Source organism: Lithobates pipiens, unplaced genomic scaffold, assembly GCF_037356315.1.
Source record: "Lithobates pipiens isolate NorthernLeopardFrog02 unplaced genomic scaffold, aLitPip1_a1.2 Scaffold_23, whole genome shotgun sequence".
In the NCBI taxonomy this organism is placed as follows: Eukaryota; Metazoa; Chordata; class Amphibia; order Anura; family Ranidae; genus Lithobates; species Lithobates pipiens.
The window spans coordinates 275,280,167-275,346,056 of NW_027507785.1; the positions used below are offsets into that span (position 1 = coordinate 275,280,167).

A 65,890-nucleotide genomic window follows, 5' to 3' on the forward strand; every position below is an offset into this window, starting at 1 on the left:
ACCTACTGTTTTACTAGTAATAGAGGGCATCAATAGCTGGCATTATTTGAGAAAAGATGCTGTAACCCATATCAAACAGAACCCACTTTTCATTGACCTGGCTTTGAATAAACTGATATCTGATTGCGATTGGATGCTGTTATTTGCACGGCTGTAGTGAATAAATCTGCTTGCTTGGTTACCCGGCACAATGAGGCCGATTTACTAAAAGTCATTTTTTTTTATTTTTTTTTTTTATACGTAGCCCATTAAATCTATTCACTTCGGTATCAAATCATCTCCAATGTGTGCATAGTTCAATATAGGAAAATCAACATATCAAGCAAAAAAGTGGTGACTTAACAGCAAACTTGATTCTTCATTTTTCAGCACTGAAATGTCATTAAGCATAGGACAGGCCTCCAATAAAGTGCTCAGGTTTCCTTATATAAAATACTGCATCAAACACTCAAAATAAGAAAACACACAGATCCATAGCTCCACTCAAGACTGGCCTCTCCTGCACACAGACAACCTAAGTGCCGGCCATCACACGGCAATTAGCTCTTCTTGCGATATCCTTGTCACAGACATCACCATTCAGTAAACGTGCCGATTATTAAAAAACACTGCAAGAAAAGCTAATTGGAGTGTGGCCGATTCCTCCCCCCCCCCATAAACACTCAGAATAATTTGCATTGTTCACAGCTGATTAAAATATAATTTAATGTTTTTAAAAATTGATAACGCGAACAGAACAACTTTTTGTTCATGTCATTGGAGTAGAAAAATTAAAGAAATAAAACTTCCAAACCAGAGTCACCCAGGCAGCTCCTGGCAGTGGAGATCCTGTGTCATTGCACATGGTATATGGAACTGCCTGGGTGACATCACAGTGATCAGCTCATAGGACTATGAAAACGTTCAGCATTTCCAGGTGTACATATAGTCGCTCAGTTCCAGCTGGCGTAATGAGGTCTTTCCAAGGATTGATAACTGACTGAACTGTTCTAAGGTAAGAGGGTGAAGTCCACAGTTTACAAGCTCAGTGCTGTCCTTCTCCTGGGAGGGGGAATAAAAAAAAATAGAAAAAAAAATTATACATACATAAAAAAAAATAACTGCACTGTGAATTGATCTCGGCAGCAGCTTTCATATATAAGTAGTATACCAAAAAATGTATAACATATAAAAAAGGAATGTGCAGCACCAATGCAAGCCGTGAAATAAACGCAAGTCCATATAGTATTATGTGCAATCGTTTTTTTTTTTTTTTTGCCATCTCAGTCAGTTACTTTATTTTAGCAGATTCTAATCAGATTATCGCTCAGAAACCCGCTAGTTCTCCTTATCATTGTGGCAGTTTCTTTTATTTTTTCATTTTCAATTTCATTTTAATACAAACAGAGGTCGACCGATATGGGTTTTTCTCTGGCCGATGCCGATATTTAGAAATCATGGCGGCCGATAGCCGATATATGATGCCGATTTTTTTGGGCCGATATGTTAGGCCGATTTTATTTTATTTATTTATTTTTTTCCTTTTTTATTTATTATTTTTTTAATCCCCCTTGATCTAACACACCTTTCCCACTGGGGCGTTTTTCAGGCGCTTTTGGGCTAAAAATAGCGCCTGTAAAGTGCCTGCAAAATGGCTCCCCTGCAGTCTGTGTGAAAGACAGAGTGCTTTCACACTGAGGCGATGCACTGGCAGGATCTTAAAAAAAAGTCCTGCAAGCAGCAAGTTTGGAGTGGTGTATACCGCTCCTCCACCACTCCTGCCTATTGATATGAATGGGCACCACTGCCAAAGCGCATGCAATGCGATTTGGCAGCAGTGCTTCATGGGCGCATTTAACCTCTTCCTTGGCCGCTAGCTGGGTTATATGTGCCCCACTAGCAGCCAAATAGCACCGCCAAAATGATGGTAAAGAGCCGCTAAAACTTGCATTTTACCATCAACGCCTGCCCGCTCCAGTGTGAAAGCAGCCTTCATAAGTGATACAGAAAATTTCTTACATTTAAACATTTATTAAACAAAACAAACCTCCAAACCTCCAGTTTACTTGTATGTATGATTTAGATAAAAAAAAAAAAAAAAAAAAAAAAAATAAAAACAGGTAGTCAAAACTTTTGGACGAAAAAAAAAAATGGGCTAACTTTACTGTTTTTATTTTAATTTTAAATAGTGTATTTTTTTCCCCAAAAAAATGCATTTGAAAGACCTCTGTGCAAATGCCGTGTGACATAAAATATTGCAACAACCGCTATTTTATTCCCTAGGATCTCTGCTAAAAAAATATATATATAATTTTTGGGGGGGTCCAAGTGATTTTCTGGCAGAAAATACAGGATTTTTACTTGTAAGCAACAAGTGTCAGAAAAGATTTAGTCTTTAAATGGTTAAACTGAGAACTTCTACACACAGAGATGATTTCATTCATTCAGTGTAAACATGGTATCATTTAGTTCTTTTCTTGGCAGTCTGCCCAGAGAGGAGGAAAGTGTTGCTATGACGACTCAGGCAACTTACACTGACTTCTTACAGAAGTCATTTCAAAGTCCTGCTGTAGTTCTAAATCGGCTTTTTATCAGCAAAATCGGCCGATGCCGATTATTTAAAAAACTGCAAATATCGGCCGATATATCGGTCGACCTCTACAAACAGTACAGCCTTTTACTTATAAAAAAGTATTTTTTCTTCCGTTTCCCTCCCCCTCCCCTAACCCTTGGGCAAGAAAAAAAAAAAAAAAAAAGAAGGAGGTCTGCCCCTCACTCCCCCCTCTCAATCGACCCCTTCTCTGTCCCCTTGTCCCTCGATTATCGCACGATAGTCCCCCCTCTCTAAGAACGTCAGCCATTGTTGCCATTCCCCATGACTTTCTCCCTCTATTTCTTGTAATTTGTGTAACGACTCTTTCATTACCCTAATTTGCTCCACCCTCTTCACCCACTCCGTTATTTTTGGGGTCTGAACAGATTTCCAATAACACTATCGTTCTTCTATATTGCGTTCCTCCCAATTCAGTGTCATGGAATAGGCACGTCCAAGGACTTTTCTTAATCTTCTTTTGTGTCACCAAGCATATAATTTCTACTATTTTGTCCCAAAAAGGGGTTATTTTAGGGCAGTCCCACCATATATATGTTTTAAGGAGCCCTGCTCCGAACACTCCCTCCAACACATTACCCGCTCTGCCCCTGTAAACCTCTGCATTCTTAGGGGAGTCATGTACCATCTCGATATTAATTTATAAGACATTTCTATCATGCGGACATCTCTTGAAATTAGATGTGTCATTTTAAAGGATTTTTATCCTGTGCTCTTCATTCCTAAGTGGTCCTAATTCCTCTTCCCATTTCCCCAAATATGTCGGTAGTTCTAAGTCAGCTTCACATCTTAATATTGTATATATTTTCGATACTCTTTTAATTAAACACTTTCTATCCTTCAATAGATTCTCCAGTGGTCTTAAACTCTCTGTTCCCCGTAACGGCTGTGGCAAACTTTGGGTAAAGTGTACTAATTGAGCGTGTCTCCATTTATCACTCTTGAGTGATTTCCCTATATGTGTATACCCTAGCCCCTTTAATCACTTCTCCTAATTCTATTTCCTCTTTACTTGCCCATCTACTAAAGTACAGCCGCTCCTCCTTACCTGGCATAAAATAATTTGTACCCAAAAGTGACATTAAATGGTGAGTTGTGAGTCCAGTTGTGCGCCTTATTAATTTTATCCCATATTTTTAATGTGTATCTAGTTAAAGTGCTCGTGTCTACCCCTAAATTCCGCTGATGAGGTGGTATCCATATCATTTTTTCCAATCCCGTCCCACTCAATCTAATTTCCAGGTCCCCCCAACTCTTTTCTTTCTGGTTGTGTACCCAATCTGTTACTCTGGATATTATTATAGCCTCATAGTATTTTTTTAAATTCTGGAAGTGCTACTCCTCCCCTTTCTTTTTCCTTCACTAAAACTTTGTATGCGATTCGCGATCGTTTCAAGGGCCATATAAATGGCACAGTCAAAGATTTTAATTTCCTGAAGAAACTCATTGGGACCGGAGCCGGTATCATTTGGAATGTGTAGTTTACAATTGGCAATATGAACATTTTTATTGCGTTTACTCTACCCATCCACGATACTGCTTTATACCTCATATTTTTCATTAGACCCTTAATTTTGTTTAAAAGGGGGATGTAATTCGCCTCATAGAGGCCATGTCTTTGTGCCGTTCAATTCTCCCTTACACCACTTGAAGAGTAGGCTTAAAGAAAGGGTGTCCTGCTCTACGTCAGTTAAGTTTAGATTTAATATTTCTGTCTTTGTCGTCAGGTTTATTTTGAAGTTTAACCACTTGCTTACTGGGCACTTAAACCCCCCTCAGTCCCAGACCAATTTTCAGCTTTCAGCGCTGATGCACTTTGAGTGACAATTACGCGGTCATACAACACTGTACCCAAATGAAATTTTTATCATTTTTTTCCCACAAATAGAGCTTTCTTTTGGTGGTATTTAGTTACAGCTCGGAGTTTTATTTTTTGCTAAACAAACAAAAAAAGATGCAAAAAAAAAAAAATCATGTTTTAATAGTTTGTTATAAAATTTTGCAAACGGGTCATTTTTCTCCTTCATTGAAGTGCGCTGATTAGGCGGCACTGATGGGCTGCACCGGTGGGCTGCACCGGTGGGCACTGATGGGCTGCACCGGTGGGCACTGATAGGCATAGTTAAGGCGGCACTAATAGGCACAGATAAGGCGGCACCGATGGGCACAGATAAGGCGGCACTGATGGGCAAAGATGGGCACAGATAAGATGGCACGGATGGGTGGCACGGATAAGTGGCACGGATGGGTGGCACGGATAAGTGGCACGGATGGGCACTGATAGGTACCACAGATAGATGGGACTGATGGGCACTGATAAGTGGCACTGATGGGCGGCACTGCTGGGCACTGATGGGCGGCACTGCTGGGCAGCACTGCTGGGCACTGATGGGCGGCACTGGGGTGCAGCACCTTTGAGGCAGATTAGGTGGCACTGTGGGTGGCACTGTGGGCACTGACGGGGGGCACTTACTTTTGCTTTTATTTTACTTCAGGATGGCACTGCGGGAGGCAGGTGGGCACAGGCAGGTAGCAGGTGGTCCCTTGTATTGATGGCCGTGATCGGGACTGATGTCCCGATCACGGCCGCCGGCGATCGGCTTTTTTTTTCTCTCCTCGCGCTGTCAGCGCGAGGAGGAATAATAGCCGATTACCGGCTCCGTTCTATCACATGATCAGCTGTCATTGGCTGACAGCTGATCACGTGATAAGGGGTCGGGATCGACCCCTTACACGGATCGGTGATCAGGCGAGTCTCACGGACTCGCCGATCACAGAGCGCGCCGCGCGCGCCCCTCAGGGGGCGTGCAGGCCGCTCTTAACCGGGACGACGTCAATAGACGTAGTCCCGGAAATGTAGGTCCGCGCTAATGCCGTCATTTGGCAATAGCGCGGATCTGTAGTGGTTAATAGTCTTCCGTAGTGATCTAATTCTTTCAAAAGCAGCGGAATCGATGTTCTAGGGTTCACTATATATAACAAAATATCTGCAAAAGCAGCCAATTTATATTCTATCCCTCCCACACGAATTCCTTGGATTTCCTGATTCCTACGAATTGCTACCAAGAGGGGTTCGAGGCTCAGCACAAACAACAACGGTGACAAAGGACATCCCTGTCTCGTCCCGTTGAATAACTCAAGGGGACGAGACAGGGACCCATTCACTCTTATTCTAGCTGTCGGCTGGGTATACAACGCCCTGATCCATCTCATCATTCTTTCCCCCAGCCCTATGTAACTTAGGGTCTCGTGCATAAACTCCCAGTCCACTCTATCAAAAGCCTTTTCAGCATCAACTGACATTAGGACTGTTGGAGTCTTGCCTTTCATTGCCTCCTGGATGAGAATGATGGATTTCACAGAGTTGTCCCTTCCCTCCCGTCCCTGGATGAAACCCACCTGATCTGTATGGACCCATATCGGGAGGAGTACTTTCAGTCTATCAGCTATTTTTGCGTAGATCTTTATGTCAGTGTTCAGTAGGGATATCGGGCGGTAGCTCTCTGGGGCTACCGGATCTTTACCCTCCTTTAAAATTAAAGCGATATGAGCGAGGAGTGCCTCTTTACGAAACCCCTGCCCCTCTCCAACTTCATTAAAGTACTCACAAAGTTTTGGTGCCAAGAGACTCTGAAATCTCTTGTAATACAGATTGGAGAAGCCGTCCGGACCGGGACTACCCCCCCCAGTGGTATTTCCTTGATTGCTCTCTCCACTTCCCTTATCGTGATGGGGGCCTCTAAGGCCTCCATCTCCTCCCTCACCCCTCTTGGGAAATCTAGATTCCTCAGATATTCCCATATGGCTTCCTTTCCTTTCCTTTTCCTCCTTTCCTACCGCTTCCTCCTATTTCATAGAGGGTACTGTAATAAGAATGAAAATTCTCTGCAATATCTGGGGTGGCATATTTCAGCTCCCCTATGTGCAATAGTTCACAGAATACAAGTGTGTATTAGAAAAACAATCCAAAAATTTATTACAAAAGGTCCAGGGCAAAAAAAAAAAAAAAAAAAAAAGTCAGAGGTCAGCCATCACCTCCCTATCAGATCAACACTCGCCAGATACGATGGCTGCCCTTACAGCAGCAAGCATGTCTAATGGGACCTGCAGGGGAGGTTATCTCCAACAGAGGCCCTTTCAGTGTCCATTAGACTCTGTTAGAAAGTCCCCTCCAGGTCCCATTAGACACTGAAAAGGTGTATAATGGGACCTGGCAGGGGGCCCTCTTCCTAACAGAGTGTACAGTGAACATCTTCATTCACTCTGGTCCTGATGGGACCCCCTTCCTTGTACCATGACTCTCACCCCTGCCCAAACCTCTCACAAAGTAAAATAAAATTGGCATTGTGAAGCACTCCTATTACCTTAACTATGGATACTGTGGCTGGCTCCCGCATCCTCTGTGACTAGCCCCTGTGGGTGACTGGCTCCCTGCTGTGGCTGGGTCACCATGGCTGGCTCCTGTGTGTGGCTGGCTGGTTTTACTGGTGTGGGTTGATCACCCTGGGTGGCTGGCACTCCAGCCGTGCCGTGGGTGGGTCACTGTAGGTGGCTGGCCTGGCAGTGGGTGGCTGGCTGGCATGGTGCACCCTGCTTTGGCTGACAGAGGTGGGCTGACTGACAGGGGGGTGCAGGGCTGACAGACAAGAACACCGTGATCACTCAGACCAGCCCGCCTCCACACGTGACCAGCTCCGCCGGGGCCAAATCACAGACACCCACCCGCACATGACTCCATTCGGCCAATCACAGGATGCTTGTTGACCCATCGCTAAGCTGGGCTCAGAGCGAATACTGCAAAACATTTCTAACAAGACAGGTGTTCTGTCGATTTGGGTCAGTCGGCCCCTGCAACCACCGATACATCAAGCCGGCCGCCAGGGGCTGCATTTGTGCAGGAAGACAGGTCGGAGGGCTTGGCTTTTTCTCATGGGGGGGGGGGGGGGTCGCAACTTTTTTTGCCGCCCGCCTAGGCCGAAATACAGCACTGCCAATATCACCTTCATACAATCTCAATGGATGTAAGCTGGAGTAAATGAAGCTCATCAGGAGCCAAAGAAATGCTGTCTAGCGTCACCTCAGCACTGCATCTTCCTCACACTTCTCCCTGGTTTCTCGACAGGCCGCTGTGCTCTCTGGTGTCTACCCCCAGCTCTAGCAGTTTTTCTAATATACACTTATGTGCAATAGCTTAATGAATACAACGCTATATGGACGTTTACGTTTATTTCACAAATTGTGTGTATATGTATGTGCATCAATGCAAACTTTAATGGCATCCTAACCTTAGTCCATAGGGTTCAATATTGAGTTGGCCCACCCTTTGCAGCTATTATAGCTTTAACTCTTCTGGGAAGGCTGTCCACAAGGTTTAGGAGTGTGTCTATAGGAATGTTTGACCATTCTTCCAGAAGCGCATTTCTGAGGTAAGGCACTGATGTTGGACGAGAAGGCCTGGCTCGCAGTCTCTGCTCTAATTAATCCCAAAAGGTGTTCTATCGGGTTGAGGTCAGGACTATGTGCAGACCAGTCAAGTTCCTCCACCACAAACTTGCTCATTCATGTCTTTATGGACCTTGCTTTGTGCACCGGTGGGTGCGCAGTCATGTTGGAACAGGAAGGGGTCATTCCTAAACTGTTCCCACGAAGTTGGGAGCATAAAATTATCTTGGTATGCAGACGCCGTAAGTGTTCCCTTCACTGGAACTAAGGGGCCCAAGCCAAACCCCTGAAGAAAAACCCCACACCATAATCCTCTCTCCACCAAATGATTTGAACCAGTGCACAAAGCAAGGTCCATAAAGACATGGATGAGCGAGTTTGGGGTGGAGGAACTTGACTGGCCTGCACAGAGTCCTGGCCTCCCATATTACTATTCCAACAAATTCCCTTTAATTTGCTCCCAACATTGCTGGCCTCTTTCTGTAAATGAAAGTTACACATGTGTCTTCAAATACTTTTAAATGAGATCCAGAACATGCATGCTGTAAACACCTCTATACTTTGTGTGTTTTGTGTTTGCAACTGAAAAACTTGGGTTTTGAAGTTAGGGATCGAACATTCTCAAAAGAGGTGGTAAGTTGCAACCTGCACACATAGGGCTTGTCATTGCTCTGTTGCAGGTGTTGGACTGTTCTCATGACAGCACTAATTGTTGCATTGCTGCATGTCAGGAGAAAAAGTATGGAGTGTGCATACCATAAAGTACTGGCTTTTTCTCCCTCTCCAGAGGGTTAACGGAGAGAATGGAAGTCTGGTTTGTGTGTGAGGGAGTTGGGTTAGCTTTTCAGGCTAGGTATCCCTCTTGAGGCACGCTACCTGTGTTGGATCTCCGGCTCAAGTAAAGATCGGGAATATCTTTTTGCATTCATATGTTTTTAATCTACATGGTCTGAAAGGGTTGTCATCCCAATATATATGTAAGTGATTCTTTCCACCTTTTCTGCCTGTTGTCTCTGTATATTTATGCATATTTGTATACTTATTGCTTTCAAATATATTTCATTTTAGAACACTTGGTATTCTCGCTTAATTATACCCGAGGAAGGAGGTACACACATGTGCTCCGAAACGCATCAGGTACAAGAATTACTGGTTTACTACTTGTATTAGTTTGTGATGACAACACTGTAAATTTGTTCGATTGTATCTTTTTTTATGTGTTTTTTTATATTTTGTACTTATATTGAACATTTTTCAAACTAGATTCATTTTTCCCCAAATGAATTTGTGCCTTAAAAGTCCACCACAAGGGGATTTTGTTTCTTTTTTAACATTCTCAAAAGAGGTGGTAAGTTGCAGCTTGCACACATAGGTCTCGTCATTGCTCTGTTGCAATGTTGGACTGTTCTCATATGACAGCACCATTTGTTGCATGTCAGGAGAAAAAGTATAGAGTGTGCATACCATAAAGGACTGGCTTTTTCTTCCTCTCCAGAGGGTTAACGGAGAGAATGGGAGGTACATATGCCTACCTTACCCCTAAATTAAACATGTTACTAGACCTTAAGCAAAAAGTAAATAAAAAATTTAAAATGTGGTGAGCCATCTTTTCAAGATCAGTGATGGGCATGTTGCAGTATGTCTTCAAAGAGAGAACTCCTATGTTCTATTCATTCCCCCAAGCAGCACAGATGACACCTGATAAGCCACTGCATGGTAACGTTAAAACAAAAAAAGAACCCCCCCCCACACACTTTTGACACTAGTTAATAGGGACTGTACCTCTACCCTGCACTCACCTTGCAGTACTGGTCATGGATGGATGTGTTGAACACAGTGGTTGGCTCATGAGTATACAGTGAAGTTGAGAAGCTCCCCTTCTGTGCCGCTTTGAGTAAAAGCGTTAGTGAATGTGCAGCGTGTGGCATGACAGGGCCACTAATCTCCAGGCTGAACTGATCTTTGTAGCCGGACTGAATCCGAGTTTTCACATTTACACTCCGTGCCTAAAGAATGCAGAAACAAAAAGACACAGTTAAAGATTTGTAGTTCAAAATGATTAAAACTTGCCACAACATTGTAAACATGATGTGCTGTATCTTACATAAGTAAAAAGAAAGAAAAGGGAATCTACAGCTTTTCTATCATCATGCTCCAGTGCCTGAGCTTTAGGAGTTTAGCTTTGGCTGAGATCAAATTAGCCTGCTGCAGGCAGAAGATAGCATTTCCACAGTCTCCCCTCTCCCTCTAATGACCCTTAATGATCCCCAAGGCTCGGTTCACACTAGCCCAACTTTAAAGTCACACGACTTTCATTGCAACTTTGGAATCGACTTTGAAGTGACTTTTTATACTCTATGGCATTGAAGTTGCATCAAAGTTGGACCAAGGTAGTGTAGGAATCTTTTCACGTACATCACGGGACACAGAGTCATACTAATTACTATGTGGGTTATAGGCCACCTTCAGGTGATGGACACTGGCACACCCTAAGACAGGAAGTCCACTCCCTATATAACCGCTCCCACTACTGCGAGTACCTCCGTTTTTGTAGCAAAGCAATACATGTGTATACCAGAAAGAAGGGAGGGACCTGTGTCCCGTGATGTACTTTAAAGCAAAGGATTTTACAGGTAAGCAGTTATAAAAATCCTATTTCCTTAATCGTGCATCACGGGACACAGAACCATAGTAATTACTATGTGGGATGTCCCAGAGCAATGCCAAATGGAGGGAGGGAGACAACAAAATTAGGGCACCATGAGATTAGAGGATTTATACTGCAGCTTACTGTGCCCAAAGGCAATATCCTCATGATTTTTTACATCTACCTTATAGAATCTGGTAAATGTATGGACTGAAGACCAAGTTGAGGCCTTGCAGATTTGAGCCATGGAGGCTTGGTGATGCACTGCCCACGAAGCAATAACAGACCTTGTGGAGTGCGCTTTGATTTGAAAAGGTGAACTCTTCCTTTTTAAACCATAAGCTTGAACAATTACTTGTAAAAATCCATTTAGAAATACCCTGTTTCCCCTAAAATAAGACCTAGTGTGATTGTCGGTGATAGCTGCAATAAAAGCCCTACGCCCCAAATAAGCCCTAGTTAAAGTCCTTGTAGGTCTTCTTTTCAGGGTAGGGCTTATTTTGGAGGAAGCAGTAGGGCTTATTTGGGTGGTAGGGCTTATATTGCAGCCAACACCGACAATCACGCTAGGGTCTTACTTTAGGGGAAACAGGGTAGTAGATTTCTATACGGTCTGCAATACAAAATATCAATTTTTTTCATATCTGAGCAGTCACCTTCAAGTAGACTGCTTTCACCACATCTAGAGAATGCAGCGACTTTTCTTCCATAGAACGGGTTCTGGAAAAAACGAAGGTAGAACAATATCCTGCTTTAAATGAAAACTGGACACTACCTTCGGTAGAAAGTTAGGATGAGGACACAATACTACCTTATCCTCATGAATAATCAAATATGGCTCTTTACAAGAAATAGCAGCCAACTCTGATACCCTTCTTGCAAGATATATTGCTACCAGAAAAACTTGTTTCCTTATCAAAAGGACCAAGGGAATATGTCGTATAGGCTCAAAAGGCTGTTTCTGTAATGCTGATAGAACTAAATTGAAGTCCCAAGGGTTTAGGGGTGACCTAGAGGATTAAGCCGCATTACCCCCTGAATAAAGTTGCAAACCAAAGAATGCAAAGCAAGTGGTCGCTGAAAATACCGATAAGGCCAAGACCCGGCCTTTGATAGTACTCTACCAGGAGACATACAGATTCCAAACTCTAATGATTCTGGAGGCCAGCTTCCTTGCATTAACCAAGGTAGAACCTGACAGCCCACAATTCAGATGTAGGTCTCAATAGCCAAACCGTTAAATTTAGTGTTTGTAAGGTAGGATGGAATACCGGACCTTGCAAGAGAAGATCTGAACGTGGTGGTAGGGTCAATGGGCCCCCTACCGCCATCTTTATGATCTCTGCAAACCAAGATATCCTGGGCTACAAGAATCACCGAATTCCCTTCCTGCTTGATTCTGCGAAGAAGTCGTGGAAGCAGAACAGGAGGGGATGCATAAATCAGTGAAAAGGGATTCCACGGGAATACCAAGGCATCTGTTCCGCAAGCTAGCGGGTCTTTTGTTCTTGAAACAAAGGTGTCGATATTTTTGCCGAATCTGGACGCAAACAGATCTACATCCAGAATCCCCCATCTTTGACATATTGTCAGGAAGATATCGGGGTGAAGAGACCATTCTCCCGGGAACAACTGCTGGTGACTCAAATAGTCCGCCTGCCAATTCTCTATCCCTGGAATGAAGACTGCCGACAGGCAAGGTATGTTGCTTTACTTTAGAGGGTAACGAGTAATCTGATTACTCTTCCCCTCATGGTAACGCAGTTCCCATTACTTGGTCAGAGTTACCGCAATTACAGCTACCGCCCAGGAGGCCCGCTGTGGCCACGCTGCCTGGCTGTTCATTCCGCCGCAGGGAGGGGGGCTTTCGCCTGCTGAGCTGAGAGAGACTGTCTGGACCACCCCATCCTGCGAGGGAGAGAACAATGAAAAATGAAGTCAGCTGACACCAATCGAGTGAAGGGGAGGGTCTCCCTCTCCCCATGAGGAAAGGCATCCCTGGAGGAATTCAAGTAAGTGACTGACGATTCGAATTGCAGTGCAATCGATCCATCCCAAGTCCTCCACCACCTCTGCTTCTTACTGATCCCATCCCTACCCACCCACCATCACTTCAACAGAGGCGAGGGGGGGGGGGATAGGGTAGGGATGAGATCAGTGGAGGTGGGGGATGGGATCAGTAAGAGGCAGGTGGTGGTGGGAGTGTATGGCACCCCCACCGCTGCCACCACGCTCCCTCCCTCCCCCCCCCTCCACGCTCCTCTGCAGATTCTTGGTTATCAACCACCAACTGAAGCTCTGGCATACCTTTGGAGACAAGCACATTAGGAAAGCTAGAGCTTGGACCTTCTTGTTCCAAGCCGATAGGATACTGTTTTGCAGCAGCCTCGACTGAAACTGAGCATAAGGAACAGCCTGGAATGAAGCCACCATCTTTCCCAACAACCTCATGCAAAGTCAAATAGGAGGATTCTTCTTTGCCTTGACTATCTGAATCAGCACCCTTATGGCAGTGATCTTCGCCTGGGGTAAGAATATCCTCTTCTGGACTGTATCTATGATCAGACCAAAGTATTCCAATATCCTTCATGGTTTTAAGTAAGATTTCTCTAGGTTGAGAATCCAACCTAGGTATTCCAGGTAGTTGATGTGGTGACCATACTTTGGTCTAAGCAGGCTACCAACTGGTCTGTCAAGAGCAGATTGTCTAGGTACGTTAAGATTGTTATACCTTGAGCCCTTAATCTGGCTAGAGGAGCCAAGAACTTTTGTAAATACTCGAAGGAGCAGTGGCTAGTCTGAAAGGCAGAGCTACAAACTGAAAATGAAGATCTTCTATCTCGAACCATAGATATATCTGGGGAGCAGGGAAAATCTGAACATGGAGGTATGCATCCTTGATGTCGATTGATGCCAGAAGTTCTCCACCTTGTAGGATGGAGATCATAGGCACAGATTACCGCTCCAACCTCCCAGATCCACAATAAAGTGCTCACCCTAAAGAAACTCACATGTGCTGGCTTGATTGAGGAGAAAAATAATGGCCGCACATCAAAAGGCATCTTTATCGGCAAACAATTAAAATCCAAGTACAGTCACCTCATAAAAATAAGGAAAACAGGACAAATAGCTAACGCGTTTCACACCTCATCATGGCCCTTTTCATAGCTCAGGATGGAGAATACTGATTGGATTGACTCCATGCTAAAAGAGCGGATATTCAAAAAAAAATGGTTTAGATCTTTGAGATCTAGAATGAGTCTGATATCTCCATTTGGTTTGAGTACTATACAAAGGTTTGAATAAAACCCCAATCCCTGCTCATTCATGGGGACCACCGACATCACCTTTTGAGACAAAAGATGGTCCAATACTTGAAAGAATTTTTTCTCTGGATCCCTGGGAATGTTTTATCTTAGAAAACGAGGAGATTGGGATTCTGAACTCTAGTTTGCACCTTGGAGTAATTTAGGAAGCCACCCATTTGTCTTGAGACTCTTCCTGCCTGATCCTTGAGAACTGCAGAAGTTCCCCCCCCCCCCCACTTGAGCAAGCAGGGGCGCCCCTTCATAAGGAGTTGTTAGTATTTTGCTTTGCAGGTTTCCTTCCAAAGGACTTCTTTTGTCCCTGGGGTTGACCCTGAGATTTACCTCTTGAATTTGACGGAGGAGGCCTTCAAGACTGCCTGGAGGCCGATGCTCCTGGCACTGGAGAAGCGGCTTGTTTAAACGAAATACGCTTACTCCTTTTCCTAACTGTCAAAAGGGTACTTTTCCTATTAGAAATTCTTTGCATGTACTTATCCAGATCCCCAAACAGCCGTTCTCCACGAATAGCAAAACTAGCCAGGAGATTTTTGTAGGGCGCTTCAGCTGACCAATTTTTCAACCATAGTATGAATGCCAACTTCTTATCCGTTGGATCCCTAAGCATTTGAGCATTGCCTACCGGACAAGTCAGACTTTTATTCACAGAGGATATAGCAACGTCAATTGCTGGTATCTCCCATTTTTTATTAAACTTTTCCTCCATAGGATAAAGTTTTGAAAACTTTTTAAGAGGATAAAAATGCTTATCTGGGTGATCCTACTCAGAATATATAAGCTTTTCTCAGCAATGGATGGATAGGAAAGGCATGCGCAGCTTGGGGAGGCTTTAGCGAACCCAAATAAGTAGGTTTATCAACTGACTAAGTGTGGAGCGGACCAATTCAGTAATGCCACGTACACACGATTGGAATAATCGTCGGAAAAAGCTATGGTGGTTTTTCCGACGGAATTCCGCTCAAACTTGGCTTGCATACACACAAAAGTTTGCTGACCGTCAAGAACACAGTGACGTACAACACTATGACGAGCCAAGAAAATGAAGCTGAATGCTTCTGAGCATGTGTAGGAATTGTGCACATCGCAATTGCTACAGACTATCGGAATTTGCGATAAAAAATAAAAATAAAAAAACCTTTGTCTGAAAAATTGAGAACATGCTCTCAAACTTTTGCTGACGGAAATTCGGCCAGCAAAATTCCAATGAAAAGCTCTCATCGGTCTTTTGCTGGCCGAATTTCTGATCGTGTGTACGCAGCATAAGAGATTGTGAACCTGATTCCTGGTCCCCTGAGAAAAATTAATCATCTCTCGCCCCCGGTTCCTCAGTTTGAGGGTCCTGGGTAACAGAAGGGGACCTATCACGCTTAGTCCCACTCTGGGATGCGATTAAAGCCGCTAACCTCTGCTCCAATCCTAACATGGTTGAGGAAAAAAAATGTCTGCAGTAACAGACAGGGACTGCAGTGTTAGAAACAGTTGCACCACCCGATGTCCCTGATGGCTCGCTCTGACCAGCCACTTCAGATCTCTCAGGAGGGGAGGATGCCATTTTAGAGATGATTTTAGGCTTTTTTGAGCTTGAAGGAGTCCCTCTTGAGCCTTTTTTGGGGTGTTTTTACCCCCCTTCTGACCATAGCCCAATGCAGAGGTACTACCAGAATAGTCCAGCAACTGCCGCTGCTATTAATGCTCAGCCTGATGCTTTTAATAAATATGCCAAGGGAATGCCTGTGTCACCAACCTCTTACGTGCCCCTTTTTTGCTCGTGTCCCTCTGACAGCTGCAGCCAAATGGAGCTTTTAAAACCTACTCCTGCACTGGGCGTTGCCGCACGCCAACACCACGCTAAGCCCCCTCTCTTTTCAAAAATAGCGTTTTCCAGCACGGCCACGCGTGTGCGCGCGGGGGGGGGGGCATGAGATCCGGTGATCCAACCGCTGTGCAGGGGCGAAAAAAAAAAAAACAACGCGGCATCACCGGCCATTCTGGCTTCCCCCTATCCAGGGAGAAGGGGGGAGAGCTTTTTTCTAAGTGAGGGGTGTTTTTGTAAGAAAAATCCCCCCCAATCTTACCAGAGTTCTGGGGCTGCTCGCCAGAGGAATCCGCAGCTTTATCTGAGACAGTGTGACAGCGCAAGAAAGCATGACAAGGTACGTGCTCTATACAGCCCCCAGTGGTGACTTTTACACATGACATTTACTTTTCAAAGGAGACAATTCATAAGAAACTTAAAAAATTCCTTATAAATCTCCATTTACCGAAGGGTTTTCTGTGTGTCCCGTGATGTAAAATTAGGAAAACAGAAGTAGCGTCAGGGGGAATACTGTGATCTTTGTAAGAGGAAATAAATCCTAGAAAGCATTTCACTGACACTTCACTTAATACCTTTACAAGCGAGCCAAAGACATTGTGCTATCTGCTCTGCATTGGAAGGAGAAGCTGCGGATTCTGGAACACTAACTTTCTGAATTTCCACAGCCTGCCTGCTCTCCTTGCTGTCACAAAGTTCCTTCCCCTTCATGGTACCTTTAGAGTCTGCATAGTGGCTCCCCGGAAAGTGACAGGCGACAGTAGCGTTGGTGGGAGACCAGCTTGAGATCCGGCAGCAGCTACTATGCTCTTGCAGTTGATCAGGAAGTTGAGTAATGTGAAAGTGTTTGTGCCTTTCACCAGCACAACAGATTCTGGTCTATGGTCCAGTTTTACTTCATTCTTTTCCTTACGGCTATGGTTTGATGCAGGTCAAGGAACATTAGAAAAGTTAAAATATAGGTTAAAAAAAAAAAAAAAAAAAAAAAAACACACCACACACACAAGAAAAAGGCCCCTATTAGATCAAGAAGGATTTGTGTTATCGCCATAATGTTTGGAACATACATTAATACATCAAATACAAATTGAATGCAATGAATAAAAGCCATAAGTACCTGAATTTGACTTGGCATTTGTCTCTGGCAGTGTTTGTACAGCAGAGCTGAATTTTAAGGAAGAAGCAGTGCAAGGTGCTAGTCAGTTCACGTGCCAATAGGAAGAGTATAAAAAGTTAAGCACATCACTTTGCTCTTTCTTTGACTGTTCTGAGCTGCGCCGTCCAGCGGTACTGCACATGCATCGTGGTTGACGCATGCGCAGTCTGAGATCATATCTAGCGGCGTCATTCACCGTCACGGTGCTGACATCAGCGGCCAGATAGGAACCAGGTGGCTATATAATGGGAGCTAGTCTCTCCCCATGTAGTGCAAATCCACTTTGCACTACAAGAATCTGAGGAGAATATCTGAAATGAGGGGAATCTCATCGTGCAAGTTAAAACAATGTTTGTTTATTTTGCCTGCATGTCCTCCTCGGATCTACAGCGACTGCATTTCCAAGTGCACTTGTAGTGCAAAGTGGATTTGCTTTTCGTGAATAAACCCTTATATGTCCCTTTGAAATATCTGTTCTAGTTAGCCACCAATGAGTTCAGTGCCTTTCTGTTAAGAATCACGTCTCTACTCCTTTTATCATTTTTATCTTGCACATCTTCACCTGGTTCCCGCACTAACCTGGGGGACTGCCATCGTGGCCTCGAGTGGTTGGGACGGTTACAGTTGCCGCTTTGTTTTTCACGGCTTTTTGACAGAAAAATGGTTATAATTATAATAAAAAAAATGTATTGAATGAAGCAGGGTGTCCCTATGCATGGTCTCCGGTCCTTGGGGATACCACGCGCCGTGATATTTGTATTCATTGTTATTATTTGCTGTATCAACATCTCTTAGGTCATGCATATATTTTCTTTATAGAATAAAATCCTCTGAACTATATTCCTGAAGAAGCGGCTCCATGCAAAACATGTTTAAGTTATGACAGGTAGGATGTGAATCAAATCCACATCATCGGGTTGATATATATTACTTCTTCGTACTTATCAGAGGAATTAATTTTGTATTTTTATTTTGTTCTGTGTTTGATATAGTCTGCCCTTATGGGTAATTTTTTATTTTTTTTAACTAATCTAATAAATATTTTTAAAATATGTCTGAATATTGCAAGTTCATACCGTACCACAAAAGTCCACCTTTGCCTCCTATTAGTTTATTTTTTGACTGTTCAGTAAGGGCTACGGCAGGCCCAGGACCTCCTGGACGCAAAGGAAATGGATTGTACTAAGACAGATCCATATTCACCTTCAATCCAGAAATTTCCCCTGCAGTATTTTTTCTGCCACTAGATGTCCTCAGTCTGATGGTTGGCATCATTCAACCCATTTTCTTTCACTCCAGGAGGTCCTGTGCCAAAGATGAACATATCCTTTAACATTCTGTTACACTCTATCAGCATGCTCCTTGTCAGCACATGAACAGACTGGTTCCTTGCACTGCTGCTTCCTCACATTACAGCTCTGCTGTAAAAAAATTAAAAAATAAATATAAAAAAACTGCAAGAGTGATGTCAAGTCAGATTCAAGTAGTTACACTGCTTGCATTTAAAGAATAAATGTAATGTTTTAATGATTATAAAGCTATACTAATTTGTGTCTTTTATATCTGCCTGGGAGTTCAGCTTTATGAGCAACTGTTGTATGGCTTACAGTGTGTGCATTTAGCTGCTTTCCTGAGGTTCCGTTTATATATATTTTTTAAACTTTAGTTATTTGTTCAGCTACAACAGGACATGACATGAAAGGATACAGTTTGATTGATATGGCATCTGGCTTTTTAATCTTGTTTTCTACTCCCATTTCTTCCAACCATAAGAAGCTTTCATCTTCATCATCACTGTCTAGAGGAATTCTGAAATATAAAAACAGATCATAATTAGTAAAATCATAGTAATGCTGCACAGTGGGGGTGCCAATGCTCGTGACTGGTGGCCGCGATGACTGCTGGCCACGAGAGGCAGAACAGGAACGGGGCCATTACACCAAAAAGTAAAAATAGTGTTTTATTTTCAAAATTGGCACTCTTTGTTTATAGCGCAAAAAATAAAAACCGCAGAGGTGATCAAATACCACCAAAAGAAAGGTCTATTTGTAGGGGAAAAACAAAATAAAAAAAGGACATCAATTTTGTTTGGGTACAGCGTTGCATGCAATTGTCAAAGTGACAGTGCCGTATCGCAAAAAAAATGGCCTGGTCATTCAGCAGCCAATTCTTCTGGGGCCAAAGTGGGTAAGTGACCCAAGACTGGAGACAGCACTAGTAGCGCATATAATACATACATACAGTATATACCTATAACAAATAAAAAAACACTTCAGGACACAGAAGGAGGCATGGGAGCATGCTTGTGGTCTCTACATTAGCAAATAAATGGGTGTTTTGGGCAATAATGTATTGCATTAATGGCAGAGGATGCAGCCACACCAGATTGAGCTAAAAAGAGGGCTCCAAGGACAGAATGGACTCAAAGAGACGGGGGTCAACATAATTGCAAACAGCCCCAGAGCTATTGATAGAAAGTGAGCCGGGGCACCCAGTATGGGACTGTCCCCCACACCTTGGCTAGAATTTAAAGCATCTTGCGACCACATGGCAATAAGGCAACATATGGACTAAAGATAAAAGGCAAAGCTTCAAGTAGTCACAAAACCCAGACAGCTGGCGGCTTGGGTGGCAAAAGGTAACTGAAGTCACTGTAGACAGGCAGCGGGAATAGATAGAAGATCCACATGAAGATTCTGTGATGAAAACCAGCATTAAGAGGGAATAAAGACACAGACTCATGCAAACGAGGTAGCTCCCAGTGGTCAGTTTTACCAGCCCTTTCACTAGGAGGATCTTCAGAGAAAAGGCAAGCACTGAGGCAATGCTAGCTGGTTTGGAACGTGCAGTGCAGATAACTTACCAGAACAGAATTTGCAAAGTGTCCCACACAGACCTGAGTATCCAAAAGGTTTCTTATAGGCTACCCCTAAATCATCCAGCCCAGTGGCATCCAGACAGTACTCTGAAAGCCAGGCTACAGGCAATTGCGGCAAATAGTTGGAATCAAAGAGACAAAGCTCCAGCAAAACAAACAAAAAAAAACGCTAGCAAAAACTAGGTTCATCTTTAACCACTTAAAGACCGGGCCTATTTTACAGACTCTGTGTTTACAAGTTAAAAGCATTTTTTTTTGCTGGAAAATTACTTAGAACCCCCAAACATGTACAATATATATAAAATTTCTAACACCCTAGAGATTAAAATGGCGGTTGTTGCAATACTTTGTCACACCGTATTTGCACAGCATTCTTACAAGCACACTTTTTTTAATTAAATAATAAGACAACCGTAAAGTTAGCCCAATTTTTTTTATATTTTGAAAGAATGTTACGCAGAGTAAATGGATACCCAACATGTCATGCTTCAAAATTGTGCCCGCTCGTGGAATGGCGACAAACTTTTACCCTTAAAAGATCTCCATAGGCGACGTTTAAAAATGTCAACAGGTTATGTGCTTTGAGTTACAGAGGAGGTCTAGAACTATAATTATTGCTCTCGCTCCAACAATCGTGGTGATAACGCACATGCGGGCGCTACTCAGGTTTGCTTCTGCATGCGAGCTTGGCGCACTTTCAATTTTCTTTCCTCATTTATTTTACTTTTTACTTTGACACTGTCCTTTTAAAAAAATAAAAAATAAATAAAACACATTTTAGGTCACCTTTATTCCTATTACAAGGAATGTAAACATCCCTTTGTAATAGAAAAAAAGCATGACAGGACTTCTTAAATATGAGATCTGGGGTCAGAGAGACCTCAGATCACATGTTTACACTAAAATGCAATAAAAAGGATTTCTCTTTAAGAGCACTGAGAGGAAGCGACACCAAATGTCACTTCCGCCAGTCAATGCTATGGAGCCGAGCAGAGGCCATCTTCCCCTCACTCGGCTCCATGCCAAACACTAATGCAGTCACAGCATCCATGGACTGGTAAAATGTAATGCATTGCATTTTTGGTGTTGGATTTAGATACCCTTTCGTTTTATGAACGATCTCAACAAACATGAGATAAGAGGTTTCATACAGTGCCCCACTTTCCCTATAGAAACATCTCCAGCACATACAAACCTATTTTTATTGAACATGGACATAAAACATGCACTTACTCCTCTCCTTCACTCGCGTTTCCAGTTTCCTTGTCATCGGACTGAGATGTTTCAGAACTCTTCTGCTTTCTGTTCGGATCGTTCTCCAGCAGTGGGAGAGAAAATTCAATTCCTAAAACAAAAAATTGCACAGATTACAAAAAGGTAAAGAAAAAAAAAAAAAAGAAAAAAAAAAACCACACAATAGTCAGCTGCCTCCACTGTTTTTGAAAGGTCCCCTTTCCCACTCCCAGGAGATGAGCTGAGGCCCGATCTCCCAGGAATTCGGCACCCCTCCTCCTACCGCTGCACCTAATAGAAAGTGCAGAGTGCTTCGCGCAGGCGCAGTAGGGAACGGCGGCGGCACCCGGGAGTCGATCCGAAGATTGGCTGGGGTGCCGACATCACGGGCTCCCTGGACAGCTAAGTGCCCTAATATTAAAAGTCAGCAGCTACAGTATTTGTAGCTGCCGACTTATTTTTCTGCACACAGGCTGGACCTCCTCTAACTTTACAGAGAATACCCAAGCATGTGCAAGGAAAAAATAATAATTTTCTTGCACATGATTGGATGATGGAAGTCAACAGAGCATCATTTTCTGGGTAAAATTCCTATTGCAAAGTGCACATCCAATTTTTAATTTTTATTTTTTATTTTATTTTTTAAGTAAATCAACCCCGGTCACCTGGGCTGACCATACATTTTTTTCCTTTGGATTTACCAAAACAATATAATACATAGGTTAGACCTAAACACTTTCAATGCAATTAGGCAGGCCCTTGCACTACATAGTTGAAGGTAAATAAAGGAAATCGAGTTCAACTTTCATTAAATTTACCTTCATTCTTCATTGCTTCTCTTAAGCCTCGTGTGGTTGGAGACATGACCGCTGTAATGACATCACTTCCTGCAATACCGACTGCCCTGAACAGTACGGTGAATTGATACGTACACACATAGAAGTATGGGCACAGCTTTGCCCTAACCAAATTGTACAAAGATGTGAAGCTTAGAGACCTGCATTGGGTAAGAGAAAGAAAAAAAATAAAAAAATAAATAAGTTTACCTTTAGTGAAAAGTAGTCTTACCCTAAACTTGTGACGGCATGCCCAGTTATCCACTACCGTTTTCTCAATTAGCCATAAAAAATAAAATAAATAGTGACAAAAGTGAAATTATAAAAAGTAGTCAAAATTCTGCAACGGTCAAGTGTCACTAAGATCTCTTTTTTTTTTTCTTTAACAACAAACATGTTATACTTACCTGCTCTGTTGCAGTGGATTTGCACATAGCAGCCCAGATTCTCTGCTTCTGCCCCCTCCCCCTGTCGTATGCTCCCATAGTAAGCCACTTGCTATGGGGGCACCCAAGACAAGCCACAGCTCCCCGTGTCCATTCAGACATGGAACCCCCGGTTCTGCCCCACCCCTCTCTCTCCTGAATGGATAACTGACCGATTGCCAGCAGCGGGCACCACTGCTGTGCCTCAGCCAATCAAGAGGGAGAGTCCCGGATGTAGTAGCTACATTAGTTTATATTTTTCAGGCCAAGAACATTTTCCCCACCAATTACAGAAAACACTTGTTGATCTTGCCAGTAATGCCATCTTGTCTTCTGTAAAAGTACCAATTTTCCATCCCCATGTAATGGAGATAAATAGGAAAAGACCCATTTGTGATCCAAATTCAGGAGAACAGCCTAAGGTGACAACCATAGCTCCCTTCAGATGCAGTGGAGACATAGGCATAGCTTCCCAAGGACAGAAAGTGTGTTATTTGCAGGGCAACCATGTGAAAAAAAGCCTGAATAAAAGAAAACTACTGCAGCCACATTAGTAAGCTGCAATATATTACAAAGAGAAGTATGGACATAAAAATCAAAAAACTAAAACAAACACGACATTTATACTCACCTAGGCGGATGCCAGCTCTGTAATGAGAACTAAGCAAGTAAACACCGCTGATTGCCCAGTTCTTCCCCTCTGCCCTGAGCAGACGGGGAGGACTAGGACTGTCAGTCATCGGCTGTCTGCTCTGTCACTCCAACGCCCACTGGAGCACTGGGTTGTGGAGGGAGCAGAAGGGGCTGGCTCAAGCTCTCAACGGATCATCAAGAGGCTGAGCCAGGTGCCTGGTTCAGGCTTCTGGGTGAATCCCGATCATCTGGTTGGGATCTTTGCTGAGCCTAGACCAGCTAAGTGATGACAGCCAATGTTATGGATTGTTTAATACTTTGATTAAATGACTATTTTCTATTATGTCAAGATATATGCTGAATCTCCTTACTCAAAATGCTTCACCTAGAGACCCCCCCTCCCATCGGAGTGAGTCCAGGAGTCCACAAGCCATCAGCAGAAAACCTGGATGAAACTGGCCAGGACACCTTAGATAAGGGTCCTCCAATTTGACAGCACAGAATATGCCTGAGATGATGCTTTTGCAAACAATGAGTCATCTCTTACTATAAAGGGGGCTATATGCCCAGAGCAATAAAGGAATCTTTTCACTGAACAGTGTGTGTCAGCGTACTCCTTCTAAACATACATGCATGCATGGACATTTGAATTAGACCAGGTGCAGATAACTTGGCCAGACATTTGTCAGGGATCCAAAACACCAACAGTGGGCTGTAGCCCACTGTCAGCTGAAATGGGTCACAGGAGCGCAGAATGAAAATCTACAAATCAGCAATTCTACATTATCAGTTGTGACAGGTGCATCTTAGACACATGGGAGAGCACACCATGTATAGCCCCAGCTTAATTTCTACTCAAAGATTTGTGACTATGCTCTGTAGGTAGAGTCTGTAGATAGTGTAGTTGCACACATATAGGAAGAAACTGTCAAGATAAAACCGGTGTTTTACACTCATCGTATGGTTTTTAAAAATCGATTGCCACTAACATTAAATAAGGCCGCTTGATTCTTTTTCACCCCTCATTTTGGGTTTACAAACACTTTGTTTTTACAAAGTAGGCAACATTTCATTTGCCAGCTATAAAAAGGAAGGGATATAATGCAAAAGTAAAACACTTTAGAATGTGCTGTTGATGTAAGAAAACATTTGCCGTCCAAGAAAACCCGCTTCTATCCAGTCCAGATCAATCTGGGAGGCTCTGGCAGCATGAATTATATTCTAGCATACGGAATGAGCAGTAATACAAATCCTGTCTTCCATTGCATTTCTGCCCTTATTTGTAAAATGACTGGAAGAAATATAGGAAGAAACTAGCAAGCACAACTAGAAGGTGAAATACTAAAACATGAAATTGTTAGGTGTACCATTCGCTCATTAACACCTGCTGCAGAGATTCATCTTGAGACCAAGGACTGTTCTTTCCAGTCATTTTGCGATCTGCTCCAATTCTGGGGAAGAGAGGTATCCAGGGTAAGGAGGGATGAAGCCAGTACACCAGAGCTTGCTGAAAAGCACATCGGAGTTCAGTGCACTGCTTTGGCTCCTAAAGAAGAAAACACAAAAGAACGTAGCATGGTTACAGGTACAACGTGTCCAATCTAGTTACCTAATTGTTTAAAGTCCTGTCGATTATTTGGGGGCTTAGTAGCTGTTGTCCAAATACTTTCATATATTAAAGGGGAATTGTAGCATGCTTTTGCATGTGAAAGATCAATTTAAGTAAACCACGTGCATTTTTCAAGTATTAAACGCATTGTATCTACTCTAATTACCTGTATACATAGGGCAGCTTTCATAAGAAAAAATAAAAAAAGCATATTAAAAACAGGTCTGAACTATAAAATAGTTACCTTTGACAAATGATTTATTATCAGATTAGGAAATTCTAGACCTATTTGACAATATTCATATCCAAGACAAAAGTAATACATACAATCAAGCAATATCCAATGAAACAATTGGTTAACACGTGGATTGGAATTTGTGGCCATTGGAAAAGAGTACTGAGCAGTCTAAAAGGACTAAAATGTACCTTCAAAAGTAAGCAATATCAAATGCAGATGTCTAGCCTGAGTTTCTCCGATAAGTAACAGGCATAAGAAAGTAGCTGTAACATCAATATGCATAGTCTGGGTCTGATCCATTTATAACCTCCAGGACACTTCGGGGTTTATTTATAAAGGCTACTTTCGCACTGATCCGCCGCATTGCATATGCATTTTGAGGCCATTTTACTGCGTTTGCACTTTTTAAAAAAAGGACATGCAACTCAAAAACTGCACCAAAAACACACCACACATGCGTTTTTTACCACATTTTCCATTGCTTTCAATGGGGAGGTACTTTTTTGTTTTGTTTTTTTAAACCCAAACATGCTTCAAAAATGCGCACCACCCTAGTGTGAACACAAACCTAGGATTTAAAATGGAAGCATATTTCTTGAGCTTTTTAGGTGCGCAAAAGCTCTTCAAAAACTCCTCAGTGTGAAAGCAGCAGGAAACTGGAGTGTGCAAAATCTGGTGCAACTCTGCATAGAAACCAACTTCCATGTTTTATTGTCAATGCTTAATTGAGCAAGCTGAAGTTAGAAGCCGATTGGCTACCATGTACAGCTGCACCAGATTCTCAGTGCTCCAGTTTTAGTGAATATACCCCTTAACCAACATTCACGTAGGGCCGTTTTGACATGTTAAATCGTCACATATTGTCGGCAATGGCATTGTCTGAATCGGTGCAGCGCTGACTTTGCAGCGATGCACCGATTCTCAAAAGGTAGTTCCTGAACTACTTTTGGCAACTTCGGGGACAATTTCAATAGATATCTGTGCAGGAACCCGCACAGATGTCTCTGAAATTGTTACTGAAGTCAGACTGAAATGCAGGTTTGAAATTGTGCCAGTTCAGCTGAACTCGCACAATTTCAAACCTGCCTTCAGTGTTAACCCAGTCTTAAGCCTCGTACACACGGTACGATTGTTGGCCAACAGAGCGTTTGATTTTTATCAAAAGGGCGTGTGCCAGGATCGTCTTGCATACTAATGTTACACAAATTTTCGTGCCAAAAACACGAACGTAGTGACATACTATGGGGAATTTCAGCTCTTGAGCACCACCCTTTGGGCCTCTTTAATTTTGTGTTTGGTGAGCATTGATTCTGAGCATGCGTGTTTTTACTTTTGACTATTGTGTGGCGGATTTGTGTACTGACCGTACGAAAATCTGACGTCAAACCATTGTCCGCTGAAAATTAACTAGCCTGTCATCCAACATTTGTTGGTGGAAAATTGGACAACAATTGTCAAAAGGAGCGTACTAACGGAAGGATTGTAGGACAACAGTCTGTCAACAGACAATCCCCTGCCAACAATCGAACCGTGTGTACGAGGCTTATATGTCAATTTTGCCATAGGCTGGCAATACATTATATAATTTTCTCATTCAATTTCCTTTGGAATTACCTTCAACTATGTAGTACAAAAGGAGAAAAATTCTTCATCCGCACAAGCGAGGTGGATGGAGGAATCCTCTCTTCTCTACTGTACTAACTTATGATAGTGAATACGCCTCTAATGCCAGAATACACTGATCAGGCTGCAGGTGCTGATTGAAAGTTTTCCAACATTCCTGTTCGTTCGAGAGAAGTCAATTATTAGATCGGCTTCTGTTAAGCAGGATCGGGCATAGGTGGATTGAAATTCGGACGGTCCCCGCTGAATCAGCGGAATTTCAATCCCTCTACGGTCAGCCAGGGGAGATCTGCTTCGAGTCAGTGGCAACCTACAGAGAAACAAGCATTTTCCAGCTGTACGGTTATCAAATGGATCAGTCTATGGTCATCTTCTCTCAATAGGGGCAGTCATCTAGCGAATAGCAACTCATTCTGCCACATAATAGTTGGCATAGCTTACCCCCAACAGCCTTAAAAGGCATATTAGGAGCTTTTTGTGCTTTAAAGGTAATCGGCAATTACAAACTAAGAAAGCAGAGTGGCCACAAACCCGGCGGGAAATCAAATGTATCCATGTTCAAAAGTCCAAGTACTATGGTGTTTGTGGGGTTCTAAGCTAAGAGCTACTGAAGAGAATTCCCTCTACATTTAGGCAATCTCTAAAAAAAACTTTTCAGGAGAAGCCTATTCTGCCTGTACTTTTATATTCTCCATCAGCTCATCCTCCAGTTTATACCTTACAGTATGTATCAGTTGACCCTCCCCTTTAGATTGTATTCTCGAATGGAGCACAGCTCCCCGATTCCTCCTGTATTGAAACTGTACCGTCTGCCCTCAGGTTGTAAAGTGCCACGCAAACTTTTGGCACTATATAAATTCGGAATAATAATAATAATAATAATAATAATAATAATAATAATGTTTGGGGAGATAGGTAGGCAACAGCTGCTGGAAAGACAGGAGGAGAAAAGGATAAAAAATAATTACTGCTATTGTTTGAGGCAGGCTGACTGGTGTGGCTCGACAATGTAGAACTAGGCCCTGAGCTTCTTCCTGAGCTTTTAACTGATCGGTCCAGGAAAACGGGTGGGAAGAGGTAAATAAAAGACGTGTCTTGAGACTCCAGTCTGCTGGGTAAGTCACCGACCCCTTTGCTGGTTCAATGGCTGTGAGTGGCTTCTCTGGAGACTGATACAGGGAAGAGGAGAGGGAATAAAAATATAGAAAATTATTACTACACATGTAACAGATTTTACAATACTACTCAAAAAGCTGTAACAACATCCTTAGTTGAATTAAATATATGGAAGACAAACCAAGTAAGATTCACAATGCAAGATCCGAATTCCACAAAAAAAAAAAAAAAAAAAAAAAAAAGAAGGATCAACCTTCAAATGATTAGTTAAAATTTGAGCAAATGGTGAAATCAATTGGGAACATCGGTAGTAAGTCCTACATTATCTGCTTCAAATGTCCATTTAAAGAGACAACAGCACTAGATCAGAACAATATTGTAGGATAAGATCACTTTTAGGAGTATGTTACACCCACATTGAGGGCGTAACATGCTCCTATACACCCACCTCCGGCCACCAGCCCTCTCTGTACCCTGACAGCAGGAGGATGTTCTTCTCCCCACATCCAATGTCACAATTTGAAAACAGCACGGCTAAAAATGAATGAACTACTAGTAATGGCCACTGCAGCATGCAGTTCTCAATGAACTGTGAGAGTGCTGGTGAGCCCTCTCATAGTTCATTAATACTGTCTGCACAGGAGGTACGGGCAGACAGCTGACAGAGTCTGAAGGATCCTGGCAGTGCAGCCACAATCTGCTGATCATGGGTGCAGTGTCTAAAGTGGTTGTAAATCCTCTCCTATACCCAGTGAAGTGAACAGCCTCAGATGATACAGAGATGAAACAAATCTCCCTACATAAGTTTTACTTGTATATCTGCTGTATTTCTCTTTCTACACTCTTTAGAAAGTGCACATCATGCTAGAAATCGTTTTACCGCTTCCAGCATCAGATATAGGATAGATAGATAGATAGATAGATATAGAGATTATATATCTATCTATCTCCTGTTATAGTCCGCCTTGTTGTGCTCTTACTTTTTCTAGTTAACGTTATATGGGACGAGGTACCCCCTTAGCTTAAATTCTATATTTTGGATATAGAGACATATACAAACATATTTATATATTACACATATATAATAGATAGAGATTTTAACCTGCAAATGATGATGATGTGCATTCATCTTTTAAAAAAACTTAGATATTACAATATTATGCATGGGCCGAAACTCAGCTGATTCAGGGGGGGGGGGGGGAATCCCAGTATCATTATCACTTGTGTTGATGCGGAGATCAAATTGAGTGTAAAACCAGTGTTTACCTAAAGTTGTTTTGGACAGAGAGGGAAGGGTCAGGAACCCTGGGAGGTTTATATTTCTGTGTAGCTGCTACAGAGATCCAGTTTGTTTGCCCTTGGAATCTGTCACCAAGACTAAAAATAAGAGGAACGTCTAAACTTTGAATGTTGTTCACCAGAACAGAAATAGAAAAAGTTATCTTGAGGACACTTGTTTACGTGCCAGCCAGCAGTCTAAGTAGGAATATCCCTTCAGCTCCTGTTGAGCTTACAGGACAAGAAATTTCTCTAATAGAATAAGGATAACAAAAAAAAAAAAATAAAACTACTGATGAGGTCTTATGTTTGCAATAGTATAGTATTTAGAAGGAGCCTCTCAAAAAGTCCAATTTTTACGGAGGATCTTCATAGATTTGTGATATTTACCTCACTCTTTGTGGTATTAATGGGTTCAGGTTCAAGGCCGTCTTCCCAAAGTACATCTTCTACCTTATGAAACTGAAATGAAACAAACCCTGATTAATTTCTGTAAAGACATACATTGCAAAAAACATTTTGTCCATAAAAGTAGGTCATATAACTTGTGTGCTTTTCTGGATATAGATTATAAGGATCTGTTCTTTTAACAGCCAGTGGAATCCTTCAGAAGAGAACATTTCAAACACTTTGAATAAAACCTGACGCTGGGGAGGTACTATGGCTGCCGCTGCTGAAATAAGCTCCTTCCGAAACTGCTGTGTATCCAGCTATCATGTTGATCCTCTGGATGCAACCTGGAACAGACCAATCCCCTCCCTTCTTGCCCCCCTCCCACACCTTTGTGGTCTTGTGCATGGACTGTTCCAGACGTTATCAGGTCCATAGACCGGCTCTGGATGGGCAGCAGGAACAATGCACCTCTTGACATGGGAGAGTGCGGTTTTCCAGAGGATAGAAGTATCAGGCAAGTACAGACTTTTGGTGCACCACTAGACAGAACAAGCAGTTAACCCATGCAGTGTTGACAGCCCGACTTCATGGAAGAACTTTTTTTTTATGGCGTTCTGATTTGATAAGTTCACCTTTAATAACATGTTACTAAAGCACTTGTCTGCACACCGACCTGATCCCCCATTGTGATAGCAAGTAGGGGATCCTCTCCCCACACCTACTGTCACAATTCAAAAACAGTGTGGCAGCGGGGCTCCAGTATCTGGTTAAAGCAGAGGTTCACACAAAGTGAACTTGCGCTTTTCGGACCCCCCCAGTGTCACATTTGGCACCTTTCAGGGGGGGGGTGGGGGTGAAGATACCCGTACAATACAGGTATCTGCACCCACTTCTGGGAATAGACTCCCTCTTGACATGGGAGCATGTCCCATCGCGTCACCCCCCCCGCTATGTTCTGGGAAACACACAGGTCCCAGCACACAGCGGGGACCAGTGAGGATGCAGAGCGCGACTCGCGCATGTGCAGTAGGGAACCGGGAAGTGAGGCCGCAACGCTTCACTTACTGATTTCCTCACTGGGGATGGCAGTGGGGGCAGCCGAGATACTAGTGATTGCTCGGCTTTGGCTGCCAACATCGCAGGCACCCTGGACAGGTAAGTCTCCATTTATTAAAAGTCAACAGCTGCAGTATTTGTAGCTGCTGGCTTTTAATATATTTTTTGAGTGGACCCCTGCTTTAAGGCTTGTAGGAGTTTATTCTCCTCCGATTGTTCTGTGAGCATGCAGAGCCCCTGACCCTCCGTTTGGACAGGGCTGATTTGCCCCATGTTGATCACATGCACTCTCAAGGAAAAAAAAAAAAAAAAAATGAAGCTAACAATACACACCAAACTGAGCATGTGCAGAGTGCCCCAAGCCTCTGTTCTATCAGTAGATGGATTTGGGACAGTGAAAGAAGGGGATGATCAGAGAAGACGGGATCAAACAGCCTTTTTACACAATGTGGAGGATTGACCCCTTAGTTTGCACAGTGAGTATAATAAGCATGCGTTACTGTATATACACAGACTGATTTTTCTGTGTTGAAGGCCTTTGCGCTATTAAGAGTAAATAAAAGGGAACTAAATACGTGTATAGAAGTGTGAATGTCATCACAAGTGCTGCAAAATGAAGGCGTTCACGACACCAAGGAAAAGTATATGTGTAAAATTTTGCACAAAAAAGTGTAATAACTAGTTAATAACTAGAAGTAGGGGCTATTAGGTGAATAACTGAAGTGATAACACTGAGAAGAGATATATAAAGGATGGAAAAATCAAATAAAATCAATAAAAATACGCTTACCAATTGATTTATTTTTTTCTCAGCTTTATCACGTCTTCAATTATTCACCCAATAGCCCCTACTTCCTTAGGCATTTTATTATTTACGTTATTTCACTTTTGCGCAAAATTTTAGATGGATTTTACTGTTGTGAGTTTAGCAATACCTTTAACCACTGGGCACTTAAACCCCCTTCCTAACCAGACCAGTTTTCAGCTTTCGGTGCTCTCACACTTTGAACAACAATTACTCAGTGTCGTGCAACACTGTACCCATATGAAATGTTTGTCCTTTTTTCAAACAAATAGAGCTTTCTTTTGGTGGCATTGAATCACCGCTGGGTTTTTTATTTTTTTGCACTATTAAAAAAAAAAAAAAAAAAAAAAAAAAAAAAGAAGACTAAAAACTTGAAAAAAAAAATGTGTTTGTAAAAATGTATTGCAGACTATTGGCAGAGCACTGTCACAGAGCAGCGCTGTGGACACTACACATCCAGCCCACAGCGCTGCTGCCATCTCTCCCCCTCTCACTGTACCGATATGTTTGTTTACAAGTGATCGCTCCATCATTTGACGGAGCAATCACGTGGTAAACGGCCTCTACCAGCGGCCATTTATCACAATCACACTTCCAGACCCATCGGTCACAGATGCTTGCGGGAGCGCATTAGAGCAATATTCTGGGAGGACGTCCATGGACGCCCCTCCCTCATATAACATGACCGCGATGTAGCCGTCTTTGGGCTATGGCCCGGTCGGCAAGTGGTTAAAGAATAACTTTTTTAGTTTTGGATAGAGTGTTGAGGGATGAGACTGCCCAGTTAGGGAGATTCATCATTTTTGTCCTAGTCAACATTATCACAAAGCGAAAGAAAAAGCCCAATTTCTGTGTTGTCATCAGAACAGGGATGGAGCGGGAATCTTCCAATGGGGACACTAGTTCTGGTGAGGGGCAAGGATTTCCTCTCACTTCCTGTTTGGCTATGGGCCAGCAAGTGAATGTCTCTCCAATGGGGACACAGATAGCAAAAAAAAAAAAAAAAAAAAAAAAAGGACAGGGGTTATAACCCCACTTACTATATCCAAAATGGGGGGAAACAAGTTTGTCCTTTAGTTCTCCTGTAAAGCCTGGATCCATAGGATAAAATCTAATGTCAGCCCTGAGCTTCTATTACTTCTCTTAATGGCAAGACAGTATAAAGGGAAATGATGAGATGGGGGTTGGGATCTACACACAGCAGCTGCCGATCAGATCGGGGACATAGACCGTGGCGATGTACACACAGCTGTCACCTGACCCCTCCCCCAAACCATCTGCTCCTTCACATCAACAAGCACAATAAATAGTGACGTGGCGCTCTGCCATTGGCTGACATTTGCCGGGAAATTATAAAGAGCCGATTAACCCGTAGTGTCCCCGGACTGACCTGGACGGGCTCCGGGTTCTCCTTCTCCACAGCCGGCACCACGAAGTCACACTCCACCAGGCTGGCCGCTCTCCTCTTCGCCTCAACCGTGTTCTCCAGACTGGCGAACGGGTTCCTCCTCTTCACCGCCGCCCCCCCGCTCCGCTGTGTGCCCGGGGAGAACGGCCGGACCCCGGGCACCCGCCTGGCCACCTCCCCCGGGGAGAACAGCGCCGTCCGCGGGCATGCCTCACTACGGCTTCTCCTCCGGCTCAGCCGCAGGATCTCGGCCGGTTTCTTGAAGCTGGGGGAATAACCGGGGAGAAGCTCAGACATGGCGGACACTGACCGAGGACTCCGCACCGACTGACCACCCGGACTTCCGAATGTGGCGCGCTTTCCCCGGTTCCTCCCCCTTCGCCATTCACACCCACTCACCGCTAGAGGCCGCCCAAACTCCACCTACGGGTCCGCCCCTTCTCCATTCACAGCCACCCACCGCTAGAGGCCGCCTACGGGCCCGCCCCTTGGCCATTCACAACCACTAGCCGCTAGAGGCCGTCCAAACTCCGCCTACGGGTCCGCCCCTTCTCCATTCACAATCACTCACCGCTAGGGGGCCGCTTAAGCTCGACAGCTGTGAGAGAGCCAGCAGTCACCAATAGAGGCCGCCCAAATCCGCTGTGACAGCAGTATCAGTTGTGGGTAAAGACTTTCCATCTTCCGTCCACACCATACGTCACCAACAGAGGCCGCTGTAACACGTCTAGACGGCTAGAAGTCACCCACGTTCGGTCCACTGTGCCCTTCATTTCAGCTGATGGGTAATTAGGGTAGTGCCGTCTGTTTCAGCCAGTGTTGCCAACCTACCAGATTGAAATCTACCGACACCACACCCAAAATTTACTGGCACAGCCAAGTTTTTACTGGCATTTCCAAAAGTTATAAAAATAAAAGTTTTAAGTGCAAATTTCAGTATTTCTTCTACAAAGAAGTACAATATACAATCTGCAATGTGATTTAACCACTCCAATACCGGGCACCTTGTACACCTTCCTGCTCAGGCCAATTTCCAGCGCTGTCGCACTTTGACTGACAATTGCGCGGTCATGTTACACTGTACCCAAAGTTTTCATCATTTTGTTCCCACAGATAGAGCTTTCCCTTGGTGGTATTTGATCACCTCTGCGATATTTATTTTTTGCGCAACAAATAAAAGACCGAAAATTTCGGAAAAGAAATACGTTTTTATTTGTTTCTGTTAAATTCTTTTGTAAATAAGTCAATTTTCTTCTTCAATGATGGCACTGATGAGGTGGCACTGATGAGGTGGCACTCATAAGAGGCACTGATGGGTACTTATGAGTGGCACTGATGGGTACTTATGGGTGGCACGGATGGGCACTGCTGGGCATCACTGATTTTCTTTGTTCCATAATGGTGCTGGTCAGTGCCTGGCATATACTGGGCATATGTTGGCACATGTGGATGGCCATGGGGGATGTACCTGGCCATCCACATGTTAGGAGCTTCCCTGGTGGTCCAGTGTGGGCAGCCGAGGGGGGGGGGGGGGCTGCGCTGATAAACAATCAGGAGAGCCACCAATCGGCTCTCCGCTACTCATGTCTGTCAGACGCGAGTGAGGAAAAGCCAATCAACGGCTCTTCTGGTTTCCATCATGATCAGCCATGATTGGACACGACTGATCACGTGGTAAAGAGCCCCGTCTAGGCTTTTTACCGAGATTGGTGTAGTGGTGTGTCAGACGGACACACTGCACCACTGATCGCCGCAATGCGCGCCCCCCACGGGCGTGCAACGGCTGTTATCCTGCTGGGCGTCATATGACGCCCAGTCAGGATAACTGAACCACCACCTGGCTGTCATTCTGCTATAGGCTGGACGGGAAGTGTTAAGGTAGATATTAGAGCACAAAAACATATTTCTTGGTCTTGGCTAGGTGTCACAGCCGTATTTTTTACTGGCAGCTTTTTCCTGTCACTGGCATTTACTGACAGGAGAAAAGTGCCTGTTTATTTACTGGCGGCCAGTAAAAATACTGACGGTTGGCAACAGTGGTTTCAGGTGATGGGCATTATCGTAAGTACCCTTCTTTCAGCTGATGAATAATTACAGTAGTGCCCTCTGTTTCAGTTGACGGGTAATTACAGTAGTGTCCCCATGTCAATTTGACAAGGCATATTCCTAAAGCTTACCATACATGTTACCATCTGATCTCCATTAGATCTGCTAGCAATTATGTCATGTGAGGGCCTGCCTATTGGATACAGTTTGAATGTATAGTTCATGCGGGCACTCATGTTACATAATTGTGGTAAATGTAAAGTTGATTGTATGGAAAAGCTAGAAATAGGCTGTATCAGATGCAGTTTTCTGGCTGTCCACTAGATGGCTCTGGTCTCATTATAGTAAGGGAAACGAAAATATTAGTCTTTATGTACACTAACTTACGCTGGCAGCACCTAAACCTTCCTCTCCAGAGCATGGAGGTATTGCGTTCAGGATAGGAACGTTTTGACCACCGGCCACAGTAAAATGGAAAACATGCCCAAAACGTGTTTGGATTTTGCCATGTTTGTGTTTTCCTGCAGTAATTGTAGGCCAGTGTACGAGAAGCCTTAGAAGTCAGTGATGGCTCCTTTTTAGCAAAGTTCCTCCTTAGTGATGTAGTGAATGTTGTGAAAAACTGCCTGGCACCCCGCTTAGCTGCTTCCACCAAACTATGCCTCCTGCCCTCCAAACCCTTCCAGCACATGAAGTGCTAATACCAGCCCTTTATCCCAAGCAGCGTAAACTGCACGGGCAGGCAAATTGGCGTACAGGTACGTCCATTTGAAATTGCCACCCTGCCATCGTTTGTGCACCTCCGGCAGCACGCGTGTGTGCCAGTCGGGACCCCCGTGAGTCCGGTCGCGGGTCCTGCGGACTCGATCACCGCGGGGGTATCCGCGATCGTCTCACGGGGAGGCTGAACAGGGAGATGCGGAAGTAAACAGCATCTCCCCGTTTTGCCTAGCAACAAGTGACACTGATCTCTGCTCCCTGTGATTGGAGCAGAGATCAGTGTTCACTAACACTCAGCCACGCCCCCTCCCACAGTTAGTAACACACCCCTAGGACACACTTAACCCCTACACTGCCACCCCCTGGTTAACCCCTTCACCGCCAGTGTCATTTACACAGGAAGCAGTACATTTGTATAGCACTGATTGCTGTATAAATGACAATGGTCCCAAAAATGTTTAAAAAATGTCCGATGTGTCCGCCATAATGTAGCAGTCACAATAAAAATCGCTGATCACCGCCATTACTAGTAAAAAAAAATTATTAATAAAAATGCCATAAAACTATCCCCTATGTTGTAAACGCTATAAATTTTCTGCAAACCAATCAATCACTTATTGCGATTTTTTTTACCAGAAATATGTAGAAGAATACGGCCTAAACTGAGGAAAAAAAATGTTTTTTTTATATATTTTTGGGGGCTATTTATTATAGCAAAAAGTAAAAAATAATGATTTTTTTTCAAAATTGTCACTCTTTTTTTGTTTATAGCGCAAAAAATAAAAACCGCAGGGGTGATCAAATACCACCAAAAGAAAGCTCTATTTGTGGGGAAAAAAGCACTTCAATTTTGTTTGGGAGCCACGTCGCACGACCGCGCAATTGTCAGTTAAAGCGACGCAGTGCCGAATTGCAAAAAGTGGTCTGGTCTTAAGCCAGCAAAATGGTGCGGTCTGAAAGTAGTTAAACAGTAAGCAAATTAACAACTAGTCACATAGACAAGCCTAGGTGACTCAGGTCAGTGCTGAAAAAGTGAAATTAATTTATCTTCTTAGATTTCTTGAGGGATATTGTTGATAAATATTTTTGTTCCAAGTGGAGGACCCAGTCTGCAGTAGGGCTACCATATTTCCTCTGCCTGTACAAGTGAAAGGATTGGTACTGGACTGTATAGGCACTGAGAAACACAAATGTTTAAAAAAAAATAATAATTTTATTAACAATTTAATTAAAACAAACACAACCACAGACTCAAAACTTTGCAAAATATGAAATGCGTATATGCTTTTAACAATACATAACCCAAACACCAAGTGGTAAATTCCTGAATGGTTAGGATGATGTCCTTGTTAACCGCCAATATACGCCAGCAGAAGGGCTCGTACAGGCAGACTCACGTACCTGTACGTTGCCCTTTAAGAGGTGGGCGCGCACGCCTGTGGCAAGCTCCGTGAGTCGGATCTCAGGTCCCGCAGACTCGATCGCCGCGGGAATACTCACAATCGTCTCACAGGGAGGAAGAATGGGGAGATGCTAATGTAAACAAGCATCTCCCCGTTCTGCCTAGTGACAGTGTCACTGATCGCTGCTCCCTGTGATTGGAGCAGAGATCAGTGATGTGTCACACACAGCCACGCCCCCTCCCACAGTTAGAAAACACCCCTAGGACACACTTTACCCCCACATGGCCACCTAGTGGTTAACCCCTTCACTGCCAGTGTCATTTACACAGGAATCAGTGCATTTGTATAGCACTGCTTGCTGTATAAATGACGATGGTCTCAAAAATGTCCAATGTGTCCACCATAATGTCGCAGTCACGATAAAAATCGCTGATCACGACCTTTAAAAAAAATATATATATTAATAAAAATGCCATAAAACTATCCCCTATATTATAAATGCTATAACTTTTGTGCAAACCAATCAATAATCTCTTATTGCGATTTTTTTTACCAAAAATATGTAGAAGAATACGTATCGACCTAAACTGAGGAAAAAAAGTATTTTTTTTAGATATTTTTGAAGGGTATGTATTATAGCAAAATGTAAAAAATATGAGTTTTTTTCAAAATTGTCGCTTTTTTTGTTTATAGAGCAAAAAATAAAAACCACAGAGGTTATCAAATACCACCAAAAGAAAGCTCTATTTGTGGGAAAAAAAGAACATCAATTTTGTTTGGGAGCCACGTCACACGACCGCGCAATTGTTAGTTAAAGCGACGCAGTGCGGAATCACAAAAAGTGTTCTGGTCAGAAAGGGGGTAAATCTTTCCGGGCTGAAGTGGTTAAATGAAACACCAGATTGTTCTATTGGGCTTGGTGTGAGTTGATGATTGTGTACAGTAGCTCGGCTCTACATGTTACACATGTGAATGCTTCTACAGGAGCTTAGGCATGCATGCATTAGTATACACATCACCCAGGAGTGGATAATAGAGTAGGTTGGTGTACAAGATACAGCGATTGTTGCAAGCAAAGATCAGTGCATGTATAACTGGTCAACATTAGTGGAAACAGTATTGAGTCCCAGGTCAACAATATTTACATAGCCTAAGGTAGCATACTGAATGAAGGGAGGCATAGGAAAGTAGTAGTGTAGTTCCTAAACAGCAATAAGTCTAGGGAGAGTAATTTCTCAGTGGTTGCAGCACAGGGATAGTCAAATGTTTTATTTTTTTGTATAGCTGACCATCTCTCGTATTATGTCCGCAGTCTGACCATCTGTTGTATTATGGCCATAATCTCTGGCCAACTTTTGTATTATGTCCATAGTCTCTGGCCAGCTTTTGTATTATGTCCGCAGTCTCTGGCCAGCTCTTGTATTATGTCTGTTGTCTCTGGCCAGCTTTTGTATTATGTCCGCAGTCTCTGGCCAGCTCTTGTATTATGTCTGTTGTCTCTGGCCAGCTTTTGTATTATGTCCGCAGTCTCTGGTCAGCTCTTGTATTATGTCAGTAGTCTCTGGCCAGCTCTTGTATTATGTCCGCAGTCTCTGGCCAGCTCTTGTATTATGTCCGCAGTCTCTGGCCAGCTCTTGTATTATGTCCGCAGTCTCTAGTCATCTCTTGTATAATGCCTTGTAGATCTCTTGTAGAGGTCTGTACATCATACACCACAATACACAGCCTTGGAGTTTCCATTTTAATGCTTGCAGTGGCAAGCGTACATTGGTCAGCGCATGGTGTGGTGACCAATGAGAGGCACATCTGAAGCTTCTTCTTCCAGTAAGTTGTCCATGAAGAAAGAAGCGGAACCCACACTGAATGCAGGCTCTTGATGGCTGGGCTGCGAGAAGATCTCCATAAATGACTTGCGTTTATACGTGTACATTTCTCCTAATGACTTTGTGTGTCACTGTGTGCGCACTTACACATGTGGTATCTCATGTACGACCCCAAACACAGCTATGTCCTACTTTTTTGTATGTCAATAAACACGTCACACTTTTTTGTTTGTATGCCGCCATTGATTCCTATGAATGCATATAAAACTATATGCTAATGCAATATTTATACGCCCTATGGAAGTGCCCTCAATTATGTATACTTATTAACATGCATTACATATTTTTCAGGTTTGATTACGGACTCTACACACAACCAAAAAAGCAGAAATGTGGGCAGGGCCTGTTACTGTTGGAAATGTGGGCAGGGCCTGTTACTGTTGGAAATGTGGGCAGGGCCTGCAACTATTGAAAATGTGGATGGGCCCTGTCACTGTTTGAAATGGGGGTTGAGCCTGTCACTCTTGAAAATGTGGGTGGGGCCTGCTGCTGTTGGAAATGTGGGCAAGGCTTTACACTATTGGAAATGTGGTGGAGGCCTGTTACTGTTGGAAACGTGGCGAGGCCTGTCACTGCTGGAAATGTGGGTGGGGCCTGTCACCATTGCAAATTTTCTACAGGTTACCAGTGTAGATTAGAAGCGGTCCAGTACTAGAATTATTGCTCTCGCTCAGGCAATACCTCCTGTGTGCTGCGAGCACCGTTTACATACTATAACAATAAAAAAAATGTACATTTATTTTATACAGTCCATTAATTTCAATGGGTTGCCCTATGTGTGCTAAATGTGCAAATAAAAAGGTGCTGGCACAGTTTATAAAATCATTGTACTGTGGTACCATGCATTTTGGCTTATACAAACATTGATGGTGTTGGATTCTATTAGACTGCATTCACACCTTTGAGCATTTTTTTTTTCTTTTGTATGTTTTTCTATAGCGTTTTTGAGCTTTGGCAGGTTTTTTTAGCCAATAGAGAAAACCATCATCTGTTGCAACATTTGTTGATAGGTTTTTCAGTCTTTTTTTAGCTTTTCCATCAGCTTTTAATTCTTTTTTTTATTATTGTTATTTATTTATTTTATTGCTAGGGTAAAGGGTTAGGATTGGGGGTCTGGGTTATGGATTACATTTGTATTTATTGTCTTATTATTATTATTTATTTATTGTTATTTTGTTTGTTAGGGTTGGGTTGTTAATGCTACTACTAATAATAATAAATGTAAAATAAATACACAAATAAATAAAAATAATCATAAATACAATAAATGAATACTATGTAATAACAAATAAATATCCGCTAACCCTTAAAGAGGAAGTAAACCCTGATGAGTTTACTTCCTCTTTTTTTCCCTGCAAAGGTAAAGCATAATGGACTACTATGCATCGCATAGTAGCCCATTATGTGTCACTTACCTGACACAGGAGCCAGCGAAGTCGCCGCTGTCCCCTGTAGTCCGCCGCATCCATCTTGCTGGTGGCGTCTCGCAGCTCCGCCGCTGTCATTCAGCGAAGCCGCGATGACGTCACTCCCGCGCATGCGCACGGGAGTCGATAAATGTGGCAGCTCCATTCTTGGAACTGCCGCGCTCAGTGCGCTTGCGCGCCGCTGTCTACGGCGCATGCGCCATAGACAGCGGTGCCCGTTTTCGGGCAAATATCTCCTAAACCATATAGGTTTAGGAGATATTGCTTGGACCTACAGGTAAGCCTTAATCTAGGCTTACCTGTAGGTCAAAGTGGTTTGTAAGGGTTTACAACCACTTTAAAGTGGTATTAAACTCTGCTACACCCCTTATACCTACAGGTAAGCCTATAATAAAGCTTACCTGTAGGTACTGTGAATATCTCCTAAACTTGCACAGTTTAGAAGATATTCAGTATGCATGCAGCTGATGGAGGCACATACTCTGACCACGGTGTCAGGGCTCAGCAACCATGATTAAAGTGGTCAGTTTACAGTTGAAAGGGTATAGCCAGGCAGGATTAGCCAGGTATTACAGGAGGTGAAATGACACAGCACAGGCACTGTGATGTATAACATGCTTTATGGGAACAGGATCAATATTTAATTTTGGGTTAACAAACGCTTTAAAGTATAACTAAAGACAAAACTTTTTGTTTTGTTTTGGACAGAGTGGAGAGGGATTAGATTACCGGTCATTTTTTATTGCAGTCTGTGTCCTCGTTAGGAAGATTTACCCTCCCTATTTGCCCTGTTTACTATTATCATTAAGGCTGGGTTCACACTATTGCGAATTGGATGAGGGTTTTATCCGTATCCAATTAGCATGTTAGGAGACTGTGCCCAGCTCTCAATGGAGCCAGTTCACACATCTCTGGAGTGGCTCCAGTGCGAATTGCACAGGAGTCCTCTGTGTCTTCTGGACTAAGTTCAGCCAAAATTTGGGACCAAAATCAGACCTGAAACGGTTAACAGGGACGCACGGACCCCTGCTGAGAACCGATCTGCACGGCAGTGCAAACCCAGCCTGAAAGAGAAAGTAAAAGCAAACCCATATTTTTTGTTGTCCCCAGAAAGGTAATAGTGGGGAAATCTTCCAATGGGGACATTCGTTCTAGTGATTTGGGGTCCCCAAGGAATTTCCTTAATTTTCAAGGATTTACTCTCACTTCCTATTTTGTTATGGGACAGGAAGTGAAGGGAAATATCTGCAATGGGACATAGATGGCGAAAAAGAAATCTAATAGGGGTATAACCCCCCCCCAGCTTAATCCAAAAATGACAAAAATATATGTTTTGCCTATAGTTCTACTTTAATCATTATTTATTTTATTACATATTATTAAGATTTTTAGTTATTTGTGTATTTATTTAAAAAATTTTCATATATTACAATTTTTTTTTTTTTTTTATATTTTTTATCTGAGCAGAAAATCGCACAAAAACATGCAAATCTACCCAATTTGAGCTACAGAAAAGCTCTGGAACTTTTTTGAGCCTCAGGTGTTTGGCTTCAGGTGACCTGGAGTAGATATGTGAGCTGTCTCCACAGAGAATCATTGATTTTTATTTATTTTTTACTCCTCCAGTGGTTTAAACCTTGTACACACAATCTGATTTTCCACAGACAAAACATCAGACTTTTGTTCGAAGGCGTGTGCCTGGATTTTTTCTTGCATACAAATGGCAAGGAATTGTTGGCCAACAAACACAAACGTAGTGACGTACTATATGGTTTTTCAGCGGCACCTTTTGGGCTCCTTCTGCTCTGCTCCTTCTCCTAGTTTTCTGTTAGCAGAAGTTGGGTGTTAATTCACGCTTTTCATTTCATGCTTCTCAGTTTGTTTCTGAACGGCTGTTCGTCAACCAGACATGTTGCGGAATTGGAGGAGATAACGTGTTATTTATTATTGGCCTTGGAGGTATTGCTTTGACACAAGTTCAGTCCAGGAACCTGGAGGAGGAGGATTTCTTGGATCAAAAATTGGTTGCTTTATTAATTGTGACCAATTATGTCATATGCCTTTGCTGCGGGAGCTCCAGGAGAATAATCCGTATGATTTTCTGCATTATCTCCGGATGACGGACCCCTGCTTTTACCAACTCTTGGCATTGCTGACCCCCTATATTAAGAATCAAGACACATGCATGAGGCTTTTATTTTATTTTTTGATTGAATAATAATGATTTGATATATTTTCTGATGCATAGAATGCACTTTTTGGTTATGTTCTGTTGGCAGATGGCATGTCTAATTTTATTTGTTTCCTTTTTTTAATGCACAATAAAAATATTGTGGAGAATAATACTTGGCTATGTGTTTTACTTCAAATGACAGTTTGGGAGTAGGCAGTTACATTTAAAAAAATACAATGTAAAATTAACAAGGGACACCAACATAGATGTATCTTTGATCCTAAAAACTACTGGATAATGGTGATGTGGTAACTTGCCCAAATAAAAAATAAAAAGCATAATAATATTATTCTTGATATCACTAGAAAAAAAAGACTTTGAAAATTAGTTTGCAATAACTCCATCAGTATCACCAGCAAAGCAGCTTCATTATTATCCCATTGAAGAAGAGAATGTGCGCTGCATTTCAAGAATTCATGTTTTGCCACGTCACGAATGTTAATTCTCCATTATGAATGCTTGTTTACAAGACTGACCGCTTCTGGCTCTTCCTTGCTTCCGAGCGTGCGTGTTTATACTTTGGACTTTTGTCCGACGGACTTGTGTACACACAGTCAGAAAATCCGACAACAGACATTTGTCCGCGGAAAATTTTAAAACCTGCCATCCAACATTTGTCTGCGAAAATCCGACAATTGTCCGATGAAGCGTACAAATGGTTGGATTTTCCACCAACAGCCTGTGATCACACATTTCCCGTCGGAAAATCGGATCCGATCGTGTGTACAGGGCTTAAGAGCTTCAAGCTTTATGTGAATGGGGCCTTAAGAAAAATGACCCCACGAGGTGTCTGCAGAGGGCAGCGCGTTTCTGTGTGATTTTTTATTTTCTACGTGTTCCGCGCAGCACCCAGAGTGAGCGCGCTCTGTCGGAGAGTCCCCCATTACTATGGTAACAGCACATTCCAGTCAGGGAGTAATGGAATCTATTATAGAACAGCTCACTATACCCGAGGGGGCGGTTCGGGGACCCCAGAAATCCAACAGCAAATATTTTACAATGCAACCAGACCCCTCCACATACCAGCCACCTCACCCTGCCTTCCCCACCCAAGATGGCTGCCAGCTCCGCCCACCCCGCCCGACGCGTGCCGGGGAGAGAGGCGGATCACTTCCGGGTGACCGAGGCAGGAGAGTGAAGGTATTTTGACATAGCACTTCCGGAGCGCTGTGTTCCGGCGGTGGCCCCGTCCCGGCCCGTCCGCGCCCCCGGAGGTAGGTGCCATTCTCTGTGGGGGAGGAGGGAATAATAGGTGGGGGGTGGGGCGCGGCTTGGCGGCGCACAGCCTTGTTCTCCCGGCAGTGGGTGGGGCCAAGCAGCTATCAACCCGCCCACTGCCACCTTCACTGGCCCGAAAACATTCCCCCCCCCCTCCTCCTCTGGGGTCACCTGAGATCAGAGAGTGCGGAGCCCCGGGGCACATGTGGGGGGGCTGTGTCCGGAGAGGGGGGGGAGACATGCAGTGCAGAGCTCATTCCTTACATGTCATGGCTGCACCGGTGATCCTGCCAGCCACATACTTCCTGTCCTGGGGTGACAACCTTCACTGACCACAATGCATTCAGAGGCGGCGTTGTCACCCAGGCAGCACTGCTGATTTGGACTACAAACTCCTCCCTCCCCTCCTCATCTATAGTACATTAGGGGAGGGGATCGTAATCTGATGGTGACAGTGCGGCTCCTCTATAGACACTGGAAGGGACATTCACACCTAGGGCTGAGCTCAGGCGTGTTCGCATGCTCCACGTGTAGAGCCTGCCAGGAAGTTGGCACAGTGCTGCGCTAATTACAGGCAACGAGACATTGCTCGATCTCTGCAGCCACACATCAGGGCAATGTCTCACTGCCTGTGATTAGCGCAGCGCTGTGCCAACTTCCTGGCGGGCTCAGCACGTGTTTCATGTAAACACACCTGAGCTCATCCCTATTCACACCATGTCTCCGTACATCGATTCCGGGGACACCTAGAGATCCATCGTCTGCTATTTCACAGCAGGACAGCGCTGTGTACAAACGGGGACAGGATGTATGTTGGCGTCTCATTCATATTGGAGCGACTCGTCCTATGACAAGGCACACCCTATTACCAGCCACGGCGCCAATCACATCCGTGCCACGCATCGATTTGAAGAAGTAGTTCTTGCACTACGTTTGGTGATTTTTGGAGGCGACTTGCATAGACATCTGTGTATGAAGTCGCACACAGGTTTTTTTTTTAAAGTCGCACTGACATTCGGCTTAGAAATCCTGTGATTTCAGATGAAGTTGAATGATTCATATTCTATGTGAAGGAGGGGTTACACAGCCCAACTCATCAATCACACATCACGGTGCCTAGACCTGCATGGAATGTCATTTTGTGAGGTTTCAATAAAGTTAAAAGAAAAATAAACAGTGGCATGTGTTGGGTCCCTTCCACTTGGGGGGGGGTCCATCTAGAACAGGGATAAGCAATTAGCGGACCTCCAGCTGTTGTAGAACTACAAGTCCCATGAGGCATAGCAAGACTGACAGCCACACACATGACAGGCAGAGGCATGATGGGACTTGTAGTTTTGCAACAGCTGGAGGTCCACTAATTGCATATCCCTGATCTAGAAGATCCGCCTGCTCAGTGGAAGATCTCACCGCTGACCAAGCTGATGGCAGGTCCATGTCCGCTATGCAGAGCAGACACAGACACAGCTGGCTATTTGCTCTATGGGGCGGTCCGATGGAAACGGACCGCCTGTCTGTTGCTATCCGATCTGCCGGACGATCGGCAAACGTATTCTCCTCCGTCTGTTTTTTGGCGGCTCAGATCTAGGGTTGTCACCTCATCCCTTTAAACCTGAACACATATTAATTACACAGGTTCTGTGGCTGATTAAGGCGGTAATTAACTTGGTGCCATATCTGCATTTAATTAGCCTCAGAACCTTTGTAATTCATATGTGTTTGGGTTTAAAGGGGTGAGCTGGCCACTCTACTTGGATCGGATTCCGGCAGGTGTCAGCGGATCCACCGCTCCATAGAGAACAATGGGTGGTCCGATCGGATCCGTCTGGAAGATCGGAGCGTTTGTGTGAAAGGGATCTTATAAGTAGAGATGAACTCGGTGGAATGCAAACTGGTCCCTTGCTCAACTCTCCTTTAAAGGTGGAGTTCCAGCCTGTATTCAAAAAAACTGAAAGTCAGCATGTACAAATACTGTAGCTGCTGAATTTTAATATAAGGACACTTACCTGTCCAGGGCGCCCGCAATGTCGGCACCCCAAGCTGATCTGTCCATTGGCTTCGGGTGGAGGCGCCGGCATCTTCACTAAGGGAAACAAGAAGTGAAAGCCTTGTGGCTGCACAGCCTGTTTCCTACTGCGCATGCACGAGTTGTGATGTGCTTTTCTGAATGGTCCCATCATCTTATGGGACATGTGAGTCTCCCAGAAGGCAACAGGGGGGAGGGGGGGGGGGGGCAGCAAACTTTGTAGATTGCGGCATCTTTGTGCAGCGATCTTACCCGGAAGTCGGAGTGGGTACCTGGTTTTGACAGGTATCCGCCCCCCAAAAAGTGCCAAATGAGGGTGCAAACACATCACTTTTGGGTGGAGTTCCGCTTTAAGCCTCATTCCTGCCCCACAGATCACATGGGTGGGCAAGAATGTAGAAGGTGGCATCGCCTGTCTACCTCACCCATTGAGATCAGTGGGACCACACCAGCTGGCAGTTGCAGCATGGTCCCACAAATTATAATTGATGTTTTTACATTAAAAAAAAATGAAGGAAAAAACAGGCAGCAGGAAGGGGCAGTAGCACCACCTCAACACCTGTCAGCCAATGCTATACCACCCTCTGAAGAGAGATCCACCTCAGATGGCTTTTAGAGGGCAGTAATCTTTAGAAAGGTCTGAAAGAACTCTAGGGACACAGCAACTCCTGTGAAAAGCGACCTACGCTTGGATTGCTTTTCAGAGATTTTTGACAAGAGGTAAGGCGACAATATGTCACCTTCTCATCACCTGATTTAAACCTGTAATTGCTGTACTACCACACCACAGTCACGTGCATTGTGGTTCAGTTGCATATTGTGGCAGCACTGCCCATCAAAAGTGACATGCTGTTTAGGTTTTATTGTTTTATTGCAGCTACAGTGCCCATGCGGAGGGGGGGCAATAAAGCCACAGGGTAACCATTTGCTTTCACTGTCCCCCAACCTTCACGCTTGCAGCAGTCCTTGCCACTCTTTGGAAGGAGGTGTGCAGTGGATTGCTTTTCAGGGGGGAGGTTGACAGGTGGCTGGGTGCAAACTGTTGCTTCTTCAGTGCCTGTTTTAATGTTCGCAATTCTGCATAGCCGGCCATGCCGCAACCGCTTGCATGACATGCGCCACGGCCCCCATTTACTTGTAGGGGTCGTGTAAGGTGGTTTAATTTTAGCATGTGTACAGCTCAGAGCAGCTGCATGTTCTTCTTTAGGTGGGCAGCCAGGGGGCGGTAAAACCTTGTTTCAACCACCTGTTTATATACAACGCTGCCCCTGTGAATGAGGCTTAAGCCCACATTCACTGTGTTCCATTTTGACATGCGATTTCCAAATAGTTCCTGCACTTTTGGCGACTTCGGGGGCAGATTCAATAGACATCTGTGCATGAACCCCCCCAGATGTCTCTGAAATCACTCCCGAAGTCGGGACTGACATGCGGGTATGAAGTGGTGTGAGTTCAGCTGAACTCCGTGTGATTCTAGGCTGAAGGTGTGTTGTCGACCTGAGAAAAGAAAACATGTTACTTTTACTAGTGAATAAATCGAGAGGCCAGAGAGCCCCCACCTGCCTGTGTAATGGGAGGAGGTGTAGTATTTGAAAAAGGAGGAGCGCTGGTATGTTTTATTCAGGGAAAGGATTATGGTAGGGATAGAGGGAGTTTTGGAAATGAAGATAAATTTACACTTTAATAGAAGTCCTATCCATAGAAATGAACAGTATTTTTTCTGTGCATGTGCAGAACTGAGGGACTGGCACAGAGCTTGCAGTGTTGCCTTTGTTGCTCTTTGAGGGCCACACAATAAGTGTCTGTCAGGAGAGGGGGCATGTGAGTAAAAGAGTTGGGGGGGATACAAGGAGGTAACAAACCAGCTTTGTCGGGGGCAAAATATCGCAAATAAACATGCTCTGCAAAAGAAGAGCTCTTATAATTACTTCTCCAGGGGCCTTCGTGTCCCACCTTTCCTCCGTTCCAGCACTGTACTCTTTGTTAGTTTTTTTTTTTTGGCATTTGACCCTTCGGAATGTGTTGGATACCTGTGTCCCCCAATGAGCACGGTGGGTTCATCCTCCAACCCCTATTTCATTCAACGCACACTGTGGTTCCATTCTCCGACCCCTACATCACTCAATGCACACTGTGGTTCCATCCTCTGACCCCTACATCACTCAACGCATACTGTGATTCCATCCTCTGACCCCCACACCAGTCAACGTACGCTGTGGTTCCATCCTCTGACCCCTACATCACTCAATGCACGCTGTGGTTCCATCCTCTGACCCCTACATCACTCAACGCACACTGTGGTTCCATCCTCTGACCCCTACATCACTCAACGCACACTGTGGTTCCATCCTCTGACCCCTACATCACTCAACGCATACTGTGATTCCATCCTCCGACCCCTACATCACTCAACGCACACTGTGGTTCCATTTTCTGACCCCTACATCACTCAAATCACACTTTGGTTCCATCCTCCGACTCCTACATCACTCAACGCACACTTTGGTTCCATCCTCCGACCCCTACATCACTCAACGCACACTGTGGTTTCATCCTCCGACCCCTACATCACTCAACGCACACTGTGGTTCCATCCTCTGACCCCTACATCACTCAACGCACACTGTGGTTCCATCCTCTGACCCCCACACCAGTCAACGCACGCTTTGGTTCCATCCTCTGACCCCTACATCACTCAATGCACGCTGTGGTTCCATCCTCTGACCCCTACATCACTCAATGCACGCTGTGGTTCCATCCTCTGACCCCTACATCACTCAATGCACGCTGTGGTTCCATCCTCTGACCCCTACATCACTCAATGCACGCTGTGGTTCCATCCTCTGACCCCTACATCATTCAACGCACACTGTGGTTCCATCCTCTGACCCCTACATCACTCAACGCATACTGTGATTCCATCCTCCGACCCCTACATCACTCAACGCACACTGTGGTTCCATTTTCTGACCCCCACATCACTCAAATCACACTTTGGTTCCATCCTCCGACTCCTACATCACTCAACGCACACTTTGGTTCCATCCTCCCACCCCTACATCACTCAACGCACACTGTGGTTCCATCCTCCGACCCCTACATCACTCAAATCACACTTTGGTTCCATCCTCCGACTCCTACATCACTCAACGCACACTTTGGTTCCATCCTCCGACCCCTACATCACTCAACGCACACTGTGGTTCCATCCTCCGACCCCTACATCACTCAAATCACACCTTGGTTCCATCCTCCGACTCCTACATCACTCAACGCACACTTTGGTTCCATCCTCCGACCCCTACATCACTCAACGCACACTTTGGTTCCATCCTCCGACTCCTACATCACTCAACGCACACTTTGGTTCCATCCTCCGACCCCTACATCACTCAACGCACACTGTGGTTCCATCCTCCGACCCCTACATCACTCAACGCACACTGTGGTTCCATCCTCCCACCCCTACATCACTCAACGCACACTGTGGTTCCATCCTCTGACCCCTACATCACTCAACGCACACTGTGGTTCCATCCTCTGACCCCCACACCAGTCAACGCACGCTTTGGTTCCATCCTCTGACCCCTACATCACTCAATGCACTCTGTGGTTCCATCCTCTGACCCCTACATCACTCAACGCACACTGTGGTTCCATCCTCTGACCCCTACATCACTCAACGCATACTGTGATTCCATCCTCCGACCCCTACATCACTCAACGCACACTGTGGTTCCAGTTTCTGACCCCTACATCACTCAAATCACACTTTGGTTCCATCCTCCGACCCCTACATCACTCAACGCACACTGTGGTTCCATCCTCCGACCCCTAGATCACTCAACACACACTGTGGTTCCATCCTCTGACCCCTACATCACTCAACGCACACTGTGGTTCCATTTTCTGACCCCCACATCACTCAAATCACACTTTGGTTCCATCCTCCGACTCCTACATCACTCAACGCACACTTTGGTTCCATCCTCCGACCCCTACATCACTCAACGCACACTGTGGTTCCATCCTCCGACCCCTACATCACTCAACGCACACTGTGGTTCCATCCTCCGACCCCTACATCACTCAACGCACACTGTGGTTCCATCCTCTGACCCCTACATCACTCAACGCACACTGTGGTTCCATCCTCTGACCCCCACACCAGTCAACGCACGCTTTGGTTCCATCCTCCGACTCCTACATCACTCAACGCACACTTTGGTTCCATCCTCCGACCCCTACATCACTCAACGCACACTGTGGTTCCATCCTCTGACCCCTACATCACTCAAATCACACTTTGGTTCCATCCTCCGACTCCTACATCACTCAACGCACACTTTGGTTCCATCCTCCGACCCCTACATCACTCAACGCACACTTTGGTTCCATCCTCCGACTCCTACATCACTCAACGCACACTTTGGTTCCATCCTCCGACCCCTACATCACTCAACGCACACTGTGGTTCCATCCTCCGACCCCTACATCACTCAACGCACACTGTGGTTCCATCCTCCGACCCCTACATCACTCAACGCACACTGTGGTTCCATCCTCTGACCCCTACATCACTCAACGCATACTGTGATTCCATCCTCCGACCCCTACATCACTCAACGCACACTGTGGTTCCATTTTCTGACCCCTACATCACTCAAATCACACTTTGGTTCCATCCTCCGACCCCTACATCACTCAACGCACACTTTGGTTCCATCCTCCGACCCCTACATCACTCAACGCACACTGTGGTTCCATCCTCCGACCCCTAGATCACTCAACACACACTGTGGTTCCATCCTCTGACCCCTACATCACTCAACGCACACTGTGGCTCCATCCTCTGACCCCTACATCACTCAACATGCTTTATAACAGGGCTTAACAAATTTGCTTTGAATCTAGGAGCCAGCTAAAAAAGTTATGGGCCAGTCTTTTTTTAACTAACAAATCTTATGGTTGGAACATGTAACATGTTCCTGAAGGTGAACTTCTCCTTTAACCCTTTCACTGCCCAAGCGAGTTTTTTGTGCGCGTTTAAAAAGTCATTATAGGTTTGAAGATTACATAGAACCCCCAAACATTATATCTTTTCTGAAAGCAGACACCCTAGGGAATAAAATAGCGCTAGTTCCAATTTTTTATGTCACACAGTATTACCACAACGGTCTAGGAAACCCAACATTTCAGTAAAAAAAAAAAACACATTAATTTTAGTGGGCACAAAAACGCAATAGATTACCCAATTTTTTTGTAAAATATAAAAGCAGAGGTTGCACCAAGTAAATACATACTCAACATGTCAGTACTCTATATTTTCCATAGGCAACGCTTTATAAGCCCTCATAAGTCATCAGTTTAGTTTTGAAAAGGAGGTTGGTGCTAGAATTATTGCTCTCATTCCAGTGTGCGCGGTGATATGTAACATGTGCTGACATGAACCCTGCTGACAGCTGATGATGCATCAGTTGTTAAGGATATGGTGGCCGGCTTCCTGGCCTGCTCCTTAGTAACCAGCTATACACAGTGTTTTTAGAGGGAACAAAAAAATGCATGCAAAAACGCGGTTTTAAAAACACACTGCAAAATGTGCCTGGAAAATGCCTCAACCGCACAGATGTGAATGGCTGAACTCTCATTGCATTTGCATAAAAATGCTTCAGAAACCTTTTTTTTCCCTTACTGGAACTGGATCACATGGGTGTTGACACCCATGTGATCCGATTGCTGTCTGAATTTACAGTTCACACTGGTTCGCAGAGAGCTGTGTGAACTGCCTGTGAAGGAGATGCAATGCGGAAACCCACACTGGAATTGCGCTGGTTCCCGCATCGCATATGTGTGAACCAGGACCGAATCTTGCCACTGCTTTGTTCAGCATTGTAAATATTTACTGTAACAGAACTGCTTCCCACACTCTGCTTGAGTGCTTCCATCATATACCGCTTCATCCAGTCTGGACCTTCAGATATCAGATAGTACAGCCACATGTTGTAACCAAGAACCAGGAGAGACTAGCTCAGGTACAAACTGGCAAATTGAATGTTTTATTGAACAAGGATAAAGGCTTTTTATATACTTGAAAGTAACTCAGTCCCCCACATACACAATAACTCAAATATTTACCCAAAACATCACCGATGGGTTAGATAACGAGGTAGGGCTGACTTATGGCTACTCCTCTAGCAACTACTAGCTAATTAACATGCTAATTAACGCAGCACTTAAACCAGCCCAGGTGAACAGACTGCCCGGTAACAAGGGTAAAGCAGAGTACATTCTACATTATCCTATGTATAAATGCAGAACACCTTATAAAACAGACATTAGCAGAAGACCCAAGTAGCAGACTGTCCGGCTCCAAAAGCCAATGTGACACTGAGTCAGAATCAAACAAACTAGGAATAGTCTTTATATATTTCCTGGGAGATATTGTGGATAAATATTACTGTCCCATCTGAAGTAATCCAAACCAGTGTCCATTGAAGCAGAGTTCCACCAAAAAATGGAGCTTCCACTCATTGTACTCCTTCCCCCTTCCCGTGCTACATTTGACAGCTTTTCGGTGGGGATGGGGGACAGGATACCTGTTTTTCACTTCCGGGAGCCTCAGCCGCGAGTATTTGCGTCATCGCTTGGGCTCCCACCTCCTCCCTCCCTGGGCCAGTAGGAGAGAGGAGCGGGGCCTCGCTCAGGCGCAGCAGTGTTCCTGGCGTGAAGCCGTAAGGCTACACTGCTGGGTTCCCTTACTCGCAATGGAGGCGGCAGCACCCGACAGCTGATGGAAACACCAGCTCTGGTGCCGATATCGCTGGACTCCAGGACAGGTAAGTGTCTGATTATTAAAAGTCAGCAGCTGCAGTATGTGCAGCTGCTGGCTTTAAATTTTTTGCAGTGGTGGGCGGACCTCCGATTTAAGTGGTGGTCATCATTAGAGAATGATCTGCTCTCTCCCTGGGCCATAGTCAGTGGGTAAGAGGCTTGCTCATAGTCCTCTCCAGAAGCCCCTGTCTGGGTTAGGTCTGTCACATTTACATATAGTAAATTATAGAAATTCAGGTACTTTCCTGGGAGTTTACTTTAGCTGCTGTGATATCTGGAAAGACAGAACTTTAAAGAGAGGTAGAAAACCCTTTCAGCAAGGTAAAATCTAAGATTGTGAGTCATACAATCCTTTTAGGGGGAAAGATTTAAAAAAAGCTTTGCATGCATATAAGTATAGATAATGGTGGCGCTGCTTACGTGGCTAACCGTATATATTTTTCTGTATTTAGTTGCATTTCAAAGGGGGTTTCCAGTGTTTAAAATCTAGCCACTGACTCAGGTGCCTCTTTACAGGCTTCTAAGAAACAGCAGGGGGAAAAACACTGATAGTATTGTTTACTTCCATTTTGCTTTCTTGCCCTCTGAAAGATTTTACCCCTCTTCATGACCAGGCCATGTTTTGCTATGCAGCGCTGCTTTAACTGATGGTCATGCATCGCTGTACTCAAATTAAATTTGTATCTTTTTTTTTTTTTTAACACAAATAGAGCTTTCCTTTGGTGATCTTTGATCACCTCTGGGTTTTTATTTTTTATTATATAAAAGAAAAAAAACTGACAATTTTGAAGAAAAAAAAACTATATTTTTCACTTTTTGCTATAAAACATTTCCCATTAAAAAACAAACAAAATCGAATCTCTTAATACATTTGGGACAATGTCTTTGGTAAAAAAAAATCCCAATAAGGATCCAATAAGCGAAATCCATCAAGCAGATCCGCTTGCTCAGCGGAGGATCGCTCTGTTCTCTATGGGGCAGTCAGATAGAAACAGACTGCCTGTCCATTTCCATCCGACTCTCATCTGATTCACCGGACGGATATTTTTAAACATGTCCGCTGACATCTGCCTCTCCATAGAGAATAATAAGTGGTTTGATCGGGTCTGCCTGAAAAACGGACAGGCTGACCCAATCGGTTGCCGGTGTAAAAGGGGCCTAAGTGTATTGATTAGTTAGTGTGAAAGTCATAGCATCTACAAATTATGGTATATATACTGGAATTTTTATATATATATTTTATTTATACTAGTAATGGTGGCAATCAGTGACTTATAACCAGACTGCGATACTGCAGCAATCAGTCACTTTGTGGGAATGAACTGCCACTGACATCCCCAGTGCCATTATTACAGTGATCAGTGTTAATAATATGCACTGTACTGACACTGGGCAGGAAGGGGTTAATATCCTGGGTGATCAAGGAGTTAAATATGTGCCTAACGTGTTTTTGTGCTGCTTAGCAACTAGATCCCCTGTCACTGAACACTAGAAAAAAAGAATAATAATAATAACTAAACCTAAAAAAAATGTATTTGCAAAAAAATGTGCATTTATTCAAAAAAGATAAACTTATCGCTTAAAGTGATTATAAAGCTTTATTTATTTTTTTATTAAAAAAAAATAACATGTCATACCTACCTGCTCTGTGTAATGGTTTTGCATAAAGCAGCCTTGATTCTCTTCTTTTGGGGTCCCACTGGTGCTCCTGGCTCCTCTTCCTCCTCTACCATAGGAAGCTGCTTTGTATGGGAGTACCCGTAAGGGCTTGGGCCCGAGCCACGCTTCCTGTGTCTATAGACAGAGCGGCTCGGCTTGGCCCTGCCCCCCACGTCCTTGTCACAGAATTTGATTGACAGCAGCAGGAGCCAGTCAGTGAGGAGGGAGAGGGCCGCTGCTCTCGTGCACAATGCTGGATCAAGATCAGGCTCAGGTAAGTATAAGGAAGGGGGGCTGGGGCAATCCTATGGCACACAAGTTTTTTTACCTTAATGCAAAGAATGCATTAAGGTTAAAACAACAACTATGACTATAGAACCATTTTAAAGCTGAACTGCAGGCACACAGCTAATAAAACAGCGGAATCGCATATACCCAGAATAGGTGGAGCCGTACTACCAATATTCATCAGTAGGTGGCCTGTTTAAAAATAAAACTTTCATACCTAGAAGGCATTCTTCTCATGCAGAAAATAAGAGTTCATGTTCCTAGACAAAAGTGGGTGCAATTATTACTTTACACACATATGTTTATTTATATTTATATACAAAATGGAAAGTAAATGAACGGAAGAGAAATCCAAATCAAAACGATATTTGGTGTGACCACCCTCTTCAAAACAGCATCAACTCTTCTAGGTACACTTGCACAGTTTTTGAAAGAACTCAGCAGGTTCTATGTTTGGGGTCATTGTCCTGCTACAGAATAAATTTAGGGCCAGTCAAACGCCTCCCTGATGGTATGGCATGATGGATAAGTATCTTTCTGTATTTCTGAGCATTGAGGATACCATTGATCTTGATCAAATCCCCAACTCCATTTGCAAAAATGCAGCCCCAAACTTGCAAGGACCATTCGTCACTGTTTTTGTACATAGGGCATGGAAACAAGTCTAAGCGATTCAACTATGTAAGGGATGAGCCGAACACCCCCCCCGGTTCGGTTCGCACCAGAACCTTCGAACAGTCCTAAAATTCGTACGAACTTTAGAACCCTATTAAAGTCTATGGGACTCAAACGTTTGAAATCAAAAGTGCTAATTTTAAAGGCTAATATGCAAGATATGCAACAGACAACACCAGCAATAAGGGGTATCTTCAGGTGTATACTGTGCTGGAGGCACAAAACACCCACTAATGCCTGCAGATGGCTGTATTGGAGAACACCAACAATAAAGGGTAGATACAGGTGTATACTGTGCTGTGCTGGAGGCACACAACACCCACTAACTCCTGCAGATGCCTTCATTATAGAACACCAGCAATAAAGGGTAGATAAAGGTGTATACTGTGCTGGAGGCACACAACACCCACTAACTCCTGCAGATGCCTTAATTAGAGAAAAATAGCAATAAAGGGTAGATACAGGTGTATACTGTGCTGGAGGCACACAACACCACTTTAACTTTAAGATGCCTGAGAAAAGAACACACTGTCCCTGCCTATCTAGCTCTTTCCCTGTACGCCGGAACACACTACACAAGGCCGCCGCGCTGGCAGCCTTATATAGTGTGGGGCGTGTACTAAACCCCCTGAGCTATAATTGGCCACAGGCATCCTGCCTATGGCCAATTATGGCTCTCCTCCCTGCCGGCGCTGTGATTGGCCAAGCATGCGGGGTCACAGTGCATGCTTGGCCAATCGTGAGCCAGCAATGCACTGCAATGGCATAGTGCATTGTGGACCGTTCATGCCACACGAACTTGGTGCAAACGGTCCACAAAGTTCTGAATTTGACGAACGGCCGATGTTCGAGTCGAACACCGATATCATCCAAATTTGAAATGTTTGGCTGTAGCAGGAGGCAGTTTGTTTGCACAGGGCAGGAGAGCCGTACAATAAGGAGGGTCTGCAGGGACTACAGCGGAGCACGGGACAACCTACATGACGAATTCCTTCACAATCTGTGCAAGTGTACCTAGAATAATTGATGCTGTTTTGAAGGCAAAGGGTGGACACACCAAATATCGATATGATTATTTTTTTTTTTTTTCTTTATGCAAAAATAAAAATATGAAATACAACAATATACAGATAGGATACATTAAAAATCATGTTAAGTAGGTCACATGGCTCAGTGCAACATGGTTGCCAAATATTTGACCTCCGTACAGAGCTGGTAATACACCAGCAGTAACGTTGTATTATAGCTGCACGATTCTGGCTAAAATGAGAATAACAATTTTTTTGCTTAGAAGATAGATCACGATTCTCGTGGCGTAACATCATCTTTCACATTAAAACTAAAAAAAAAATTGGACTAACTTTACTGTTTCGTTTTTTGTTTTATTTTATTCATTGAAGTGTATTTTTTCCCAAAAAATTGCATTTGAAAGACCGCTGGGCAAATACAGTGTGACATAAAATATTGCAGCAATTGCCATTTTATTCCCTAGGGTCTCTGCTAAAATATATATAATGTTTGGGAATTTCCAAGTAATTTTCTAGCAAAAAATATTGATTGTAACTTAAGAAAGAAGTGTCAGAAAAAGATTTAGACTTTAAGTGGTTAAACTTCCTGCATTTACAGTTGAAAACTTGCACGTCTACCCAGATTATTTATTTACACAGAAGTTCTATCCCTTTGATCTAAGAAGGAAGCTTAGTTACAATGTTGCAAGTAAAAAAAAACTTGGCAGACTGCCCAGATGTTTTCTTTTGACAGCTGAGTGAGCAGATAGTCGCTCCACTTGTTTATATGAAAGAATGGCAACCTCTGCAGGAGAGATCGTCAGAGGGGGTGAATCGAGATCACAATTTTTTAACGATTAATTGTGCAGCTCTACGATGTATCCAGTATTGCTGTGAGATCTCTTAATACAAAAGACAACATTATATGGATGTGAGGATGTGAAAGCTGTTTGTTGGAGGCACACACATTGCGGTGAATGGGACATGTGAGGGAGTAGAGATATGGGAATACTGGGTTATGGTGGAGTGGGTAAGATTGGGGAGGGTTCCAGGACGATGCAAGTACTGCTCATGTGCAGGTGCGGCATCATGAGTGGCTGAATGGGCAAAGAGGAGTGACATGAACCCAGGACAAGAGGGCATCAGATGACGAGGGACAGAACTGGAGACACTCAAAGCCACATGAGTCTGCCATAATGTGCAAGCATACAGCTCCACTTTGAATGCTAAAATTATTTTGCAGCATGTTGGGAGATTTTCAATTAAAGGCTAAGTTAACCTTGAAAGGAAAAAATAAATAAATATAAAATGCTCATATTTTTCCTGGAAAAAAAGGTGAATTTATTATTTTCTTCCACGGGAGCTTGCAAAGCATTGTACCTGTGATGAGTGGATTGCAGTTTCAATATTAGGCTCCTGCAAACTCTTCCGTCACCCTGTACTGCTGTATGTTTTTTTTGTTAGAGGACTGCAGGAATATTCAGTTACAATACTCATGTTCTATTGATAACTAGAAGTCCACCTGCTGCCGTGGAAGAGAGGACTTGTAGTTCACCTATTCACAGATCTTTGCAGATGAATGACATGTCTGTGCAGGCAAAAACATATCGCTAAAAGTGAAGTTAGCCTTCAACCAGGACAATTGGTTTTTTGCTTCTTTGAAATACTATTTTATTATTATTGATATTATGACAGTATGACGACAGACTGTGCTACAAAGCTTAAAGTGTTATTAAACCCACAACAGTAAAATCTGTCTGTACATGCAGCATAGCATGCTTGTTATACTCGCTGTGGAACTTAAGGGGTTAATCCTCTGCATTGTGTAAAAAGGCTGTTTTATCCTTAATGCACAGATCCTCCCCCTCCTGCACTGTCTATCTGGGGAAAGCCAGCTAACACAGGCAGGGTAGCTGACCTGCACATGCTCAGTCATGTCTTTTATGCTGGAGAGAACATTTACTTGTTCTCAGAGCTAGCCAGGTCACATGATATTGACATCACACATGTGGGCGTGTATACAGGCTGCAGTAGAAATCTCCTCCTACCTGAACTGGGGAAACTGCAGTTTATCACTGACTGTGGTATACAGATCAGCCAAAAAGTTATATAGTGGCAATATTTTAATGTAAAAAGAAGATTTATTAGCCGTGGGCAATGTAACACTTTAAGCCTGCACAGATCAAGATTCGCCCAGTGCAGCAGGGACCAGCCAAATTCAATCTGTGTACGGCCCTCCCTGATGGAGAGAAGCTGATTGTTAGATCAACTTTTGTCAAACAGTCCTGATAAAAACCTTTATTGATCAGCGGCTTTGGCTGCAGTGCTGATCAGTGTATTCTGACAGGGAAGGGGTCCCTGCTGTCAGAATACCATAGCATGGGGGGGGGGGGGGGGGAGTCGCTTGAATGGATGCAGGAATCTTTTATTTTTTTATTTATTTATTTTTTTCATTTATCCCAGTGGCTGAATGAAGAAACAAAAAAAAACAAATGGTATGTGTTCAGCTTTACAGTTGATCAGTCCTGACAAATATCCGTATTATTACAGGCTAATGGACACATGTCATGCACAATGCAGGGCCTGACTGTTGTCATTCTCCCTGGTGACTTAGAAGCTGTCACACTGCTCCTTGTAGGTTAGGTTTTGTGCCTCCTCTCTTGTTAATCTTCTCTCTATCTTTATAAATCCTTCCAGAAGCACTGAACTTCACAATGACCCTATACGAGACATTATGAAACATGTTGTATTAAACATTGCCAACAAAAAAATAACTAAAGCTGAATTGCATGTATGACTATTTTTGCTTGGTTGCATTGGTCTGGCCTAGAACAATCTAAATTGTTACTATACATCTACTAATATTCATAAATATAAACAATGTGCAATAATAAATAAATCTGTGATAATTGATAAAAGATCACAAACTATAAGAATGTGAACCATATAAAGTGAAACAAAGTCCCAAATAAAGTTTGTGTTATCTGGTATTAAAGCGGGAGTCCACCGGGACTCCGCGTTTTTTTTTTTTTTTTAAAGCCAGCAGCTACAAATACTGCAGCTGCTGACTTTTAAAATAGTGACACTTACCTGTCAAGCGCGCCCGCGATGTCGGCACCCGAAGCCGATCTCTAGATCGACACTCGAGTGCTGCCGCCGCCATCTTGGGTATGGGAATCAGGAAATGGAGCCTTTCGGCTTCATTTCCTGGTTCCCTACTGCGCATGCGCGAGCCGCGCTGCGCAATGAGGACGGTCTCCGCTGCCTCTGGGATCTGTGTGTTTCCCAGCAGGCAGCGGGGCACTTGCGGGAAGGGGCGGGCACTTGCGGAAAGGGGCGTAAGTTACGCCCCCTTTCCGCAGAGAGCTATCCCGGAAGTGGGTGCAGTTACCTGGATTATCCAGGTAATTGCACCCCCCTCCCCCCTGAAAGGTGCCGATTGTTGCACCGGAGGGGGGGAGGGTTCCGATGAGCGGAAGGTCCACTTTAGGGTGGACCTCCGCTTTAATGTGACCACCAGTTTTTTGTTTCCCGTTATACATGTGATGCCGGTGGAGTAATCTGGATGGTGGATATGGTAAGAGCCCAGCGGATCCTGGTCCATGGAGAGAATCTGAGTGCATATGATCATTTATAACCACACACTCCACACTGTCTGGTAAGTGGCCTCTCTATGTGGTGTCACTTGCTGGCCGAAGTACACTTTTTTGGAACAGGAGATGAGAACATGTAGACACCTAGACTAATTCACTGGTGGTCACATTAATACCAGATATCACAAACTTTAATTGGGACTTTGTTTCACTTTATATGGTTCACATTCTTTTAGTTTGCGATCCTTTATCAATTAGCAAAAATGTATTTTTGTCCATTGTTTAGGTTTATGAATATTAGTAGATGTATTGTGTTTTTGCACTTTTTTGATATTTATGTTTTGAATTAAGTGCTGCTTTATCACAATTTTTATGTTTGCTATTTGATATTATAATTGCTGGGGATGAACTATTTTCATATTCCTGGGTTTAGTAACACTTTAACCTGGAAATATGTGAGTTATCTGCCTACTTATGCAGTATGGCAGTGGTATGTGAATTTCAAGACTGGCTGAGCGGGATGTACTGTATATATTACAGCAATGTAGTTAATAGTTTGCAAGTAGTAGTTCTGCTTTAAGGGCAGATGCGTACTTATGCAATTCTTTGTGGTGCAATGTGTGTTGGGTTAAGGCAGCCCATTCATTACCATATCAAGTGATTGTAAAGTCTTGTTTTTTTAATTTAATTTAATGCTTACCTGCCCCAAACCTCCTCTTCTGGGTTCCCCAGCTGGTGGTCCCCCTCTACTTTGTTTTCCCTATAGCAAGCCACTTCCTATGGGGACAGACATACAGGTTCACTCCTGAGCTGTGCTGTCCAAAGACACACACAGCACGACTTGGCCCTGAAGTCCCCCGCTCTCTGCTCACTTGATTTAAAGCGGGGTTCCACCCTAAAGTGGAACTTCCGCTGATCGGAACCCTCCCCCCTCCGGTGTCACAATTGGCACCTTTCAGGGGGGAGGGGGATGGAGATACCTGTCAAAGACAGGTATTTACACCCACTTCCGGGCAAAGACTCCCGTGGGAGTCTATGCCTCTTCCTGTCCTGCCGCGCTGTCTGCTGGGACACACGCGGGTCCCAGTGACAGCGCAGACAATTCCTATTACGCTGCGCGACTCGCGCATGCGCAGTAGGGAACCGGGAAGTGAAGCCGATTCGCTTCACTTCCTGATTCCCTCACCTAGAATGGTGGCGGCAGCAGCCGAGAGCCGAGCGATCGATCGGCCTCGGCTGCCGGCATTGCTGGACCCCGGGACAGGTGAGTGTCCATTTATTAAAAGTCAGCAGCTGTAGTATTTAAGTATTTTAAAAGTTCCGCTTTAATTGAAAACAGCAGGAGCCAATGACTCCTGCTTATGTGTGCAGAGCTTGTGAGACCAGGAAGGGGGGAAACCTGCAGCTGGGTATATAGATGCATGCAAGTGGTTGTAAACCCTTTAGAGCTGCACAATTAATCGTTAAAAAATTGTGATCTCGATTCACCGCCTATGAGATCTCTCCTGCAGAGGTTGCCGATTTCTTTCATATAAACAAGTGGAGAAACTATCTGCTCACTCAGCTGTCAGAAGAAAATATCTGGGCAGTCTGCCAAGTTTTTTTTTACTTGCAACATTGTAACTAAGCTTCCTTCTTAGATCAAAGGGATAGAACTTCAGTGTAAATAAATAACCACAGACTGCCAAGTTTTCAACAAGGTGTAAATGCAGGAAGTTTAACCACTTAAAGTCTAAATCTTTTTCTGACACTTCTTTCTTAAGTTAAAATCAATATTTTTTGCTAGAAAATTACTTGGAACCCCCAAAGATTATATATATTTTAGCAGAGACCCTAGGGAATAAAATGGCAATTGCTGCAATATTTTATATCGCACTGTATTTGCCCAGCGGTCATTCAAATGAAATTTTTGGGGAAAAAAATTCACTTCAATGAATTAAAAAAAAAAAAACGTAATAGTAAAGTTAGCCCTATTTTTTTTTTTTTTTTATGTAAAAGATAATGTTACGCGGCAAGAATCGTGATCTATCTTCTAAGCAAAAAAAAAATCAGAATTCTCATTTTAGCCAGAATCGTGCAGCTCTAAACCCTTTAACAAAAAATAAAATCTGCAAGACAAAGGCATAATGAACTAGTATGCATAGCATACTAGCTCGTTATGAATTACTTACCATAGATTGAAGCCCCCGTAGCGGTCCTCGTACACCGCTCCGGCCGGCGACAACGCTCCTGGAGTTACTTCCGGGTATCGCAGGCTCCAGTGCTGCAATTGTAATTGGCGATGACGTCACCCCCGTGCATGCGCACTGGAGCTGGCGGTAACGGCATACTAACTAAAGCATGCCATTACTTCAGTGCATATGTGCCAATGACGTCGGCACATGCAGATATAGGGGATATCTCCTAAACCGTGCAGATTTAGGAGATATCCAGGATAGCTACAGGAAAGCCTTATTGTAGGCTTACCTGTAGCAAAAAGTGGTTTTAAAGGGTTTACAAACAGTTTAAGGTAAAAAAAAAAAAAACTTTAGTGTTTATAACCACTTTAATATATGTTTAAACACCCTTAAAAAAGAAGTATGGGCTTATGAAAAAATAAACCTACATACTTCAATGCTACAGCATGGGTGTGATTCTGCAGATGTGCAATGTTGGCTCTAAGACCTGAGCAATCGCATGGCCACTGATCACTCAGTTCTTGGTCTGCTCTGAGCAGAGAGCCTTGACTGTCTGTCACTGCTCTCCACTTTGCTCCTCCAGCACTCTCTGGAGCACCAGGCTGGGGAGAGGATGGGTGCAATTGGCTCTGGCTCTCAGCTAGGCGAAGCCAGTTGTCAATCAGGCAACCTGGTGGTCCCAACAATATTGTGATCCTTCCATAGCCTGGAGCAGCTTTGCCCTGTCAGCTGATAGCTGGCATTAGCCTGCCATCAGCTGACTCTGGTTCACAAGAGGACAAAAATAAGTGTATTCCTGTTATTCCTGTGACCTACAAGAGAAATATGTCCAAAAAAATCTTTGGCCATTAATTTCTTTTAAGTCCAAATAGGCTGCAAAGTAGTAGTGTGCTATAGTAAGCTGTTGGAGAAAACAAATGCGTGGCACAGAAATTGCCATTTTCTGCTTGTCCTAGTTTTATCAATGGCCCCTTTATGCATTCTCTCACATCACATCGTACATGGCCGCCTGCACTTTTGTACGACTTACTATACTGAATCCAGCTTAGATTTATCTATACGATTTTTCTAGAAACATAAACAGCTGAACATTTCCATTCATTTGCAGATTTGCTGTAAAAGCATAAAACCGTATGACAGAAAACACTGTCCTATGCAAATACTCAACATCTTTCTGTAAATTGCTTTCAGCCACACAATATTAAAGGCGTGAAGCACAGTTGCACTATGGGAAATCCTATTTATATGCATTACTGTCTTTGATAGCAATTTGCATGAGCAGACGTTTTGGCTGACTTGACATCTTTTGCTGGTTCGTTGCTTTTTTTTTTCTGTGACTTTTTTATTTCTAACTGCTGATCCTATTTGGTTTAGTACATGCAATGATCTCAACATAACATAACATAACATAAGCAGTCTTGGCCCTTGTACACACGGTCGGAGATTCCGACGGAATGTGTCCGATTGGACCGTTTTGTCGGATATTCCGACTGTGTGTGGTCTCCATCGCACTGTTTCCGTCGGAGTATCCGACAGACCATGTTTTCCAACTTGTTGGTAAAATTTTCTGACAAAATGCTCCGATCAGACATACTCCGATCATGTGTAGAGAATTCCGATCGGAAAAAGTGCCACGCATGCTCAGATCAAATTCCTACATCAAAGCTATTGGCTACTAGCCTGATGGTAGTCCCGTTGTAACGAAATAACGTCATCACGTTCTGAACGATCGGATTTTCCAACAACTTTGTCCGACCGTGTGTAACAGTTTCGGACAAAATCCGACGGATTTGGTTGTCAGAATTTCCGACTGTGTGTACAAGGGCTTAGTGATACTAAAGTGTCGTTTTTTTTTTTGTTTTTTTTTGTTTCCATTATTAATAACAAACAGTTGGTTTTGCACAGAGCAGCCCTCCTCTTCTTGGGTCCCTCTTTGATGCTCCTGGCCCCTTCATCCTGTTGAGTGCCCCCACAGTAAGCCCCTGTACACACGGTCGGAGATTTCGACAACCAAATCCGTCGGATCTTGTCCGAAACTGTTGCATACACACGGTCGGACTAAGTTGTCGAAAAATCCAATCATTCAGAACGTGATGACGTAATTTCGTTACGATGGGACTACGTTCAGGCTAGTAGCCAATAGCTTTGATGTAGGAAATAGCTTTGATGTAGGAATTCGATCTGAGCATGCGTGCCACTTGGTCCGATCAAAATTCTCTATACATGATCGGAGTATGTCCGATCGAACCAGTTGGTCGGGAAATATTTCCAACATGTAGGAAAATCGGGTCCGACGGAATCAGTATGATGCATACCACACACAGTCGGATTATCCGACGACACAGTCCGATAGGACACATCCCGACGGATTCTCTGACCGTGTATACAGGGGATTAGCAGTTTGCTATGGAGATACCGGAGTTGAGCCGCAGCTCGGTGTGCCCCCTTTCTCTCCTCATTGGCTCACTGACTTTGATTTGCAGCAGGGGGAGCCAATGGCACCACGCTGCTGTCTCAGCCAATGAGAAGAGACGTCCCGGACAGCCAAGTCTCTTGTGCAACATCGCTGGATCTAGATGGACCTCTGGTAAATATTAGGGGGGCTGCTGCACACAGAAGGCTTTTTTATCTTAATGCATAGATAAAAAAAAAACCTTCTGCCTTTACAACCAATTAAATCAGTTCAAAAATGCAGCAGTAGAGTTTTTTGATTGTTCATTAATTGTCCCGGAGTTTATCCCTGTATGGTTACTCCTTTGCCATTTTTTTAGTGGGGAATATTAAAGTGGTTCTAAAGTCAAAAGTTCTCTGCATTAAAGTGGTTGTAAACCCTTACAAACCACTTTGACCTACAGGTAAGCCTAGATTAAGGCTTACCTGTAGGTCCAAGAAATATCTCCTAAACCTATGTTTTAGGAGATATTTGCCCGAAAACGGGCACCGCTGTCTAGACAGCGGCGCGCAGGCGCACTGAGCGCGGCATTCTCAGCGACGGAGCTGCTGCGCGTGTCGGCTCCCGTGCGCATGCGCAGGAGGGACGTCATCGCGGCTTCGCCGAATGACAGCGGCGAAGCTGCGAGACCCCACCAACAAGATGGATGCGACGGACTACAGGGGACAGCGGTGACTTCGCTGGCTCCTGTGTCAGGTAAGTGACACATAATGGGCTACTATGCGATGCATAGTAGTCCATTATGCTTTACCTTTGCAGGGAATGAAAGAGGAAGTAAACTCATCAGGGTTTACTTCCTCTTTAAAGTGTTACTAAATCCTCAACTGTAAAATCGGTCTGTATATGCAGTAAACTATGCTTCCTATACTCACTGTGGAACCTAATGGGTTAATCCTCTGCATCGTGTAAAAAGGCTGTTAGATCCTATATGCACAGATCCTCCTCTTCTTCCACTGACTCCAAAACATATCCGGATACGACAAAGTTACTGGAGTCAGGCTGCACATGCTCAGTTTAGTGTGTATTGCTAGAGTTTTTTTTTTCTTGGGTGTGCATGTGATCAGCACAGGGCCAATCAGCACTGTCCAGACAGAGGGTCAGGGGTCCTATTTAGCTGCTCGATGGCTTTTACAGGCAGTAGAAGAGAACGTCCCCACCTCCCACCGCCCTCACGATCAGGAAACCGGATATCCGGTCCACCGGCGGGTTACCTAAGAGCTCAGTCCCTGGCCATCTATATGACACTGGGAGGCCGGAAGTGACGTCATGACTAGAGGTCGACCGATATATCGGCCGGCCGATATATCTGCCGTTATTTGCCGTTATTTAATTAATCGGCATCGGCCGATTGTGCTGATAAAAAGGCAGATTTAGAACAGCATGACTTGGAAAGACTTCTGTAATAGAAGTCAGTGTAAGTTGCCTGAGTCGTCATAGAAACGACTTTCCTCCTCTCTGGGCAGTCTGCCAAGAAAAGAACAAAAAGATACAATGTTTACACTTGAATGAATGAAATCATCTCAGTGTGTAGAAGTTCTCAGTTTAACCATTTAAAGACTAAATCTTTTCTGGCACTTGTTGCTTACAAGTAAAAATCCTGTATTTTCTGCTAGAAAATCACTTAGACCCCCCCAAAAATTATATATATATTTTTTTTAGCAGAGATCCTAGGGAATAAAATAGCGGTTGTTGCAATATTTTATGTAACACGGCATTTGCACAGAGGTCTTTCAAATGCATTTTTTTG

General features: G+C 43.9%; 1 protein-coding gene across 1 annotated transcript; it reads right to left on the reverse strand.

Annotated features, from left to right (window-relative positions):
- Nucleotides 1–688: 688 nt before the first annotated feature.
- On the reverse strand, nt 689–32,888 carry DONSON (DNA replication fork stabilization factor DONSON). The gene is made up of 10 exons (XM_077453232.1): nt 32,488–32,888; nt 29,234–29,305; nt 27,418–27,618; nt 24,347–24,525; nt 21,904–22,082; nt 21,086–21,197; nt 18,682–18,783; nt 16,535–16,733; nt 9,832–10,038; nt 689–1,041 (listed from the first exon to the last, which is right to left on the reverse strand). The coding sequence occupies exons 1-10, from the start codon at nt 32,800–32,802 to the stop codon at nt 904–906; spliced, it is 1,704 nt and encodes a 567-aa protein (XP_077309358.1). The 5' UTR covers nt 32,803–32,888; the 3' UTR covers nt 689–903.
- Between the last annotated feature and the right edge of the window lie 33,002 nt (nt 32,889–65,890).

Bases quoted from the DNA above. Each gene is read 5' to 3' on its own strand.
- DONSON (XM_077453232.1), bottom strand. From the start codon at position 32,802: ATGTCTGAGCTTCTCCCCGGTTATTCCCCCAGCTTCAAGAAACCGGCC. The intron at 24,526-27,417 runs GTAATTATTTTT...TTTCTTCTTTAG, and splicing joins GCCTGCCTCAAACAATAGCA to GAGCCAAAGCAGTGCACTGA. The intron at 21,198-21,903 runs GTAAATTTAATG...TTTTTGTTTTAG, and splicing joins AGAAGCAATGAAGAATGAAG to GAATTGAATTTTCTCTCCCA.